The sequence below is a fragment of the Peromyscus eremicus genome, chromosome 14 (genome assembly GCF_949786415.1).
Source record: "Peromyscus eremicus chromosome 14, PerEre_H2_v1, whole genome shotgun sequence".
NCBI lineage: Eukaryota > Metazoa > Chordata > Mammalia > Rodentia > Cricetidae > Peromyscus > Peromyscus eremicus.
In genome coordinates this window covers 16,729,096-16,801,184 of record NC_081430.1, presented here as the reverse complement: position 1 = coordinate 16,801,184, position 72,089 = coordinate 16,729,096, and the positions used below count along the sequence as shown (strand labels likewise).

At 38.4% G+C, this 72,089-nt stretch overlaps 1 long non-coding RNA gene across 1 annotated transcript; it reads right to left on the bottom strand.

Annotated features, from left to right (window-relative positions):
* Window positions 1-24,610: 24,610 nt before the first annotated feature.
* On the bottom strand, window positions 24,611-44,334 carry LOC131924472 (uncharacterized). The gene is made up of 4 exons (XR_009382917.1): window positions 44,244-44,334; window positions 35,846-36,020; window positions 26,552-26,656; window positions 24,611-25,514 (listed from the first exon to the last, which is right to left on the bottom strand). It is a non-coding gene; the product is annotated as an uncharacterized LOC131924472 (long non-coding RNA).
* Window positions 44,335-72,089: the final 27,755 nt, after the last annotated feature.

Genomic DNA, 72,089 nt, shown 5'->3' with positions numbered 1-72,089 from the left:
TTTTTAATTACATCTTCACCAGCTTTCTGTTTTTGATGGTTTCCTTCACTGCCTAAGCTTGGCTGTCCTCAAACTGAATCTGTAGACCAGGCTCACCTCAAACTCAGAGATCCACCTGCCTCTGCCTCCTGAGTTCCAGGATTAAAAGTATAGACCACCACATCCATCTTTAATTCCTTTTCACAAGTTGGAAAGTTAGCTGGGTTGGATCTTACCCTGAGGTCACCACTCACTTTATTCCATCTCTTAATCTTTTTATCTCCTTGAATAGAGGATTTAGCTCCATTCCATTTTCTAGTGCTCCTTTTCTCCTCAAATATTTTTCCTTGCTCAGCTTGTTCTTTTTCATCATAAAGCTGTATAAGAGTGACCAGTAATAACCACACAACAGAGTCAACACTAGGCTGTTTTGAGATTTCAAACTTCTGCCAATGGAATTAATCCAAATCTCTTCACTTTAGCCTCAGCCAAACTTTTCAGACAAGGGAAAAAAGCAGCCATATTCATACCAAAATCACCAATATTAATATTATTCTCCTCTGAAAACTCTTGAGACAGGCCCCCACAGTTTATCAGATTATACTCAGCACCACTGTCTTCCATGCACCTACTGGTATGACCCATTAAGCAGCAGTTAAAGAGTTCACCTGCTGTTCTAATCCTTCTAATCCACAGTCCAAAACTCCATATTCCTTCAAACAAAAACATAATAGGCTTATCACAGCAATACCCCAGTCCCTGGTACAAACTTCTGTCTTAGTTAGCTTTCTATAGCTATGAAGAGACACCATGACCATGGCAACTCTTATAAAGTAAAAGAGTTAATTGGGTGGCTTACAATTTAGAGGTTCAATCCATTATCATGGTGGGACATGGCAGCATGCAGGCAGACATGGTACTGGAGAAGAAGTTTTACATCTTGATATGCATGCAACAGAAAGTAACTGAGACACTGGGCAGTATCTTGAGCACAGGAAGACATCAAAGCCTATTCCCATAGTGATGTACTTCCTCCAACAGGATCACACCTACTTCAACAAGGCCACACCTCCAAATAGTGTCACTCCCTTTGGCGGCCATTTTCTTTCAAATCATGACAGCAGTCTCTTATAGTCATGGCATCTCAAGAATTCTAGGTTCTCTATTGCAATTTACTTTATATTCACAGTTTCAGGTAGGACCTTTTCAAGGCCTCTTTGAAAGGATTCTGACCTTGCCACATCTTGTACAGAGAGAAGTGTATAAGCAGAGGAGGGTTCTTGGTTGCTAGCAGGTAGCTAGGTACACTATTTGGAGAGGAATGTATGTGTATATTAGATCCAAGTAAGAATCTTAGGCTAACAAGTGCACTATAAGAAGGATATGTGCATAGCCCAAGCTAAGTAGAATCCAAAATTGCATAGCTCTTCATTATGTTTGCCTGCCCACCCAGGAACTCTTTTGGAATTAACATTAGTACTGATATTAACCCAATGTTTTAGATATTTATAGGACTGTATTATCTACATGTTATCACCAAGGTAACATTTTCATGTACTAATAAATTAGAGTTATTCTTTCCTTATTTTTACCTGTTTTTCTCCTACATAGAGTAGATTTTACTCTTTAATCTTGTGGATCCAGGGACCATGTGATCACCTCAAGACAAAGCATTTAAGGGGAAATGATATGTGCCACACTGAGTAAACATAAAACTGACAGTTCAAGACCTCCAGGTCTTTTTGCACTGTGGAAAATTATTCAATAATCTTTGAAATGGGAGCTACTCCCTTTCTTTTGTTGCCTAAATGGTGATATGAAGAGCATCTTCACAGATTTGTAATAGATTTGAAGTTCAAGCAAAGAATCATAGTTTGTAGTTAACTCCAGTGTTATTTCCAATATCCTTAAGTCATAAAGGTATCTACAGAGTTGCAATGCCACAATTCCTCTTTCATGTAATTATGGACAACATTTCAGACTGCTTTTGCCTCATTTTTCTGTCAATTCAAATTTCAAACTCCTATCTTTTTTCATAGAAATTCATGTATTCTATTAATGAGAGTTCTTTTTATTTGCATAGATACAACATTCTTATTTTCAAGGAATCCTTAAAATATCTCAGAAGGAAAGTGTAGACAGGGAAATCCTTAATGGAAAAACAGATAGTGTGCCATCTCTGGGACATCTATTCTTACCTCCTCACACTAACAGAAAAATGATCTATTTATAATGATATTTGGAAAAAGACATGCTAATCCAATTCAGGATTTACATAGGAGGAATAGAGATAGACCCAGATTTATAGTTCATTGTTTATAGTGAACAAATTCATCCTTATTTGCTTTTATGTATGTTCACCATAAAAGAAATGTAAATCTTTGAAGAAACAAAAAAGTTAAAATGTTATAAAAGTAGATAAGCCCAAAAATGTTCTTCTTTTTTTTTCTTTAAACCAATAGCCCTGCAGTGGAAGAAAATGTAGAGGAGAAAATCAATCACATAATTCAACTTAGAAAGAATGTAAGACACCATCCAGGTCACTTTCCTGGTTTCACAGGGCAGGAAATTAAATATCCAAAGGTTAACTGACTTGCTTGGAGTCTACACAGTTTTTGACAGGACAATTTGATTTAAATCCACCACAATTTTCCCTATACCATACACTTTCAAATTTTTCATAAAGATAAGATCACTGTCTTCTGATATTTCACCTAGACTAAAAGCTATTCAGGTAAAAGCTCTATTATATGTGTTTGAGAAAGATTCAAGTGTTGGTCCTTGTGGTGATATATAGCATAGATACTACACATTAAGCGTGGACTTCAAAGATAAAATCAACTCTAATTAATTTATAATTTATAATTTTCTGACTTTTTAATATTTGAGAATTTTATATATTGGAATATATACTATATATACACATACAGTATATATATACATACAATATATACACATACAATATATATATACATACTATATATACTATATATATGTACTATATATACATACTCTATCTATCTATCTATCTATCTATCTATCTATCTATCTATCTATCTATCTATATATATATCCCCAGAGACTAGAAACCACAAGCCAAGAGTGATACTCCAGTCAAGCATTAACTAAATACTTCTTCAGTTATAAACTCAAACACTAGGGTCTCTCTCTCTCTCTCTCTCTCTCTTTCTCTCTCTCTCTTCATCTTGCCTTCCCCCTCTCTCCTATACCTCATTGTCTACTATCTATCTATATAATCTATCTATCTATCTATCTATCTATCTATCTATCTATCTATCTATCTATCTATCATCTATCTATATATCATTTATCAAGATTACAGTTATGGGACCCTCAGGATGACCATTTCTTAAGGATAAAGCAAAGGCAGTTTGATTTCTCACTCTTACCATTCACTACATATAATTAGCTCCAGTATTTTCTTAGTGTTTATTCTAAAGGCTGCTGAAATAGTTTTGGTACTCAATTGTTTGTTAAAGTTCAAACCCTCAGCTTCATATTTATGCTTCTTCAAATTTTTGTTCACTTTATATGATGTTAAAATGAATTTCCTAATATAATTATTAATTTTACCTAAAATTCCTTTTCTTCATAATGTATTTTTTTTTGTCAAAAACCCTTTAATAATTTTGCAAAATTATGTATTTTCAATCTTTGACCCGACACAGTAATCCTCTCACTTTTAATGTAATTTCCTATTTATTGAAATGATCAAGTCTGGAACTAATTCACTATGATGAAATCTTGGTTGTCAATTTGATGGGATCTAGAACCAACTAAGAGACACGTTGCAGGCTGGGTCTGTGAAGGAACTTAATGGAAGGACTAACTGAAGGAGAAAGACCCTTTAGTAGAGTAATCATTACCTTTTGGCTGTGGCCAAGATCTAAATTCTCCTATGAGAGAGCACTTCTTCCTTTCACTTCCTGCCTTCACTCCTTGCTGCCGCTGGTTTCGTCATCCTTCACTGACACTGAAACCCAAATTTTTTCAGTCTTCCAGTGTAAACTGAAGTTCTCCAGAAATCCCTTAGGCCTCTGCCAGAACAAGACTGCTAAGGTACCCAGCCTATTGGACTGAGTTGATACCAGAATCCAGCTTCCCCAACACGTGGACATCCATTGTTAGACTACCCAGGTAACATTATATAAACCAATATGATGTATCCCACTTTTGCAATATATGTATATTCTTCAGTTCTGAACAGGAAAAGAAACCCAACTAATACAGATTGCAGTACTAAGAGTAGTTTTAAAGCAAGATAAAAATAAGAATACATTTCTCTGATGAGTTTAATGATATATATATATATATAGCTGGTTCAGCAACTCAGCTAAATTTGTGATCACTAAAGTCTATGCTAGTAGCACAGAGTTGACTGAAAATATGTAGGTGAAATATTTAAAGAATGATGTAAGATAAATGTGTTCAATACTCGGAATTCATTTATCTTGTGACATACAAGAAATTAATGACTCTATAGAAAAATTTTGAGTATTTGTTGAAGAGTAAAGAACATAATAATAGTGTTTTGATGCTTATAGAATCCCCAGATAAAGTATCAAAACAAAATAATAAAGTCATAGATGAAATTTCCCAGTTCTAGGTGTGAATAAACAATCTCAAGTTTCCTAAATGTGTCCTGAGAAAGAATCTTCTCTCTGTCAAAGACTCATGTTACTGGAGAATTACATTTATGTCCACTTCATAAGATTACCCAGGCCTGATTCCCAGCCTCTAAGATGGCTGCACTTAAAATGTTGGAAAGCAATGGGACTCTAAAATTTGGGATGGAATTTGGAGGTCCTGAAAATAGTGAAGGCAAAGGACTCTCAGATTTGGGTGGGTTTATTTTACCTAAAGGAGTGGTTTCTCCATCCTATAGCAGCAGATACATATCCCCTCCATATTCTGTAGTATTTTACTCTCCATCTTCCTGAAGAAATTTACCCTGCATTGTTACTGGAACTAGAATGGCCCTCCCTGAAGGAGATAGCAAGCCAGGCAAGACCCATGCCCCCATGTGCTGATTCATCATAACCTCTAGACTTATAACCAGACTCAAGTCTCAATAGTTCTCTGGAGGTGATGTAGGAAGTGTAACTCATGAGGATATGTACTTCATCCTTAATTAACTTAGTGACTTTTCAAATTCATCAAGCATAAGTCTGTAGCATATGTGTGGGAATAGATTCTAAGGGGGCCTGCTAGTGATGGAAGGAAGTTACATCTAGATCAGGATTAGTTGATCTATAAGTGTCCATTAAGCAAAAATTCTGGGTTTAATGCACAGTTAAAAGTGGTGTCATAAGATCATTTGATTGAATGGAAGAGTTGAGAAAATGTACCTCTTACAAATATTATGAGAAACAAATTTGTTAGAGTTGTATTAGCATGCTTGAAGATTTCTGCCATTGCTGTTCCCTATATTCTACATATGGTAATGGAAACTATAGTTGCTTAATTGATAAATTAAATGCAGCCAGTTTAACTGGATTCTGGCATAGGAGTAAGGGCCAGGTGATTACTGAAAGGATAAACGGCACTGGTTGGTCTGCCATGGCTACCAGAGTTAGAAGGAGCTTTATTAGAAAGAAGAGAGGATAGGAGGGAGAAGCCAGGCCTGGTTGAGGAACACAGAGAGGAAACACAGGAAGAGAAGCGCAGAGAGAGCATGGGAGTTCGTGTTGGCTTTTTAAGGTCATACATAGTCACCCACTGATGACGTAAGGCACCAGGCAAGACCTCGAGCTGCACATGTACAGAATCCTAATAATAACCAAATCAGAAATTGCTGAAAACTAGATGACTGTACTTATCATAATGGAAAGCATAGACAAAGCACAGGTAACAATGGTCTGACTTGTGTAAACTTCGTGCTGGTCGATTAATCATAGTGTTCTTAGGAATTAAAGAAATAGAAAGTCCACTGAATTCTATATAAGCATAAAAATTAAAGGACAAATGAACAGATGGCTTTGTAGAATCAAATGAACAGAGAATCATGGCCCCTCCACAAATTTCCAGGGTTGAGCGACTTGACCCATTCAGAACTCTTAAAAAGAAGGAATTTGGGTTTCCTTGGGGAAGGATCGTGTCATATTACTGAATATTTTTACCACTAAATTTTCCTTCCCTTCTTTGCTAGTACTGTAACTAGTATATTGAGATAAGCAAAATATCAGAGTTTTTCAGGCCCTACTAGACAGTGGCTTTGAAATAATATTGATTTTGTCAGGCCCCCAAAAGCATGTGGCTTTCAAGTTAAAGTAGGGACTACAGAGGACAGATCATCAATGGAGTTTTAGCCAAAGACAGAATCATGGTATGTCCTGCGGGTCTCTGAACTCATCTTGTGATTATTTCCCCAATTCCAGAACACAAAATTAGGAGAGCTATACTTAAAAGTGGTGGAATCCCAACTGTTCCTCTGACATATTGAATGAGGGTTATTATGGATGGGAAGACCAAATGCAAGCCATTAGAACTGCCTTTACTTGGAAAAGTAGTGGACCCAAACTAATGTTGCATCCTTACAGGGATTGAGGAGGTTAAGATCACCATCAAGGTACTGAAAAATACAGAGTGATGATTCTCAACAAATCTTCACTTAACTCTCTTAGTTGATCTTTGAAGATGGATGGATGGATCATGGAAAATGACACTCGATTCTTGAAAACAAAATCAAATAGTGATTTCAATTGCAGTCACCATAGCAGATATAGCTTCCTTTCTTGAGCTGATGAACATATCTTTCAGTATCTGACATGCAGTTATTGAAAGTATTTTTGTTCTTTGTACTTATGTTGTGCCCAGATCATGACCCCCAGAGAGACCACCAAAGATGAGCATGCCGGAATGCAAAAGCAAGGTTTAATTCAGGATATCCAAAAGAGCAATACAAGCCTGGGCAGCGACTTCATCCAACAGATCCAACGCAGTGGAGGCAGGAGGAAGTGCCTGCCTCTCTGCAAGCTCAGTTTTTAAAGGCAAAAACCACAAGGTTACATCATTTAGGGGTGCTAGTATGGGTACAATTATGATTGGCTCACTTCTAGGGACTTTCTAGAAATCATGGCTTAATCTTTATTTCTAAGGGAGTGGTTGCCTGCCACCATCTCTCATTGGCTGCCCTCAGGTGGGGACATTTCTATGGTCAGTTACCCTGGAAACCAGAGTTGGAACATTCTTAGGTCAAACAGTTACCTAGGGAACCAGGGAGAGGACATTCCATAGTCTGGCAGTCATTACCTCCTGACTACCTTGTGACTCTGTACTTTTATACTTCCTGGTGCTGTGGGATAGTCTATATGTCAAGTGTGTTGCTGATTGGTCAATAAATAAATCACTGATTGGCCAGTGGCCAGGCAGGAAGTATTGGCGGGACAAGGAGGAGAATAAAGCTGGGAAGTGGAAGGCTGAGTCAGAGACACTGCCAGCCGCCATGATGACAAACAGCATGTGAAGATGCCGGTAAGCCACAAGCCACGTGGCAAGGTATAGATTTATAGAAATGGATTAATTTAAGCTGTAAGAACAGTTAGCAAGAAGCCTGCCAAGGCCATACAGTTTGTAACCAATATAAGTCTCTGTGTTTATTTGGTCGGGTCTGAGTGGCTGTGGGACTGGCAGGTGAGAGAGATTTGTCCTGACTGTGGGCCAGGCAGGAAAACTCTAGCTACATCCTTGTTTCTGGAATCTGGACTGACTGGTTTCAGTAACTTGTGGCCTATTCTAGTAACTCATGGCCTGTACTTAAAAGGAGAAATCTTAGGCCTTAGTTTTAGGGAGAAAGCATTTTGGTCTTATTTCTAAGATGGCTCATTTTGGTCTCACACTTGACCAAAAGGACCTCCCACCAGAAGCAAGTTGCTTTCAGCTATCAAGGCCGGCAGTTCAGTTTGCATTTTTACCTCAAGGGTATGTTAATTCTCCAGGTCTGAGAGATGAATTAGTTCACAGGCACCTTGATCACTCTCTTCCACAAGATATAATAGTGGTTGGTGATATTGTGCTGGTTGGACCAAACGAGCATGAGACAGCAACCACTCTGGATTTGGTCATAAAATACACGTGCAACAGAGGATGGGAAATAAATGTGATCAAAATTCAAGGATCTTCTAGTTTCAGTAAAGTTCTGGTAATTCAGTGGGGCATATGGAGTTATTTTCTTTGAAGGTCAAGGATAAAGTATTGCACTTGGGTTTTACTACCCCCAAGTAAGAAGCACAATACTTAATGGACCTAATGCAGAGCTTTCCTCACTTGTGAGTGTTCCTCTTGCCGATAATATCACGTGATTCAGGAAGGTGCTAGTTTTGGGTAGCATGTAACTGAATAAGGCCTAGGTCTAGGCTGCTGTGTAGGCTCTAACACTTGGGTCATGATAGAGCAGATCTGATGATATTTCAATTATGACTGGAGGAAAGGGGTATTGTTTGGCACCTTGGCAAGGCCTCCATAGGTGAACCACAGTGGAAGCCATTGAGATTTTGGAGCAAGGCTCTGCCATGATCTGCAGAAAACTGTTCTTCCTTTGACCTGCTATTGTGTTTTTGTCAAAACTGAATGCTTCATAATGGGCCATCAGGTTACCATGTGACCTGAGCTACCTGTCATGAGTTGGATGTTATATGTCCAACCAAGTCATAAAGTTTAACATGCACAACAGCAATCCATTATCAAATGGAAGTGGTATTTATGTGATTAGGCTTAAGTAGGTCCTCATGGCATAAGTAACTTAGATGAAGAAATTGCCCAATCGCTTATGAGTCTTATGCCTATTATGAATGCTTTCTATCCTCATGCATTACCTATGACTTTACGGTGTGTCCTAAGATCAATTGACTGGAGAATAGAAGACCAAGGTCTAGTTTAGAATAGTGGAATTGTCTTTAAGAGGCAAATTTACAGAGCCAGCTAGGTGATAGTAGCTTGGAAAGGCTGCAGCAGGGCTCTCTGGGAGGTTGTAGATGTTCTGAATCAGCCTTTAGTATAAAGCAACTTCCCTCCTAATTAGAATTGACAGTTGGAGTAATCAAGGGATAGAAATTGGAATAGTTCTAGACCACTCACTACTACCTCAAGTGACCTACTAGCAAAAATTTTGCTGCCTGATCCCATGACATTATGCTTTGCATGCTGAAAGTTTTTGGTTCCAAAGGAGAAAGTGCTTCAGCCAGAAAGTCTAACATACCTTTGAATTGGGATCTAAGGCTTCTCTACTGGCTGGTTTGGGCTCTTGGTGTCCTTTATTAAATTGTCTAACAAAGGAATTACAGTGTAAGCTGGGGTGATTGCTCCAGACTTCCAAGGGGGAGATTGGACTGCTTCTTTATAATGGAGGTAAGGAAGAGTATGTTTTGAGTACATGAGATCCTTTAGGGTGTCTCTTGGTGTTAGCATGTCCTGATAAGCGATGTTTGATTAGAGAAAGGCAAGAAATACATCCCTATTGACAAGGAAGCATGTAGGATCAATCACCTTTATGTATATTTTGTATTGCAGACAAACAAAAACCAAAAACCAAAATCAAGATGCTATACAGAGGAATTTTATTTAGTAGTGAAACTCTGAGAGACAAATATCATATTTCCTCTCATATGAGGATCCTAGGTTTTCTTTTTTATGTGAGTGTTTATATGTGTGTGTGAGGATATGGATACATGTTGTGAAACTGGAAAGATCTTAAGGAGTGGGCAGGGGAAGGATGGGTATTGGAACACGTGTAACATGAATACAGAGTGGATTGTGCCTACTAGAGAGAGTACAGGGCCAAGCTGGGAGTGGGCAAGAGGACAGGGAAGAGGAGCAGAGGAAAAACACCACAAACAAAACATGTATGAAGATGCAAATGACAATGATGCTTAATACCCTGTATGTTACTTATAACAAAGAAAAACACCACTAAAGGAGAAAGATTAAAAATGTGGGTTTCTATCGATACCTCCTGGGTTTATGAACAAGCAGGATAAACAACACCACATCTGCCTGGTCTCTTACTGGTGTCTGGTCCATGGGAGTGGTTTCCAGCCAAGTCAGCCAAACCCTCAGCCGCTCTCACGGGAGGGCTCTCCCCGGAGGCCTTGTTTGATTGACCTGTGATGCGTAATCCATCCAGTTTACCAAAAACAGGGCTCCCCTTTGCTCAGCTGCTGATTAGCACCCACCTAGTTTCTCTACTCCGAAGGATTAGGTAGGAAGCACAGCGGATGGGTAGAACAGTGGGGAGGGTGGCTGAGGCTGGGAACTGCAAGCCTGGCATTCTCCACACGGGCTGCCTTATCTGCATGCAGTCAGCCTCTCCTTGTCACCCCAGATAAGGGAAAACTAGCCAGGAAAATATGGAAGCAGAAATTCAATTACTGAAGACATTTATTCTTATCTTTTATTTTTAAAAAGGAAAACAAAGGCAGATAAAATCAGGGCTTCACGTGAAACCAAATTCACAGCTTGTCTATGGGCATTTTTTTTTCTTCCAGAGCCACTAATGTGTTGATGGCCTACATTTCCATTCCCTCCAAGCCCAGGAGGGAAATTCAGAATTTGAATAGACCTTGGAGATCAGTAATCTTACCCTCTTTCCTCCCCTCCCTCTCTCCTAATAAGGAAACTGAGGCCCCCAGAGGTTAACAGACTTGCACAAGGTCAGATGAGCTCAATTGTCTTCTAAACTCCACACGGAACTTTTTCATTTCCAGCTTTAAATTATTTATTCAGTTTTTACCAATTTCACTTCATTGAAATGAACTCTCTCTTCTTGCTATTATGTCCTGGAAGCTATTTATCCAACCTGATTTAATTGCATTTTTACCGAATTGTATTACATTTTTCCAATTGCTATTACATTTTATATTCTCTGTGTTTTTATGCCCTGATGCCAACTGTTAGCAGTGGCCCTGTCCTACTTTATTATTAAATCACCCCAGGTGTTTCTTAGGCTAGGTTTACTTAGATTTTCATCTGGAATTAAAAATAGCAACATAGGTAGATTGTTGTAAATCCTAACTTGGGTTCTGGTAGATGGGGAAGTTGAAAAGTCAGGACTATTATAGTGTATTTGAATGCTTGCCATATAGCACTAATATATATTACCCTCTCTTCACTACCTCCCTCTTGAAAATTCCTTTATAGGAGAAATTCTCACTTAGGAAGTCACTTCAGAGTGCACATTAAGTCAGTCAACTCAAATTTTAAAAAGCATGTACACAAATTATATAGGAAGACTCACATGTCCAAAAAGTTCAGAAATTTTCAAAAATACTCCCTTCCTTTCTTGGCAGATTGTAAATATAAACTGAGGCAATACTTGATAATGCCTAAGAGCAAAATGAAGATTTTTGAGACACACAAAAAATGAAACATTGTCAAAAGTACAGAAAAAATTTATTACAGATAAATTAATAAAATATGTAGCCAAGAAAATGTCTTTAAAAAAATAGCACTGGCGCAAAACAGTGGCTGTCAATGATGGGTGGGTGGGTGGGTCTTCCGATGCCTGTTCAGGCTCTGGCTTGATTTAGATGGACTCTACTGTAATCCTCTGTCAGCTGAATTACATGCACCACGTACTTCAAAGGCCTCGTGCTCAACAGGAGTGCCCAGGACGGAGCACTGTGAGAAATAAATGACTGCATTGCCACGCAGGCTGCCAAGTGGCTCCCATCACTTTTCAGTCACTAGAAAAAACATGGTGTGCAAATGGACATCACACTGTGATAAGGGGAAGTCCAGAAATGCAGTTGCAACATGGTGAGCAAACGTCAAGGAGGGCAATCTGGTGCTTTCCCTGGACAGGTACACTCTGCAGGCCATGGCTTTGCTGATGGACAAAGTTGTGCGTGTGGTATGTGAATATGCATGCCTCAAATACACCTTTCTTACACAGATATGTCAGAGTCAAGGGATCAGCAGAAGTTTAAAGCTTAATGGAAAGAAAATTTGCTTCAGATATCGGCTTTAGTGATTTTTTCCATGCATAGTGGGTAGCACAAGGTTACCCAAGGGAATCATAACACCTGAGTGTGTTCTTGGAGATCAGTAGATCCTCCTCGGCTGCCTTTTCAAAGACATGCTGCCATGCTGAGCTGCCTCAGTGTCCCTTTACACTGCCTATTTCTCAAATTGTCATCTTGTGGGTGAATTTAAAAAAATAAAAGAAATAAAAAGGAAAGGAAAGGACATGACTGCTTCCATGTGTGGCGGAAGAGAAAATTTATTATAGATATGTGTTAGAGGCAGGGATATTAGGGAGAATCTAGAGTGGACAAGGTCAGACTGAGCTGGGCCATGTGGGGGGCAGGAAGGAGAGGAGAGAGAGGGGAACCAGGTATAGCAGCCAGGAGACCAAAGGTACAAAAAGGGGTGGGGAACCAAAATGGTTGGATTATATAGGGAAGAGCCTGTGGGGGGCGGGGGAGGGGGGCACTGGAGAATTCAAGGTAGGGGGCCAGGTATGTGAGCCATACCGGTAGGTTCTGAGGTATGCTGGGAGAACCTGGCCAGGTCCAGTTTTGATATGTTAGATAGGTACCTTGACTGTTTGCTCTAGGTTTGAAACTTGACTGTAGGTGTCTGGAGTTCCTGAGACTCACAACCTATGCCTGGGTGATCCATTCCACAGGACTAGAGTACATTCAGGGCTACAGCTTCAGGCACCACAAAGCTGCCATGACAGGCTTAGAGGCCCAGGCACAGTTTCAGTGACAGGCTTACTGGCAGGCAACACCCAGATCCAGGAAAAGCCTTAAGCTGTTACCACCCAGGGATGGAGAAGTACCTAACATCCTAAACATTCCAAGCATTAGACAAGGTGGCCAGATGTCCCTGAGTCTAGCACATGCCTATTTTTGTTTTACAGATATCCCCAGACAAATTTCAGGCAGTCAGAGTCCTGAACCATGGAAATCCCCTCACCCCAACTTCTGCTATGATAAAAATCCTACCCTGCTTGGGCTCAGTGCTCTCTGCTCTCACTGCTGCATTAGACAGACAGAGAAACCAAGCTCGGAGCTTGAAGAGAATAAAGGCTCTTTGCTTTTACATATGGTATTTGGTCTTCGAAGTGGTCTTTTGGGAGTTCCCACAATCTGGGCATAACACTTAGGTCTCAAACTGAGGACAAATGGCTGACTGAGTTACCTATTTAATACATCACAGTTGACTCTGGCCCTAATCTCCCTTAATCCCTACCTGCTACAGTGTCTTCCCTCCTGGCATACACCACTTTCTACCCTAAACTCTCCAGCCCAGGGGCTTGACTGGGCCCTTTTCTGCAACTTCTGTTCCTTGTATAACCCAGCCATTTTGGCTATACCAGTCTCTTGGTCTTCTGGCTTGCTCCTGGCATCTTGTCTCCTGGTTCCTCTCTCTTCTTCTCCCATCCGCCCCTCTCTTACCTCCTCACATAGCCCAGTTTAGTCTGCCAGCTATGTTCAGTCTGGACACTTCCAGATGCCTTTGCCTGTGCTCTGTTATATCTATAATAAAAACTTCAACCCCTTAAGAGCAGTCATGTCCTCCTTTTATTTCATTTCTTTCATTCACCTGGTGCCAAAATCTGAGATGGGAATAAATGAGTTCTGTAGAATCTCTTTCACCTGCCAGTCCCACAGCCACTCAAACCCGACCAAGTAAACACAGAGACTTATATTGCTTACAAACTGTATGGCCGTGGCAGGCTTCTTGTTATCTACTTCTTCTATCATGAATTAACCCATTTCCATTAATCTATACCTTGCCACATGGCTCGTGGCTTACCAGCATCTTCACATGCTGTTTGTCATTGTGGCGGCTGTCAGTGTCTCTCTGACTCAGCCTTCCACTTCCCAGCTTTATTCTCCTCCTTGCCCCGCCTATACTTCCTGCCTAGCCAACGGCCAATCAGTGTTTTATTGATTAATTAGCAACACATTTGCCATACATCCCACAGCAGAGTTCCTTTCCAAGGGACTCAGCCTCTCCAAATCAGGCTGTTGATCTGACTCCCCTAATGTATGTAGGGATCATTTATTTCTGCTGGTTTCTGTCACCCACCAAATTTGACTACAAATTCTAAAGTCTGCTTCTCCTCCTGCTCTAACCATTTGCCTCTTGTCTACTCTCTCAGTCTCTCTAGCCTGCTACCCACCTTGGGGCATCTACACCAATGTGGGCATCTCTCTCTGCTGGATAAGTGTCACTCTGGAAATGCCTGATTTGTCTACTATTACTACAAAGTCATACTGTGTGCCAGGAAGCTCCTCTTGCCCTACTAGGTCCCCAGTCATCATGAGAACTGATAGCTTTCTGTGATTTGGGATATTTTCTCAGAAAAGTCTTTCATTCTACTTAGGGATGCCCAGGACCGAAATTCTTGTCAACACTCCCCTTTGCTCTCAGTTCCTTCTTAGAGCTTCCTCATCTTCCAGTAGGAGCTGCAGTGCAGCAACTTCCTTAAGCCCTTCCGAGCCTCTGTGACCCTGCTCTCTGTTTCAACTGCCTCCCCATGTTTCCTTTCCTACCCCTCAAAGCTGCCTCCTCTGTCTCTTCTCTAAGCCTGCCTGGGTCAGTGCACTATATCTCCGATCCCTCTTGGGGCTTATAGGATTCCTCCCTCCTGCAGAATTAAGTTTTTCTGAACTGTATCTTCTCCTTGAACTACAAACAGCTTGGCCTCAGCACAGATCAATGGCCAAAGATTGTCACGCTCAATTTTTTTAATTCTCTCATATGGTAACAACTTCTGCCACTGCACAAATAAATGATCCACAAATCTCTAAAATCTAAACTTTCTCTGTTCTACACTTCCAAAAGTCTCTTTTCTCTAAGGTTTCTCTACTTCACACTCTTAAAAGTCTTTTATCTCCATGATTTCTCTGCACTCTCTCTTCAAAGGATCCCTTAAGACCATGCTGTAAACTCTACCTCAGAATTTGTTCATTGGGTATGGTTAAAAAATATAAAATCTGTCACAAAAATTTGGCTTAAAACTTATAACAAAAAGCTATTAGTTAAAAATCTATATATAGGTAATCTTGATTTGCTACAACATACTGTATTTGTTGTGTGGTATTTTGATTGTGTTCTGACAAGTAAAGCTTGCTGGGAGTCGGAGGGCAGAATTAGCCACTAGCTGACCTAAATTAACCACAGAGGTTAATTTTGGAAGACTGGGGACAGGCAGGAGAGTAAGTAGTAAGGTGGAACAGAAAGAGATCTGGCTCTCTGTTTGGAGGAAGGAATGGAGCAGGTAGGAAAAACTGGAGGCTTTTCCGCTTATCTGATCTTTCAGGCTCTTACCCCCATATCTGACTCCTGAATTTTTAAAAATTTTAAAAGAATAATTAGAGTAACGTTTCAATTTGTGATTCAACTCTTGTTTAAAATATACTATATATGTAACTTGGATTCAGTTCTTGTTTAGGAAAATAGAGGAATTTTAAGTAGCAAACATATGGCTGCAGTTATCTTTACTAAGGTTAAAGGGTTATATGCCATGAATTCACCACCATCTTAAGATAACCAGAAAGTATAAACCAACTAAAGCAATACCTATAAATCTTCTTAGTCCTACTAAGCCCTTGGATTATCATTGTATATACCTTTAGACTAAAGTGATAACATCAGATCTCCAAATTAGTCAGATTGCTATAGATCTTTGTATGATGATAAATTTTTAAGGTTAAAATGGTCTACTCAGATTAACAAAAACTGACTCAGAGATGTATGTCTAACTACTTATGTCTTTTCCAACTGTGTTCAACACTGGGCTTTCAGAAAATTGAAATAAGTAATAACATATGTTTGATAAAAAAGATATATATATAATAAATAAGTTTTATAAATTCTTAAGGTCTACTCAGTAACAATAACTATGAAAGATAGATGTCTAGCCTCTTTGTCATTGTTAACTTTGCTAAGCTTTAGTTATTTGGACAAACTAAGTCATACAAGAAACTGTGATATTATGTAATGGTACACTATATAAGTAGGAACTTCCCAGTTTAAAGTTTTATTTTGATGCTACAAGATTTTCAATGAAACACAATTCTTCTTGTTGTCATTATTCTAAAGCACAGGATGAAAGAAATTCAAACTTGAGATTGCGGTTGAATTTGCAGGAACTTGAATTTCCAAATTTCCTAACTTCAGGGTACCGTTGGAAGGAGAGTGAAGAACGATGGTTGTTGGAAGGGATTTGTGAAGACCCTTCCGTGTATGTGTCACTGTAATCGTTACACAATGAAATGCTAAGACTCAGCAAAAGCCAAAAAATGTTTCCCTTTCCTCACCTGCTTTCCTGTAACCCAGACTTTAGTGTATACAAATAGTCCTTAACTTTAATTCAATACATTATTGGCGGCATTGCTTTGGATAATTCTTTTAGGGAAGAAGCTTGTCATTAAGGAAAAGGATCTTTAGAATTCAAGACAACAATTTAGCAACTTTCCAATAAAAGAATGAGTTTCTGGACAGCAACAAAGTCCAATGAACCCACAGTCTACACTGGGAAAATACAGTTTCTTATTAAACATGACAAAATTATTCAAAAAGACAGACAAAGGCATGATAAAAACATCCTTCCTCACTATAACTGAAGAAACTCAACTTGGGGCTGGCTGCAAGTTGCCTCCTTCTGTGCACCAGAGTGCCACAAACAGATCCACTTAATTAACTCTTGGCCAGACTGTGCTGACTGTAGTGAATTTACAGCTACTTGGGAATAAGTATCAGGCCAACTGGGGAAGCCATACTGAAAACAGAAATGCACAGACCCAGCCTGCCCTGAAATGATGTGACTACAAATTTACTTTATACATATCATCATGAGATATGAATAAGGATGTCTACTGGTGCACAATTTACAGTCATAGTTAAGGTTTAAATTTTTAATTGGCAAAACTGTATATCATATATCAACTTAACAGAAAATGGCATCTTCTATTAGATGATTCTCTCTCTCTTTTCTCCCACCCCACTCCTTTATTTCTCATTTATCTGATTCATTAACTATTTGGAGGCCTAGTGGCCTTAGAAATCAGGCAACATTTACTACAGAAAGGAAAATCATGGAAACTCACTTTTGAAGGTCCTCCTCACTGTGATATAGACACATCTAGGACTCCTCCATACAGAATGTTACCATGCAGTCCATTTTATACTTTTGTATTAATTTATTTTTAACATACATATAAATAATATATTCTTTTGAATGATATATGCAAATCATTCATGTTTATGGTGTACCATGTGATGTTTGGTTTACATATGCACAGTATATTGTTCAGTCAGGATAGACATACGTATCTCCTTAAACAATCATCATTCTTTTCTTTTTAAGAAAAATTATTTTATGAGTATTTGTGTTTGGCCTGCATGTATGTCTGTGCATCACACGCATGCAGTGCCTGCAGGGGTCAGACTAGGACATCTGATATCTGGGACTGGAGTTACAGACAATTTTGAGTCAACACGTGAGTCCTGGTGAGTCAAACATTGGGTCTTTGGAAGAAGAACCACTGCTTTTTACCACAGAGCCATCTCTTCAGCCACCAGTCATCATTTGTTTATGTTGAAAACACTCAAAATATTTTTCTGTCTTTCAATGTTTTGTACAATGCAGTATGCTTTCATTATCCAAAGTCACTCCACTATGGGAAAAGTACTGGAATTTCTAATTGCTCTCCAACAATAATGGCCTGTTCGCCATTCCTTCTCCATTTCTCTCATTTCCACATCGCTTCAGTTTCTAATAACCAGCTTTATTTACTCAGCTTCTGTGAGGTCATTATCTTATAGATGTCAAATTTGAGAGAAGAAATGTGGAACTTTGGCTTATTGCACTTAACACAATGACTTCCCTCTCTGTGCAAGCTCTTGAAAGATGTTCTCCTTTTATTGATGAATAATCTTCTACTCTGGTCCATCTACTATTTAGTGTATACTTCAATTGTTTGTATTTCTTGGCTGCTATTGATAGTATTGCAATGAATGTGAGAATGTCAGTGTCCCTTTGATATACCGATGGAATTTCTTTAAGTTATTCAGTTGCAGTAGGATTGCTAGTCCACATGTTAGTTCTATTTAGCTTTTGGAGGAACTTCTATAACAATTTTTTTGTTTTTGTTTTTGTTTTTTTCGAGACAGGGTTTCTCTGTGTAGCTTTGCACCTTTCCTGGACCTCGCTCTGTAGACCAGGCTGGCCTTGAACTCACAAAGATCCGCCTGCCTCTGCCTCCCGAGTGCTGGGATTAAAGGCGTGCGCCCCGCCGCCGCCGCCGCCGCCGCCGCCGCCGCCGCCGCCGCCGCCGCCGCCGCCGCCGCCGCCGCCGCCGCCGCCGCCGCCGCCGCCGCCACCACCACCCAGCTAACAATTTTGCTAATTTACATACATAGCAACTATGTTCAAGGAGGTTTCCCTTTTCTCCCCATTCTTAACAACATGTTGTCTTTTGTTTTCTTTTTCTTTTGTTTTCTTTCTTTCTTTTTTTTTTCCCGGTCTTTTTGAGACAAGGTTTCTCTGTGTAGCTTTGTGCCTTTCCTAAAACTCACTATGTACCCCAGGCTGGCCTCGAACTCATGGAGATCTGCCGGGCTTTGCCTCCTGAGTGCTCAGATTAAAGGCAAGCGCCACCACCGCCCGGCACATGTTCTCTTTTGTCCTGCTGATAAAGCCATTCTTTCTGAGGTGAGGTGATATCTCATTGTGGCTATTTGCATTTCCCCTATGATTAGTTACATTAAGTACTTTTGTGTACTTATTCATAGTTTGTATGTTTTTCTTTGATGAATATTTGCTAACTGCACATGCACATGCCAGGGATGCCGTGAATGTGGTGCTCTGATTGATAAATAAAATGCTGATTGGCCAGTAAGCCAGGCAGGAAGTATAGTGTAGGCAGGATAAGGAGAGAGGAGAATTCTGGGAAGTGGAAGGCTGAGTCAAGAGACACTGTCAGCTGCTGCCATGAGGAGCAGGATGTAAGTACCGGTAAGCCATAAGCTATGTGGCAAGGTATAGATTTATAGAAATGGGTTAATTTAAGATATAAGAACTAGATAGCAAGAAGCCTGAGCCACACGGCCATACATTTTATAAATAGTGTAAGCATCTCTGTGTTTATTTGGATCCAAGCAGCTGTGGGACTGGCGGGTGAGAGAGATTTGTCCTGACTATGGGCCAGGCAGGACCAGGAGATAACCCCAGCAACATGCACACATGCTCACATGATTCTCCCCACAACCTTCACATGAAAATAAAATGTCTACAAAGGTTGGTTGTTCATTTTGAAACTAAATAATTTGATGTTTTGCTCTTTGTGGTGGTTGATCCATTTATATGTGCTGGGTCTCATGTCTTGGCGGATCTGCAGGTTACAAATATCTTCTTCCTCATTGCCATCTGTCTCTTCTCTATCACAGACTCCGTTTGAAAGTTTGTGATGTGCAGAGGCAGGACCTTTACAAAGTCCACACTGTGCAGGGGAGAGATGATTTGGTTGGCCACCAATTCTTCTTGCAGGGGCAGCAGAGACAACATTCTGGCAGCATTACCCAGGGTCAGAGACATGTCAGGTGAGGAAGGAACATTGGCTATGTCCACAGGCAGTGGCTTTGGGACAGCAATGTGGCACAGAGGCTCTGAAGTAGCTCCTGATTGTACATTCTCCTAACTTTGCTCTCAGGACATCTTTTTCAGAAACCTACTCATTTAGTTTTCATAAGTGTCCTCTGCTCACTCTGATTTCAGCTGCTCGTGTGTGCAATCACTCATAGAGCACAGCTTCAAGGGTGCAGTTCATGAAAGGGAAGATGTGGAGTGAGGAGACTAGAAGGCTCTTATAGGGGGCCAAAGATGATGTGCTTTTTATATTTTATAAATGTCAAGGCAGCATACGTAGACACTCTTGATAATGTGTGAGAGCCAATGATGTATTTTAAGTTTTAATGACTGTCCTAAGTGATCCTTACATCAAAAAATACCTCTAACATGTCAGGCCCTTGCCCAAGGACAGATGCTTCCTGAAATGCTGGAGGCTATTGTTTATGTAAGCTAACAAGCCACATGTTTTGACTCCTCTAAACAAGTTTGTTTGACCCAGCTGTACCAGATGTGCTTAATCACATGTATTCTTGCCCCTGATTGGATGTAGTGGGAGGTACACAGGCAGCAAGTATGTCTGGATATATGCTTTACCCTGATTGGACGTGGTGGGAAATATATATCCTTATGGGTTTGCCTTTATAAGCCCCTGCAAAATGTGACCCTCTGACATTTTCTGGGAACCCTGGAATGGACCTGGGCCAGAGTCTGTCATCCTGACCGATATTTAATTATTAAAGCCTGCTTCAAATTTGGCTCAAAATTGTGGTAGTGGTCTTATTCTCACCAAGTGGGATTAACAAATACTCTTTAATTTTCACGTGGAACAGATTTTCTGCATTTTTGTGTATTTTTTAATTGTCATACAGCAATGCCCAGGTAGTGAATCAAACTTTCAAGTAAATAACGTATGATAGTACCTGATGTCCTTGCCAAAGAGGTCTACAGATATTTAGCTCTCAGGGGCTCTTATTCCTCGTGCGTGAATTTAATGTTCCTTGTCAGTGCTGGTGGGAGTTAACTGGAGTCCAGAGAGTGGTCCCCAGCATGAGGGTGCTGAACAGCCTTGCTTAGCACGGCTGTGTTCTGGTACTAGTGGAGAAAGTCTCTCTGCAGATTAACTTTTGATCCTCAAGCACTACCAGCATTTTGAACAGTGCTATGAGGCCAACTGTCTTCTCTGAAAGGTAGGGTCTCCTCTCCACAGTCAGACTCAGGCATACTAACTTCAACCCAGCTACAAAACGTGACCTGAAAACATAGAAAGTCACATCCCCCCCGTTTGGCTTCCCTATATGTACCGCAAAGGCAACCTCAATGCAGACAAGTGTGTAATTATGTGGATAGCTCCAGGATAGAAAAATGCATTCCAAATTCAGAGAAAGAAAGTACACACATAGAGGAAGTCAACAGTTTTGAGCATATATTTCATGCCGGGTATTGGGAGAGTTACCCTCGCGTGAGACTCTGCTGTGAAGCAGTTCACAGGATGGAAACGAGGTGGGTTTTGCAATCAGACACACCTGGGTTTGACCCTGTCCTTTCTGTGTAGCCTGGTTTCAAAACTTAATTGGTAAAAACTAAAACAATTGCTGTGGATATTGCTCTGTATAAATAAAATACTTACTGGCCAGTAGCTAGGCAGGAAGTATAGGTGGGACAAGCAGAGAAAAGAATTCTAGGAACAGGAAGGTTGAGTCAGGAGATGCTGCCAGCCACGGCCATGAGGTACCAACTTGTAAGATACTGGTAAGCCACAAGCCATGTGGCAAGGTATAGATTTATAGAAATGGGTTAATTTAAGGTAGAAGACTAGATAACAAGAAGCCTGCAGTGGCCATACAGTTTATAAGCAATATAAGTCTCTGTGTGTTTACTCGGTTGGGTCTGAACAGCTGCAGGACTGGTGGGTGAGAGAGATTTGTCCTGACCGTGGGCCAGGCAGGACTGGAGAAAACCTTAGCTACAAACAATACCTAGTTCACATTGAGTTACATTGAAACACTGATTATGTATGTGCAATCCCCAGCACAGAGCCTAGACGCAGTGACATCTCACCAAAGGACAACCTTGACTGAAAAGCTAGTTCCAAAAAGGCCTCTGGAGCTTTCAGGAGCTTAACAGGGAAAGGTCTCCAGATGGCAAAATTCTGTCCAGAACAAAGAAGCTTTGTAATACAGACATGGTAGATAATTTTTAGTGTCTTGGAATAAAATTCTGTCTGGAAGAAAGAAACTTTGTAATGCAGACATGGTAGATAACTTTTAGTGTCTTGGAATAAACAATATGTCTGAATTTTCTGCACTGTAACACTTAAAACTCCCCCTTTGTTTTCCCAAATACATTCGATGATTTTTAAATGAAGTACTTAATTTTACAATACATATTATTTTTCCTTCAAAATCATGAATCAAAAATTCTCCTTGCCTGTCCTAGTATGAAATGATACTTGAGATGATGAATTGTCTATCTCTGAAACATATTTCATTTATCAAGCCTATTAATAAAGCACGGCTGTTGGCAGTATGAATTCCATTCTGGGAAGTGTCATAATCTTGCAGACAGGCTTGGGATAGATGAGAAGTCCATCTCAGAGCTGTAAATGATGTACCCACCTTGGGAACAGCAGTTTTGTTAAGCAACCATCTTCATGAGTGAAGATTAATTCAGGTCATGGTACAACTATCTAAATCTGCCGTCTTTAGGATTTGTGAATTAGACTCAGGGGTTGTAAAGTCACACAATTAAATGCAGGCAAGCCTCAATTCCAGAGAAACATGTTAGCTTGGATTCTGAATGGAGGCTCTGTTGATATGACTGTGCGTACTGTGAGTGGTGGGAGAATCCTGTTAGAAGGGTGTTAAGTAGTTTTCACAGCTTTGTAAGGCGTGTTACTGCTGTGGTGTTCTAGCATACAACCGAGTTGAGTAATTGATGTCTTCTTAGGACTTACGAGGGAGCTTTTCCAATCCATAAATTGCCTTATTGAGAATATGTGTCACAAGTTCCAGAGCGACCAGAACCCAGAAAACCTGCTTTTGTTTATCAAGATATTGAATCTTTTATTGAAAAAAAGTCATATATAGTATTTTCACTCAGATAACAACCAAAAATGTGTATAAAAATATAGTTAAAAATACTCTCATCTGCTAGGGGTCTTCCATCTGCCTTCCATTTTCTGCTGTAATTCCCATTCTGTCTGCATATGAAGCAACATACATTTGTATTTTGATTGTCTTTTTATTTTAACACATAATTTAGCATATTTTACCTACTCTACTTAACCTTGTTTTTTTTTTTTTTTCCCTCTTCATTTAATGTATTTTGGAGATTTTTCTCATACTGTTGCATACGTTATATATTTCTTGGGTTAGTTCGGGTTTTCTGAGTAGCAGATGCCAAGACAGTATTCAACAGGGACTACCTGGGAAAAATTATGAGAAGTAGCTGGCGGAGACTGAGGAGCTCTTGAGTGAGAAAGAAAGTGTGTTGGTGAAGGCATCCTTGACTACAATCCACATTGGCAAAGCTGTAGGAACCCTCGACTATCCCTCTGACAGAAGAACCCAGGGTCTCCCAGTCATGAACATACCTCAGGGTTTCTGCCACATTGTCGTTGACAGGGAACAAGTAGCCCCCAGGAATCAACCCAGCTATGACTTTAGTCATTTGTACCCTTCAAAGATTCTTTGAGGCATTTTAATGGGTAAAATCCTTCCATTTTCTCAGATAATTACCTTTGTAATTATCTCCTTGCCCAGAGTGGTGTGATATGGTTGTCCTAGCAGAAAACCAGAGAAGCTGGAAGATCAGGCAATTCACTAGATAAGAAACAGGGAACTTGTAGGACTCCTTAGATGGTTTGGGTTGACCATATGATGTCATGTGGGGCAAAAAAATGAGGTATCATTAACAAAGAATACAAGGGCAGCAGGCTTCAAGACCTTCAGAGCACTTAAGGAAAGCTTGTTTAATGAATTAATGAGTGCCTTTGGGGTGGGGGGTCACCACCATAGCTCTACAAAATCGTTCAGATTCTGACTTGGGATAAGATACCTTCTACCAACCTATGTCAATTGTGCATTTCCTCCAAGGAAAGAAAAGTAGAAGAAGCAAAACTGCAAGTAACAACCAGCTCCCTCCATCCCCGACCGGACCACCCCAACTCCCTTATCCCCGGCCTCTTCTCAAACCCAAGAGTAATAACTAAGCAGGCCCAAAGCGATAGTTTCCCCAAAGCAATTTTCACACTTAGCTTCACTCACTTTCCACAGTGCTAGGGTCCAGAGAGTTCCACTAGTGTTTTCATTCTCACTCCATTTAGGAAATAGAAAATTTTTTTTTTCATAAATAGATATGACAAGCCTTTACTTAAACTACAAAGACTAGATAGGAGCCTTCCAGCTTTCTACTGTTCACTTTTCCTATTTGATGACTGCACCAGCATATGCCCCTCCTACTCTTTGGGCTTCTGCACATAGTGTCTTTTCTCTTAGGAAAGGACTTCACATATGAGGGACACTGTTACAACCAGAAGGCTCTGGTTGCCTTCATTAAGATCTGCACAAGATCAAACAAGTCTTAGTTTAGCATGAAGAGGGTGGGGATTACAAGCTCCCACTACTAGTTGAGGAGGTATTGAGAGTTCGTGGCTTTTTGGGGAAGAAGGGTCAATTTTCTTTAAGGGTATGGTTCCTTGTAGTTGGGCTAAACTCCAGTGTATGGCCCCATACCCATAAATATATGGGCAGTACTAGTCAGACTCAGTGACATGTATGACATATACACCACAAAGGAGGTATAAGATTGGGAGAGAGGTAAGGAGGTGAAAGGGGAACCTGGGAGGAGTTGGGAGAGCTCTGTGAGTGAATGTTATCAAAGTACATTGTATGCCTGTATGAAGCTTTCCAAGAATTAATAAAAACACTACTTTAAATTTTTTTTTAATAAAGAAGATAATTACAGAATTTTAAGAAAGGATGAAACTAGGAGAGCTTCTACCTTCCCTGAGTTTCCCTATCTAAAAATTTGGGGAAGTCTTGCTAAAGTGAGACAGTAGAACATGGTTCTATAATAATAAGAAAATAATATCCAGGTAATTCTCCCAAGGTTGACTCCTCACCTTTGCCACTTAAGTCACTGCATATCCTTGACCAGGTTATTTCTCTATGTCTCAGTTCCCTTATCTTCATGGAAATAATAATAACATTCCTGTATTTGGATACTGTGATGGTCTAGGTTCACTCTATAGTGAAGGCTGACTGCATTCAACGGTGTCTCTCCAGGCCAATCATCTCAAGGATGCCTGTCTTTCTAAGATGGGAGACTGGTGGCATAACAGAAATAAAGGTAGGAGTGGACTGAAAGAGTACAAAAGAGCCAGAGCCATGGAAGAACCAATATGTAAGTTCTACAACTGCTGGACCCTCCCCAAGCAGTTACATGTTATTGCCTAGCGTCTTTACCTAGCTAAGTGCAGAATGCATAACTTTGAGCCAGGTTTGGGGTGGTTTATATCTTATCAGTGCAGTTCAGGCTTTTACCACATCCTAGGTTACAACATATGTTTCAAAGCTCCAGAAAAGGCAATTCCATCACACTCTTAAATAACCTAAAAACATTGCCTAGCGAACATCTTTTGTTTCCCTGTCAACTACCTGGATATTGTTGGCTGGGCTACCTGGCTGAAGATTTTTCCGATGACTTTAAGCCATGGAATTCAAGTTTAAAATCCTCATTTCTAATATGACTGCTGGCATTCCTGAGGGAAACAGTAGTGTTTTCAACTAATCTCTAGTGTGGCAGAGATTTTGAGAGGCATCTGGGGGTTGGTGACATTGATAATGATTTTTGTTGGAATCGATCTATCACCAGTGGCCACCTCATTCTGGGATGTGACTTCATCTTCACACTTTTCTTCAGCCCCTCCAGCCTGTGAGGAAGAAACAGGTTTCCTAGGAGATAGGATGTTTAAAAACTATATGCCACCAAGAATTCTGAGACAGTTGACAGAAGAACCATATGAGTCTCTGTGCTGAATTGGAGAGTGACTGGGGAGGGTGAAAATGGATTTCAAAATGGAGGATTGCTTTTGCAAAATGGAAGTAATATGTACAAAGATGTCTACAAGACACTTTTTTCCATTTTTCAAATAAGAGTGTAAATATTGCTGGGTTGTTCTGAAGTACTATATTTTTTTGTGTATAAAATAGACATATTTAAATGTCTCTTTTATTCAAAGAGCTCAGTGAAGTTAGTTCCATCCTGGGATGGGAACTGTACTATTTATAAATAGCATGCACATTGTTTGCTTCTTTTACTTATAGAAATGGTAAATGGTTTTATACTTCAAGTATTTAACATTTTCTCATCTTTGTACATTGCTTTCCTTAATATGTGTTGAGCACTCTTGTATTTGGTCGATAGCTAGACAACATGCTTGGATATGCTATTTTCATTATGGTTCCATGCTTGGACATGCAGTTCTCATGACCGTTCCCATTGTCCTCTCCTCATGGGTGACTTTCATCCTCACATTCATGTATTAGCAAATGACCGCTGGTCATTTTCAAGTTTTAGAATGAAATGCGTAAAGAACCGTAAATGCCGGGTGGATCCTGACTGCATTTTAAGTATGTCCCGGCATGATAAAAGGAGGGTAGTGCTACCTTCCACAAAGCATTGTTTATGCAGCCCGGGGAATGATTCACTGTGCTTTTGCAAGGGGATTGGCACTTGAGGCTGCATGCTATTAAGTGCGGTGTCCCTTGAACCACAAGGAATAGCGCAGATCTCATTAAAGAGCTCTGAGCGTTAATTCTTGTCATTGAGTCTGCAATTGACCCTACTGAGTGTCCCATTTGGCTCTTTAGCGGAAGGTTATTAACGACGAAGGGTGATCTCCAGTGACTCAGTCCCCTAAATAAGTGACTAGCTTCAATGCACAGCCACAGGAACTTTCTCACCTACCTCTTAATGGATATTTTGGTGGAAACTGTATCCCCACAATTTTCTCTATAGTCTGCCTCTTTCTTCCGGCCAAAGGTTTTTAATCTCTTTTCAAATTCACTGTTTCTGAGAGGGGAAAAAAATAAGCTGAGTCAGAAAGGGGAATTTGTTTCTGCCCAGTGAGTTAGTGCAGTACACCAGCACAGACTTGTCCCTGTTGCTTAAAGGAAGAAAAACATGGACCTAGCATCCATGTCACTCTCATTGATACCTGGAAGCAGGGAAGAAACATTTCACCCATTTACCTCTTTCCTGCATCCACTCTTCACATTAAGCTTTCAAGCTAATTTTTAATCTATCTATGGAACATATGGGTAAGCAGAGTGACCAAATAGTTAACTTATGCAAATGAATGTGTCTAAGACGGACATGTTTACCTGACCTCCTTCTCCTGACCCATACTTCTTGCTAAGGTAAGCCTGCACGCTGCTTACCTCCCAGTTTCCTTAATTCCAGAACAATCCACTAGAAAGTTCATTATTTTCCCCCTTTCATCTACATAAAGAGGGCTTCACAAGTCCAGCAGCACAATTCTGCCATTTCAGGTGAACTGCACAATCCAGGAGGCCACAGAGTAGAACAGTGAATCCTCTGGAACTATGCCATGTGGTAGATTTGAATAAACCTTTAGTATGGGTGTTTGTTTCTATTTTAGTTTCCTAGAGCTTCCCAACACAAATGACCACAAGCTACATGCTTTAAAACAGAATTGTATTATCTTACTGTTTAGGGGGACAGCAGTCTTTAGTCAGGCTGCCTGTTGGGCCATGCTCTCTCTGAAGGATCCAGGGGAAGAGCCTTCCTTACTTGTCTCTTTGTCATCTCTAGTGGTAGCCTTGGCATTCCTAGTGTGAGGATGCAGTGCTTTGATCCATGCCTCCATCATCATGTATCATTCTCTCCAGGTCTTCATATGTCCTCTTTCTAGGAACTATATTTGTATTTGGGACCATCCTAATCTACTGTATCCTTATATTAAATATTTCTATACCCTTATTTTCCAGTAAGGTAGAATTGTGAGATTATAGGTAGGCATAAAACTGAGAAACACTATTCAACCAAGTGTACTTTGTGTGGGGACAGTGCGTTTCTGTCCATTGTCCTATTTGTTTACAGCTAAGGCAATAACACCTTGTTCTTAAACACTGTGGAATAACTCCTAAATTGTCTCTAAGCTTATTTTTCAAATTTCCTTGGTTTCTCTGTGACCTTCAGAAGTTTAGGAATTCCTTTTAGAAAATTGTAGTTGGTTTATTTTAAATTTAGAAATTAACTTGAAAAAATAATTGCACCTTTATGATAGTGTGTGACAATTTCATTTATATCTATATTTTACATATTGTGTATTCATTGCACATGATCCTGGGCTATGTAAGAACAGTTTATTCAAGTATGTAATATACTTGGAGCATTTTCACCCCATACCCTAGAATCCTATCTTTTCTTACCCCTTTCTTCTCCTGTTAGTTTCTTTTGTTTCCCTGGAGAGTTTATTGTGGTGATAATGTGTTCCCCAATATACCATGCACCCTAATAAACTTATCTGGGGTCAGAGAACAGAACAGCCACTAGATATAGAGGCCAGAAAATGGTGGCACTCACACCTTTAATCCTATCACTTGGGAGGCAGAGATCCATCCGGATCTCTGTGAGTTTAAAGCCATGCTGGAAACAACCAGGCAAGGTGACTCATGCCTTTAATCCCAGGAAGTAAGCCTTTAATCCCAGGAAATGATGGCAGAAAGCAGGAAGGTATTTAAGGCACGAGGACCAGGAACTAGAGCTGTTAAGCTTTTAGGCTTCTGAGCAACAGTTCAGCTGAGATCCATTCAGATGAGGGTACAGAGGCTTCCAGTCTGAGGAAATAGGATCAGCTGAGGAACTGGCAAGGTGAGGTGGCTGTGGCTTGTTCTGCTTCTCTGATCTTCCAGCATTCACCCCAATACCCTGCTCCAGGTTTGTTTTCATTAATAAGACCTTTTAAGAATCATGCTACAGTTTATGTAATGATTAATTTCCATTTTTCAACCTTGGGATTTTAGACATATCATAAAAACAAATTTCTGTCCATATCCATGAGAGGTTATCTAGATTTGGTTATTTGAAGCAGAAATATCTACTCTAGATAGAGCTGACAACTTACCCATTTTCTGGGATTCTAGACAAAATAAAAAGAGAAAGCAAGCTGAGCATTAATGTTCATCATTCTTTGTTTCCTGAGTGTGGACACTATGTAAGCAACCACCTCTTACTGTGGTTGCCATATTGTGTTGCCACAATAGACCACATCTTCTGGAACTGCAAGCCAAACAAAACTCTTTCTTCCTTAAATTACTATTGCCAGGAATTTTAACACAGCGTGGTAAGTAACCAATACAGTCTATTTTTACTTTCATGTCATAAGGGATGACAGCTAGATGGCTATATAAAACCTACCTATCTCTATATAAAACCTAGGAATCGTGTGGTGATATACTGTGTAACCTAATAAAATATACCCAAAGGTCAGAGAACACAGCAAGCCACTAGATTAAACATAAAGGCCAGGCAGTAGTGGCACACTCCTTTAATCCCAGCACTTAAGATCTCATGCCTTTGCTTGGAAAACACACATGTCTTTAATCCCAGCACTAGAGAGGTTGATACAGGAAGTGAAATGTTGGGCAGAGAAAGGTATATAGGTGTGAGGAGACAGGAAGCAAAGGCTCTTTTCGTCTGAGGCCTTTTGGGTGAGGACTCAGAGTCTTTCAGAATCGGTTGAGGAGTTGGTGAGGTGAGGTTGGCTGTGGCTTGCTCTGCTTCTCTGATCTTTCAGGTTTTACCCCAATATCTGGCTCAGGGTTTTCTATTAATAAGACCATATAAGATTTGAACAACAGAATCACAAACAAGAGAAAAAATGGTATTGGTTTTTCTGAGACTTACTAATTTGTTGAACATGATTCTCTACAGTTGTGTCTATTTTCATGCAAATGTTCTTCTGTATGCTAGAAAACATTCTGTTGTGTATATATGCCACATTTTTTTTGTCCATTTTTTTTCTTGATGGCCATCTAGGCTGTTCCCATAACTTACCTACTGTGCTGCATTAAACACTGATGTGGAAGTATCTCTGTGATATGTTGACTTGTAGCCCTGTGGTTAAATACCAGAGTGGAATGACTGAGTCATGTGGTTGATTTATTTTCTCTTTTGTTCTTTTCTTTTGCTGTTACATGTATACAATACACACACACATACACACACACATACATACACACACACATACATACACACACACACATACATACATACATATACACATACATATATACATATACACACATACACACACACATACACACACACACACACACACACACACACACACACACACACACACGTATATGTAAGACAAACTGCTAAATGGTCTTATTAATAAAAAAAAAAAACCCGGAGCCATCTATTGGGGTTAAAAATTGAGAGATCAGGGAAGCAGAAAGAAGCCAGGCACATTCTTACCGCTAGAAATCCTCAGCCAAAGAGAGGGCTACTTCCTGTACACTCACGCCTATATCCTTTCTATGCCCTCTCTCTACCCAGCAACATCACTTCCTCTTTCTGCCCAGCTCTGTCACTTCCTATCTGTCTGTGCAGACCTCCAGACCTCCAGGGTTAACTAGTGTTAGATTTTTTTTTTTTTTTTGGCCATTCAGTTCTTTATTAGACCATCAGGTGTTTTAGACAGACACAGTATCACAGCTTCAAAAAAATCCTGCATTGTTATAGGGTTTTACATAATGTTGAATGCTTTCTATATTCTTGGAGGAGGTCTGGCTGGCTGTTACAGATTCTCCCATGAAGTTTGGTTACTGCGTTGTAATTTGGCTTTTTTTTTTTTTTTTTTTTTTATGCTGAATGCCGTTTATTGAAGGAGGGAGGAGGTCTTAAACACAGGCTTACAGCACAGTGGGAGAACCCTGGAGGGCAGAAGTTCACTATCATGATTTAGAATCTTGCATCTAAGCTGTTAACGCTCAATATGCAGGTTACATAGACAAGGAACTTCCCTTAAGCATTCAGGAGGGTGGAACCTGGCAGGGAATTAGCATAGGGAGGATATCAAGGTCAAGGTCAGCAAGCAAAGAAACAGTTACCAAAACGGGGGCCAGGGCCCTACAGGTCCCCCCTTTTACTAAAAAATGAGCTTCTGATTTAGGTTGCGTGGGACATCAGCAGGTCACCTTACCAGTCATGGAGATGCCTGCCCAGCATGGCAGAGACCTATTGGGCCTTCATGAAAAACTCTCCCCTTCTGATGCCAATGGGGATTGAGAGCCCGATATGGCCAGCTTTGGCAAACATTAACGTAAGCCTAGGAACTGTAGCCATGCGGTTGGATTCTCCAGAAAGTAATGTATGGTAACTGCTTTTTCAAGTATGTTTGAGAATGAGTCACTCAGACACCTTAGAGATTAAGGATAACCCTGAAGGTCACTGACCTCCATTTGTTAACAGTAGCATGCCAGCTAAGCCTTTTCATTTTCACAATCCTCTTCAAGCTGGTGTAGTACCTACTTTTCAGGAGTGGCTCTGTGCAACATTTATTGGCCTCCTGAAATTCATTTAGCCCCCTTTGAAGATACCTTAAAATTTGTGAGCCTGAATGTAGCCATTATGAGACCATTAGTTCTGCTCCTTATGAGCTGCCTGTTTTTTTCTTTATGGTTCTTAGTTGTTCTTTTGCAGAGCTGCCAGCTTAAGTCGTGCTGGGATCAAGAAAAATAGGCCTTAGTGGTTTGTGTTCCTGGAGTTGTATCCATGCCAGTGGATGTCTACACGCTCCAGAAGAGAATTTGACATCGCTGCTGCCGTTGTTGCTGTTATAGCAGTGGCAGCCACCACTGCTACTGTTTCTGGGATTACCATTTCATAATTGGTTACTACAGCTAGCACAGTGGAGACCCTGGCAGCAAAAGTAGCTACCACAGTTAGTTAATCTTTCATTCTACTAGGTATGATAAATTTAATTCAATAGTTATATACATTTCGATTGGCTAGTGTTAGAATTTAAAGGCATGCACCACCACGCCTGGCTCTGTTCCCAGTGTGGCCTTGAACTCAGAGATCTGGATGAATCTCTGCCTCCCAGAGATTTTTCTCATTATATAAACTTCACTTGAAAGGCTGTTTCCTTTGCTGAAGACAGGTCTTTAAATTCCATGAAGTTCCATGTGGGAATGGTTGGTGCTATTTCCTAAGCAACTGGAATGAATCCTATTCAGGAAGATCTTGTTTTGCCTGTGTCTTGAAATGTCAGCCCTATATTTTCCTGGGACTTTTTCAAGAGTTTGAGGTCTTACAGTAAGGTTATACATTTTGAGTCAACTTTTTAACATGGTGAGATGTAAGAATCTAGTTTCATTCTTCTGCATGTGGAGATCTATTTTTCAAGCATCATTATTTGAAAAAGTTGTTTTTCTCTTATGTGTATTTTTTTGGCATCTGTCTCAAAATCAGGTCGCTGTAGTTACAGGGCTGTATAAATGGCTCCCCTATTTTATTTCATTGATCTTCATGTCTGTTTTATTCCTGGACCATGCTGCTTTTACTACTATAGCTCTATCTTGTAGCTTGAACCAGCACATTGCTATGTATTGGAGATTTCTCTGATTTTTAAATGGAGGGTCCCATTGTTGTCATTTAGGATAGCTTTCATTATTTCCCATAGGTTTAGTTATGTTGTACTTTTATTCATTTGGTTTTAGGAGTTTTAAATTTGCTTTTGATTTCTTTGATGACCTAATAATCAAATAATATAGTATATTTTTAATTACCATGAATTTAGGTATATTGTGTGTTTTCTCTTGATTATTTCCAGTTTCTTCCATTCTTGGCAGAAATAACACAACAAATTATTTCAGTTTTCCCATATTCATCAAGACTTGCTTTGTGTCCATTACATTATCTATTTTTGAGAAAGTTCCTTAGGCTGCTGAGGAATTATGCAGTGTTTATATGGAATGCTCTGTAGATGTTGGTTAGGTCCACTTGATTTATGATGTCCTTGAAGTCAGATGTTTCTCTGTTCTTGTTAGAATTACTTTCCTATTCACAGTTGTGGGATATTGAAGTTAGCCATTACTGCTGTATGCTGCATCTTTACATGTGTTTTTTTTTTTTTTAAATAAAACTGAACTCATTGACTCATGTAAGTTCATGTATAAGTGCATTATCATAAGTGCATGTAAGTTCAGAATTTTAGTATCCTCTCGATGGATTGTTTCTCTAATTGATCAATATGGCATACATTTATCTGATTGGTTATGACTTGATGATTTATTAGCTATTAGAACAGTAACGCTTGTTTCCTAGGTTGTGCTTAGAATCTTTTCCATCCTCTTACTCAAAGACATATCCATCTTTGGTGTAGAGGTATACTTCTGGAAGGCAACAAATAAAATGGGTCCTGTTTTCTTTTCTTTTCTTTTTTTTTTAATTCAATTTTCTAGTATGTGCCTTGTCACTAAGGAATTAAGACCTCGATAGTCAGAATTATTTCTGAAAGATAAATATTTTAATCTGGTAATTTTGTTGATTTTGTAGTGTTTGGTATTTTCTTGTTATTGTCCTAGCATTGCTTTTCTAAATAATTAATTAATTTTTATTATTTCTAAAACTATTTTTATTTTTATTTTTGAGAACTTCATACATGAGTGCTACATCTAAACCATACTTGCACCCCTTTCAACTCCTTCTGTGCCTCCCTCCTTCAAAGCATGACCTCTTCTTCTTTAGTTGTTTTATACACACACACACACACACACACACACACACACACACACACACACACATACCTGAGTCAATTTATCCTTCTCAGATGTATCTATCTCTAGGGCTGACCAATTGGGATCAGACATCCTATATTAGTCCCTGAGGAAACTGATTCTTCCTCTCTCATCAGCCATTGAGTATGTGTGTCTCTTCATCTAGGCATGGGATCATGTAGAATTTTTCCTGTCCATCTTGGTCTGTCAATAACTGTTGTTATTATGCCTATCTTATTCAGGCAATCATATTGCTAAGGTTTTTTGAGAAATTATTCATTCTCCCTGTTACATCTGGGGACACTATCTAACAGTAGATTTTCTGGGTTTCTGGATCTCATAATCCTTTTGTCTCTCTTTTTGGTGATTTTTTTTTTCTGAGCCTTAGGTGTATGGATTGCACTGTGCATGCATCAGTTAAGATTAGTCACCCCAGAGCTACTTCCTCTGAATTTTGACCAGTTGTGGGTCTTTGTAATTGTCTCAATGTATTGCAAAAGGGAGTTTCATTGATGAGAGAGGCTAAAGCTATACTTAATCTGTGGACATAATGATAAGTATACAATTGTCTAATGAGGCCCACATAATAAGAGGAAATTAGTGACTAGTACTGTAAACCCATAACTGGAGAGGTCAAAGACCTGAGAGGAGAACCCCCTTCTGTATTATTTACTCTCTTATAACACAGATATGATTATCTTTTCTTCAGTTCATACTATCATCTGTAGATATGGTTTAGAGATCATAAATTACTTTAGTACACTTTATTGTGGAAAGTTTTTCTTTCCCCTGTAATTATGACAGATACAGTAATAAATCTGGGTATGACTTGCTATAGTAATCTGAGTTGGCAATTATTGTCTTTCACAGCTTGAACTATATAATTTTTTCCTCTTGGTTTGCAAAGCTTCTTTAGAGAAAACTGATGTAATTCTCATTAGTCTGCTTTATGTGTGACTTGGTTTTTTCTCTTCTAGCTTTTGATGTGCTTCCTTTATTCTGTACATTTAATGTTTTGACTATAATGTGACATTGCTAGTTTCTTTTTATTGAAAAATATTTTTTCTTCTAATATATACTGATGCTTTTACTATCCCTCAGCTCCTCTTAGATCCTCCCCATCTCCCCCAACTTCAACTACACATCCTTTTCTCTTTGTTTAAATAAACAAGAACAACAATAAAGACATATTAGAAAAAGACAAAAATGGAAACAAAAATGGACAGTGAAAAGACCATTATGATAGAAAAATCATCCAAATAAAGCAACCAGAGACGAAAAGTCTGTGAAAGTATCGTTGAGTTCATTTTGTGTTGGCAAACTGCTCCTGGGCATGTAACCTATCCTGAAGTGTGTGTAATATACTCAGTGAGATTCCATTGGAAAAACTAATTTTTTCTTTGCCAGCCAATAATCAGTTGCAGATAACTTTTTGGTCAGGGGTGAAAGCTCATGTCCACTTCTAGCTGTCAACACTGGGATTCCTGGCTTGAACCTGTGTGCTGCCACAGTCGCTGAGTTTATATGTATATCAGTTCTTTTGAATCTGTAAGACACTGCTTTCTTGGAGTCATCTATCCCCTCTGGCTCTAAAAATCTTTCTACTTCCTTTTCCATATAGAATCATGGGCCATAGGTGAGGGGTTTGATAAAGACATCCCAGTTAATACTGAGTACTCGAAAGCCTCTCACTCTCTGCACTCTGCCCAATTGTGGATCTCTGTGTCAGCTCCCATCTACTATAAGAAGAAGCCTCTCTGATGATGGCTGCCAAGGCTATTGGTTGCTCTCCACAAATTGATAGTAAGGCCTTATTGCTGAGGAGAATATTTACATATTTTATCAAACACCGGGAAGTTGAGTTGATGCCTAACTAGAGACTTTATGCTTACTGATTAGTCTTCCTATTACTAGAAGGTTCTCTTCATGCTACCAGAGCAGAAAGTAATCATCAATCCAGCTATAAAACCTGTAACATACAACAAAGACCTGCTTGCAAATATTGCAGGAGGAACCAACCAAATTGATTATATTTAAGGCCCATTCCATGAGATGGCACCCATGCCTGACAAGAACCTGAGACTGGATAAACCAAGGGCTTAAGAGAAAACCAAATACTTTTATTCTACTAAAGGAATATAGCAGTAATATTATTCCTAATGACCTTCTGATATACCCATGGGCTGGTTCTATTTTTGTCTTTTCTCCTATGTGTTCAAATGGCTTCTTATACCTGGATGGGCATTTCTCTCTACAGCTTTAGAAAATTTTCTGCTATGGCTTTGTTGAAAATGCTTTCTCTGCCTTTAGCATGAAACTCCTCTTCTTCTATTTCCACAATTTGTAGATTTTACCTTTTCATAGTGTGACATAAATTTGGTAAAGTCTATCGATCATTTCTTATTAATTAGACTCTGTCATTCATTGAAATTTTCAATTTATCTACTACCTTATAATCATGGTAATCTGTCCTGCTCTCGAGTCCTTCCTTATTTTATGTAGTTATTTGTTGGTGTTTGCTTGTAATTAATTTTCCTCTTTGATTTCCTTGAACATGCTTATAATCCTTCTTTTGAATTTCTTGACTAGGATTTCATCTAATTCATTCTTGTTGTTGGCCATTCCTATGGAATTAGTAATTTCATAAGAGCTGTGTTGCCTGGTCTAGTCTCAGATTTGATATCACCTGCATCTTGCTATTTCCCTCCCAAGCCAAATGGCATGGTACTTCTGTACTTTTCTGGTTTCTGTGGTTACTGCTTACTTCTTGCTATATACTCACACCTGAAGATTTGTAGCTAAGAACCCCATATAAGAGAAAACATGAACTATTTGCCTTTCTGGATCTGAGTTACCTCAATATAACCTTTTCTAGGTCCATCCATATACAAATTTCCCGATTTCACTTTTCTTTATAGCTGAATAGTATTTCATAGTGTATATGTGCCACATTGTCATTATCACTCACCTCTTGGAGGACATTTGGGTTGCTTCCATTTCCTAGTTATTGTGAACAGGGGGACAATAAACAAGTGTCTGTGTGATGGAATTTTGGGTCCTTTGGTCATATGCCAAAGAGTGGCATAGCTGGATCATATGGCTGATTTATTTTTCATTTTTTGAGAATTCTCCATAGTGATTTCCAGGGTAGCTGCACTAGTTTGCATTCTTACCAATACTAAATGAGGCTAACCCTCTCCCCACAATCTTGCCAGCATTTACTGATGTTTGTTTATTGATCTTGGTCATTTCTGACTGGGATGAGGTGAAATCTCAAAGTTGTTTTAGTTTGCATTTCCCTATTACTAGGGATGATGAACACTTTTTGTGATGTTTCTTAGTTATTTTTATTTATTTTTTTTAAGAACTCTCTGCTTGGATCCCTACCTCATTTTTTCTTTTTTGAGGCAGGGTTTTTCTGTGTAGTTTTGTGCCTGCCCTGGCTCTCACTCTGTAGACCAGGCTGGCCATGAACTCACAGAGATCTGCCTGGCTCTGCCTCCCAAGTGTTGGGATTAAAGGTATGCAGCACCGCCACCTGGCCCCATTTTTTAATTGGATGCTTTGTTTCCTTGACTCTATGTTTTTTGAATTCTTTGTATATTTTAGATGTATACATGACAGATGTATAGCTAGTAAAGATTCTCTCTCATTTTTCTTCAGTGGATTAACTGTCTCCTTAACTGTATAGGTATCTTCTAGTTTTAACAAAGTTCCACTTATTAATTATTGCCCTTAATTTCTGGATAAATGAAGTTGTAATCAGAAAATATTTTCCTACATCTGTATCTTGTGGGTTTCTGTCAATATTTTCTTCTAACAATTTTAGTGTTCCAGATTTCCAAGTGAGGTCTTTGATCCACTTTGTGTGTATGCAGGGTGATAAATATGGGTCTAATTTCATTCTTCTGCATGTGGATATTCAGTTTTCCTATAACTATTTTTGAAGACGCTGTCTTTTCTCTAGTGTATTTTTTTGTGTGTCTTTGTCAAAAGTCAGATGACTTGTTTCATGTATTAATGTTTGGGTTTTTATTTTATTCCATTGGTCTGTTTTATGGCACACTATTATTTTTAATTACTCTAGCTCCATAATATATCATGATATTCTGGAGTAGCATTGCCCCCAGCATTCTGCTTTTTGCTCAGGATTGCATTGGCTATCTGGAATAGTCTATGGTTCCATATAAATGTTAGAATTTTTTCTATTTCTGTGAAGAATGCTGTGGGAAATTTGTTTAGGATTGCATTAAATTTGTAAATTATTTCTTGTAACACATTCATTTTCACAATATTAATTCTACCAATTCAGAAACCTGGGATGTCTTTCCACTTTCTAGTGTCTTTCTGTATATCTTACTTCAGAAGTTTGAAGTTTTTTATTGTAGAGGTCTTTTTCCTCTTTAGTTAGGTTTATTTCAAGATATTTTATTGTCTTTGATCTTTTGTAAATGGGAATGTGTACTGGATCTCTCTCCAATGTGTTTATTATTGATGTGAAAGTTAACTTTGTACCCTGCCATGATGTTGAAATTTTTGATTGCTTCTAGAGTTTTCTGGTAGAATTTTTGGACCTCTTTTTGCATAATATTATATTGTCTGCAAATAGGGATAGTTTGACTTCTTTTCTTATTTCTATCCATTTAATTTTCTTCTCTTGCTTTATCATTTCAGATAGTGCTTGCCACACTATACTGAAAAGAAGTGGGAATTGTGGACATCCCTGTCTCATTCCTGATTTTAATAAGGTTACTTTACCCTTTCTATAATTTAGGATAGTGTTGGCTGTTTATCCTATATAATCTTGATTATGATATGTTTTTCCCAGTCCTACTCTTTCTAGAACTTTTATCATGAAGGCACATCAGATTTTTTCAAAGACTTTTACTGTACCTACTGAGATGATCATCTAATTTTTGTATTTAAGCACACTTACATGATTTTCTTTAATAATTAGTGAATTACATATGTTGAGCTATCCCTGTTTCTAGTATAAAACCAACATAATTATGATGAATAATCTTCTTGATATGTGCCTGTATTGGTTTTCTAATATTTTATTGATTATGTTTGCATCTATATTCAACAGAGATATTGGTTATATTAATAATAATAATTATTATTATTATTACAATTATTATTGTTATTTTTACCTGTTTTGGTTGGGTGTTACAGTAATAATGGCATTATAGAATGAATTTGTGAGTAGTGCATCTATTTCTAATTTTTGGATTAATTTAAGAAGTATTGGTTGTAGTTATTTTAAAGTCTGCTAAGGACTTTAAAAGTATTTCTGTTGTGAATCTATACTACTATAAGGACATTTTAGTCAGAAACCATTTATATGCTACTTCAGTCTCCTCCTTTGTCATCAGGGTTTTTGATCTCTTCTTAGTTTAATTTTGGCACTTTTGCTGAATCAAAAAATACTCATCCAGTTCTTTTAGATTTTTCCAACTTCTCAGACTACAGGTTAAAAAAGCATTCCCTCATGCTGTTCTAAACTTTTTTGGTATCTGTTGTTTCCCTCTTCATTTCTAACTCTGTTAGTGTGGGTAGTTTATCTCTTTCTTTCTTTTGGTTTAATTGAGTCTAAGGTCTTTCGGTCTTGGTTGTATTCTTAAAAAAAAAAACCAGCTCTTTGTATTTATTGAGTTTGGATTTGAATTCATTGAATCTTTGTATGTCCTTTCTATTTCATTAATTTTTGCTTTTTAAACATTATTTCTTGCCTTCTTTGGGTTTGGTTGTAGTTTTCTTTTTTTTCTCCAGAATTCTGGCATTGCATCATTAAGTCAGTTATGTATTTATGTACATATTATTTTTTATTTTTTTTTATTTATTTATTTATTTATTTATTTATTTATTTATTTATTTGAGACAGGTTTCTCTGTGTAGCTTTGGTGCCTTTACTGGAACACACTCTGTAGTCCAGGCTGGCCTCAAAGTCACAGAGATCCACCTGCCTCTGCCTCCAGAGTCCTGAGATTAAAGGAGTGTGCCACCACCGCCCCGCTATTATTTTTTGATTTTTAAATTTTAATGAAATTGGGTACACCAGAGATGGTGCATATTGGTTTAGTGTTGTAATATTTTCTTGATTAATTGATTTTTGATTAAAATGAATTACCTTTCTTTACCTCTTTTGATTAGCTTTAATTTGAAGTATAATTTGTCAGATATTAGGATGGCCACACTTTCTTGCTTCCTCATGCCAAATTTTGGGCATAGTTTTCCCATCCTTTCACTTAAAGGTAGTCCTTAACTTTAAGGCAGATAGCTTTCTTGTAGAAAAGAAAAAAAAGGATTTACTTTTTAATCCAATCAACTAGCCTATGTCTTTTGATGGGAAATTTGAAGTCATTAATATTTAATGATATCACTGAAAAGTGTGTGTAGATTGCCGACATTTTGTTGGCTTTTTGCTGTTTATGTTCTTAGTGATGCTTTGCATTTTATTTATTAAAGCTCCATTTGTTCGCTTCCTTCCTTTCTTTCTTTCTTTCTTCCTTTCTTTCTTTCTTTCTTTCTTTCTTTCTTTCTTTCTTTCTTTCTTTCTTTCTTTCTTTCTTTTTTCTAGAGTTTCTTGGCTATACATATTCCTCTCTTCATTTTACTTCCAGTATTCTGTTTTGCTGTTTTTTTGTTGTTGTTGTTTTATATGTTATTTTTAAGGATGTTTGTGTCATGGGAAGTTTTTCTTTCTATTTCAGCTAAGACATATAGTTTTGTTGGTAGAAAACTATGCTAGTTGGCAGTTGTGGTCTTTTAGAACTTGGAGTATATTGCTTCAGGCTCTTTTGGCTTTCAGAGTTTCCACTGAGAAATTTGCTGTTATTCTGATGAATTTTTCATTATATGTGGCTTGTGTTTTTCTTTTGAAGCTTTCAATAATTTTTCTTTGTTCAACAGTATATTCAGTGTCTTAACTATGATATGCTTTGGGGAGTTTCTTTTCTGCTCTTGTCTATTTGGTGTTGATTGTGCTTCTTGTAACTTTATGGGTGTATCTGTTTTTAGTTTACAGAAGCATTCTTCTATAATGTTGTTAACTGGTCTATGTCATTGTCCTGGAACTATTATTCCTCATCTATGCCTAAAATTTGAAGACTTGTTTTTTTTTTGATGACTTATTACTTTTTTTGTGCTTAAAAAAAAAAACCTATACTCTGTGCTTATTTAGCCTAGAGCCTCTATGTCCAACTTCTGATAGTCTATCTACTGGTTGACAAATTCAGACTTTAAGGCTTTCCCCTGAATTTTCTAGTTGGGAAATTGAATTTTTCAATTCCATTTTCATTTCAGCTGTAGCCTTATCAATGTTTCTCTTGAGTTTTGTTTTCAAACCACAAGTTATTTTCATAATTTTATTAAGCTGTGTATTTCTCCACTTTTTGGACATTACTCCAGTATTTACTGTTATTTTCCTGGAGTTCAGTGAAGTATATTCTTTAAACTTCTTAATAAATAATAAATAAATTTCATCAATAAAATTTGGGATTGTTCCTTCAAATTCAGTGTTATGGGGTTCAAATGAGTAGTTTTGTCGGATAAGTTACTAGCAGATTTGGTATTATTTGAACAGGGCTTGTGAACTTCTTTCTTTCATTGTGTGTCAATTAAGTGAAGCTGTCCTGCTTTAGATTGGGCTAATTCAGGGGTTGTGTGATTGGAGTTAGCTGAGGCAAAGCTGGTGGCTGAATTGTTTAATCAGATCAAGTAAAGATGGCTCCTAAACTAAAGGTCTAGACCTTAGCCTATGGGTGTAGAGATGGTAGTGCGTGGGAGTATAGGTAGCCAATGAAAGGAGCATCTCACAAGACAATGATAGCTCACAAATAATGGGTGTTCCAAGACCCTGGATCTGCAACTAGACTTTTGGGTATGGAGATAACCACAGCCAAGGCAGGTAAAGAGAGTGGGAAAAGAAAGAAGCTACTTACCTGAAAAAGATCTGGAGCTAGATCTATGGGTGTGAGGATGGTGGTGGGCAGTAGTGAAAGGGGTGAGAAAGAGTAGAAGTAACTTAACCTGAAAGGATGATTCTGGAACAGACAGATCTACTTTTTTTTTTTTTTTTTTTGAGACAGGGTTTCTCTGTGTAGTTTTGGTGCCTATCCTAGATCTTGCTTTGTAGACCAGGCTGGCCTTGAACTCACAGAGATCTGCCTGGCTCTGCCTCCCGAGTGCTGGGATTAAAGGCATGTGCCACCAACGCCTTGCTCAGATCCACTTCTTATAGCTGTTATCCACCTGCCCTCCAGCTATTTCCTGGAGACTCTGACAGAACATGCCTGCATGTTGTCTGACATCTTTCTTTCTATGTCTGCCCTCTTGACTCTAAATATAAATTCTGAATTTCTCCCACACATGTTTGGGTTTCCTCTACACTCTTTCTTTCTAAAAGTTTATCTTCTGCATACTTTATAGTTACCATTTCTGGATGAATGGAATGAGTTAGTATGTGGCATTTGTTTGCCTTCCTGTTTGATTGTTGCTGCTCTTCTTGTATAATTATCTTTTCAAAAAAAGATTTATTTACTTTTATTTTACATATATGTATGAGTACTCGAGTGTAGGTATATGTACCATGTGTGTTTGTTATGCCTGTAGAAGACAGAAGAGGGTATTAAAACCCTAAACTGGAGTTACAGACAGTTGTGAAGTGCTGTGTGGATGCTGTGAAGTAAATTTAGGTCCACTGCAAGAATAGTAAGTATTCTTCCTGGCTGGACTGTCTCTCTAGCTCCTTGTGTAGTTATCTTGTATTTAGTGTCATTGTTAAATTTGCTTATTAGATTTTATGTCATTTATTTATTTTTGTATTTGCTGGGACGTCTTGGAGCAGTTTGGCATAGCAGTAGTAACAACACAAACTATTTTCATATTTATCACACATTTTCCAATATCATCTGACTGCCCAGACATTTTGTGTTGTCACAGTAATGAATATAATCATGACAATTCTATTATTCATCTCTCTAAGTTTCTGTCTATCATATTACTTATTTTTTAAAATATTTTTATTTTATAATTAATTTAATTTTACATATCAGCCATGGATTGCTCTGTCCTCCCTCCTCTCAGCCCCGAGTCTTCCCCTCCAAGTCACCCCCCCCATTCCCACCTCCTCCAAGGCAAGGTCTCCCCTGGGGAGTCAGCCTAGCCTGGTAGATTCAGTTGAAGCAGGTCCTGTCCCCTCCTCCAAGTCCCCTACACCAAGGCTGAGCAAAGTGTCTCAGCATAGGCCCTAGGTTCCAAAAAGCCAGCTCATGCACCAAGGACAGGTCCTGGTCCCACTGCCTGGGGGGTCTCCTAAACAGTTCAAGCTAATCAACTGTCTCACTTATCCAGAAAGCCTGGTCCAGTTCCATGGGGGCTCCTCAGCTATTGGTTCACAGTTCACGTGTTTCCACTAGTTTGGCTATTTGTTCCTGTGCTTTTTCCAATCATGGTCTCAGTATCTCTTGCTCATATAATCCATATTACTTCTTAATTATCCCCAATTTTTGAGTTCAGATTTAGAATTACTTCTGTACAATCAAGAAACATATTACAAAACCAATACCTACAATTTAATGAATTAGGGAATATGAATGATTTCTTCCTGGACTAGAGGTGTTCCTGCAGTAGTATTAAATGTTTATTTGTGTGGGGCTGGCTGGGAGTTTTTTGCCAAGGCATGTGTATGGAGGTGAGAGAACAATTTGCAGATCTCAGTTCTCTTTCTTCCATTTGGATCTCAGTGATTAATCTGAGGTGGTCAGGCTTGGAGTCAAGCACCATCACCTACTGAGCCATCTCGCTGTTCCTAAATTAGGAACTAAGTTGCTTTGAGTTCTTTGAGGAAGCTTTTGATTTTCAGACTTGTTGTCTCAGACTTTCTGCTTCCTTAGAAGTAAGCTTCTGGGACTTATTCCTGTCCTATCTCTATTGTTCTGGGTTTAGTTTGCTGTTAATCTTTGCTAATTCCTTAATCATAATCAGCAACTAAGGATATATACCCACTTGAACTCAGCAGTGCCTCTTGAAACCTGAATGCTAAATATACATTTCCCCGCTGACCAAACTGGTTAATTATCAAGCTTTTTTTCTTAAATATCGAACTAACTTGTAAGATAAAAGCAATGAATCACAATGAAAATAAATATCTACTAAAGAATAGTTGTCAGAAGTGAAGTGACAGATCTAAATCTTGGGAAGCCTAAGAATAAAGAGACAAAATATTCCAATATTTCTAAATAATTCTAGGAAGGTGAAGAGTCACTATATTAGTTACTTTTCTTGCTGCTGTGACCAAATACTTGAAGAAAGAAGGAAGGGCTTGTTCCGGAAGTCATGGAAGTAAGACCACAGGAATTTGTTCACATTAGATCCACATTCAGGAAACAGAGGATGGACAGACAGGAAGTGAGGCAGAGTGTAACACTCAAGTCCCACCCCTGGATCTACTTCATCCTGTGATACTCCATCTCCTAAAGTTTCCACAAATTTCCACAATAGCAGCACAGGCTGGAGATCAAGTATTCAAACATAAGTGTCTATGGGAGACCTCTGACGTTCAAACCACAACAGTGATTGAACATGTAAAACTTACATACTGGGGCATAGCCCATGAGGAACCAAACCTAGTTAACACAAAATCTGGTTCTCAGCATTCCCAAGACATGAAGAATTTTTATTAAAGAGGTAGAATTTTAAGGTAAAAGAAATAATGATTAGCCTAGATACACAAATGTGAGACAGAATATTCTTCTTAGCAAGGGTACAAAACACTAAGTTTACATCAGGGAGCTGTCAGCATTCTGGCAGACTATGAAAGATCTGTTTGCATGGATTATACTCACCAAGTAAGTTAGAAGCATGTTCCCAGAGAAGTATTTCAACTGCATCTTGAAAATTATACTTGGGAAGGGATGGATAAAAAATATTTTTGATCTGAAAGATTAGCTTAGATTTTATTCAAGGAAAAGCTTAGGGAAATCTAAGGCTAGGAAAACCTGGATTGGGATCATGAGAAAAACAAATTGCGATTCTATGTTAATATTGCACCCCTCTTTCAGCACCTATTTATAAGTATTCAAGATGAAATAGCTGTATTCCTCCTCCTAACAATGATGCTTTCATTTACTTAGAAGAGTTCCCATAGTGACCTCTGTACCCCTTTACAAGACTGCCCCTGGCTGTTGCTGAGAGAGATCTGCCAGTGGTCACAGACACCTCTCAATGCAGAAATTGCCTCTTTTCCAGCAGTCCTGACATTGATTCCACAGGATCATTTGTGTGTACTTCAGGGGTATTCTTTCCCTCTGTCTCAAAGCTGCCCCTTCTCATGGAGCTAAAAGAAGTTGTGCTTTGTGTGCAGAGAGAAACAGACCTTTTTCTTGGCTCCCAGAATGCCTTGAACCAAAACAACACTATCTGTTCCACATATGAAAAAAGTTAGCCAAAACTGTACAGTGGAAAAAAGAAAGCATCTTCAACAAATGGTGCTGGCATAACTGGATGTCAACATGTAGAAGACTGCAAATAGATCCATATCTGTCACCATGCACAAAACTTAAGTCCAAGTGAATCAAAGACCTCAACATAGATCCAGTTTCTCTGAACCTGATAGAAGAGAAAGTAGGAAGTAGTCTTGAATGCATTGGCATCGGAGATCACTTCCTAAATATAACACCAGTAGCACAGACACTGAGAGAAACAATTAATAAATGGGGCCTCCTGAAACTGAGAAGCTTTTGTAGGGCAAAGGATGCAGTCAATAAGACAAAACGACAGCCTACAGAATAGGAAAAGATCTTTATCAACCCCACATCTGACAGAGGGCTGATATCCTCTGATATATAAAGAACTCAAGAAATTATACATCAAAAATACCCAACAGTCCAATATAGATCTAAACAGAGAATTCTCAACAGAAGAAGCTCAAATGGCTGACAGACATTTAAGGAATTGCTCAACATCCTTAATCATCAGGGAAATGCAAATCAAAATGACTCTGAGATACCATCTTACACCTGTCAGAATGGCTAAGATCAAAAACACTGAAGACAGCTTATGTTGGAGAGGATGTGGAGCAAGGAGAACACTCCTACATTGTTGGTGGGAATGCAAACTTGTACAGCCACTTTGGAAAATCAATATGGCGTTTTCTTAAAAAATTGGGAATCAACCTCCCTCAAGACCCAGCTATACCACTCTTGGGCATATACCCAAGGAATGCTCAGTCATACCATAAGGGCAAATGCTCAACTATGTTCATAGCAGCATTATTTGTAATAGCCAGAACCTAGAAACAATCCAGATGCCCTTCAAATGAAGAATGGGTAAAGAAAATATGGTACATACACACAATAGAGTACTACTTCGCAGAGAAAAACAATGACATCATGAGGTTTGCAGGCAAATGGATGGAACTAGAAAAAATCATCCTGAGTGAGGTAACACTGACTCAGAAAGACAAACATGGTATGTACTCACTCATAAATGGATACTACATGTAAAGCAAAGGATAACTAGACTGCAACTCACAACTCCAGGGAGGCTACCTAGTAAAGAGGACCCTGAGAAAGACACAGGGATCAACCAAGGACAGAGAAATGGATGAGATCTACATGAGCAAACTGGGGGTGGGGGTGGGGGTAATGGAGGGCAAGGGTCTGGGGAAAGAGAGCTTGGGGGAGCAGGAGGTCCCAGCTGGATCAGGAGCAGAGCGGGAGAACGGGGAGGGAGATACCATGTTTAATGAAAACCCTGGGAGAATAGGAAGAAGCAGAGTGCTAAAGAGGTCCCCAGAAATCCACAAAGATACCTCCACTGTAGATTACTGGCAATGTTCAAGAGAGTGTCTGAGCAGACCTGCTCTGGTGATCGGATGGCCGAACACCCTAACTGTCAGATAGACCTCTCATCCTGTGTCTGATGGAAGCGGATGCAGAGATCCATGGTTGAGCCCCAGGTTGAGCTCTGAGAGCCCAGTTGGCGAGAAAGAGGAGGGATTGTATGAGCGAGAGATATTGAGACCATGATTGGAAAAAAGCACAGGAACAAATAGCCAAAACAGTGGAAAAGAATGAACTGTGAGCCAATGGCTGAGGAGCCCCCATGGAACTGGACCAGGCCCTCTGGATAAGTGAGACAGTTGATTAGCTTGAACTGTTTAGGAGGCCCCCAGGCAGTGGAGCCTGTCCTTGGTTCATGAGCTGGCTTTTTGGAACCTGGGGCCTATGCTGAGACACTTTGCTCAGCCTTGGTATAGGGAGGAGGGGACTAGATCTGCCTTTGCTGAGTATACCAAGCTGGGTTGACTCCCCAAGGGAGATGTTGCCTTGGAGGAGGTGGGAATGGCGGGTGGATTGGGAGAGAGGGCTAGGGGTTGGGAGGAGGGAGGATGGGAGAATCCATGGCTGATATGTGAAATTAAGTTAATTATAAAATTGAAAAGAAAAAGAAAAAAGTTGCCCACAAAGCTGCATTCCAGCATTTTCTCTTTGTAGCTCTTGCAAGTAACTCCCTAATGTCTTCTTCAAACAAAAACATGTGCGTCTAGCAATTTGACTAAAATACCGACAGACAGACAGATGACAGACAAATTCGAGCAACACAAAACAAAGCATGCTTGCTTTATAGGGTCCGAAAACCCTCTCAGAGACAGGACTTTCTCTATCCATCTGCAGACCACAAGAGTGATGGTTCTTGTCCACACTTTCTACTCCCATGTTCTTGTCACCTCTGAGGACACAACCAATTATATAGTGATGCTTTTCCTTACTAGTACAACAACCATAAGGATTCAGTTCAGCTTACTTCTGTTAACAGAAAAATATTGAGTACTTAATGGCTCATCTACAGAGACTAAATAACAGTCTTTTGAATTAAAAACTGCATATTTCTATTTGACAAACCCTTGAAATGTCTTTTATTTCCAGTTTATACCCATTAGCTTCCCGCAAAAGAATTGCATTTAATGGAAATAGAATTTAGAGCACTAGAGAGATGACTCAGTGGTTAAGAACATTGGCTGCTCTACAGAGGTCCTGGGTTCAATTCCCAGCAACCACATGGCATCTCACAACTGTCTACAACTGTAGTCCCATTAGATCTGATGCCCTTTTATGATGTGCAGACATACATTGCAGAAAAAAACAACCATTTACATAAAAATAAATAAATAAATCTTAAAAGTAAAATAGAATTTTGTTGATGTGACATTGGGATTGAGTCATGTGCATACTACCGAAACATTTTACCCCTGTACCATACCTTCAGGCTATATCATTCCCTCAATGTCATTTTTCTGTAACATTATAGGATCTAAGTGCAGAAGTGCTGTTTAACCAAGGCATTGCAACCCTGAAAGAGTTAACATGGTTCCCATCACTCTGAGATCCATAGCTTGATTCATTTCTCTGATTCTATTAATCCAAAAAAAGTACAGAAATGCTTATAAAAGTATTTGTAACAATTTAAAAGAATGCAACAAAAATAAATGATCTGAATTCACTTTTCTTTGTCAGGGAACCTACATTAAGAAACACGTCTGGGCATTGAAACATCCTTTGAACGAGTGATACGTATTATTTGGCTAAATTGCACATATCAGGGAAAAAGATTGCTAAGGAGGAAGATGCTCACTGCTCATTCTTCCTGTAACAATAGACTCAAATGAATAATTGCGTGATAGTAGGAGATAGGGCCTTCAGTTTATCAAAGAAATGCTCTTAATTGGACTTGCTATGCCAGTGTATGCCTCTTCTGAATTGCCCGTGTATTGTTGATAAATGTTACAGGACTATTTTCCATATTACATGTTCTTTCTGTTCTGACCACAGCTCTGTTGTGTCTTGCGTTTTGCCAACTTTGTTTGGTGGGTTGTTTCACCAGAGTTTATCTGCTCCCAGTACTAATTCAAGATGTCACTGAGGTATGAATATGTTGGGATGTTCTGAAGCCCAGAGGTTGATCCTTTATTAGCTCTTCAGTATTTGATAATTATAATGAAGATCACAAAACTGCAAGACCTAATTAAGTTTGGAACTTTCCAAAATTGACTTTCTGTAGAGAATTTCATGGTGAATGAATGTGACAATCCAGAAAATTAAAGAAATAGCCTCTTGCATGACTATATTTCATTTTCATCTTCCTACACAGATGCAGAGAGTCCTGGGGCAAAACACAGGGTTGAGCAACTTCTCAAATTAAGAACAATTTTGCACATGGCTAAGATTTTAATGTCTATTTCATCTAAAAGAAAAAATAAAAAGCCCCACAAACCTTTGTTCATAGTAATCATTCTCACAGGTATAGGCAACTTAATACTTTGTTTTTACGTGTGGTCTTTGTTTCCAAGTTATAGCTCAAGTCTTCTGAATTGGATGTGCTGTCTCACACACTTGCATGATTCTGCACATTGAACTATGATTACTGTGAGCTGTTTGAGCTACCGTTTCTTCCTCTGAAATATGGGGACAATAGTACTCCATAGCTTGTCGTGGACTAGAAATGTTCTACTGAGACTGGCTTTTCTATTGTGTGTCTATGACAATCCCCTCATCTACTGAGCTGGATTGTCTATGCTATAATTCTGTCTTAGGCACCACTCTCACTTTCTGCAACATGTGTTGAGTCTGTGCTGGACTATAGGAATGAGATCATGTGAGCATCTCTGCAAGAATATTTGCTCTTAGGATTAGACACTGCACCAACCGGTTTAGTTGCATTGGTACTCATGAGCATGAGCATTGACTCACAGTCTCCACATACTACATAAATTTTGGCCATAATATTGAGCACTTTGTTCAGTTCATCAGTCTGTTCCACAGGAGTAGAAACCACGTTCAGTGGTATAATTTCTGACCCTTTCATTTAGTGTGTGTTGTACCTTTTGCACTTCATCAGGTATGATCTGAGACATTGTCCAGTTTGTGTTCTGACTTCCTAGTCCCATCTTTTCATTGATAATACTCTACTCTAGAAGCCTGGAATTTTTTTCCAATGTGCTTTGCTTTTGCAATCACTGGCTCCACCTTTCATCACTGACTCAACTCAGTAGGAACGGAGTTCTTTGTGAAAATGTCCCTGGGCAAGATATGGTATTACCATGAATGTCTGCTTTATCTTGAATAGTTTATCAGGTTGTCTTAATGGACAACAAACTTGAAGAAAATCTTAGAATATAGTGCAGAATGTGTAGATGTTCTTTGTTTAGGGTGGTACAGCACAGCAGGGCCTTGTACTCACCAAAGCAAAGAACTTTGGGTGTTAGACACACAGGTGGAGAGAGGCAAGTGTTTAGGAGAAAGTGAGGTGGCATTAATTTGGTAACTGTTATGTCTTCCCTGGATGTTTGTGTTGTTGCTGCTCTGAAAGAATTGAGATGGAGAGAAATCCAGGGTTTCACTGTGGTCTTTACCTTTCACATTGTTTGCTCTATTTTGAGAGTCCTCAAATGCTGAAACAGGTACCACCATGCATGCCATTTGGATTATGCCATTATGATACAGAACATAATTCACTTCACCACTCCATACATTCAAAAATACATCAAACTTCCTTATCACACTAACCTTTGCCATCAAGTCCTTTTGTAGATATTTGTTAAGTTATTCTCCAGATATTTATTGACCTTCTGCTCTGTGCCAGGCACTGTTATATGGCTTGAGATTAAATCAATGAAAGAATAACCACTAAAAGTCCTTGTCCTCAAGGCTCACCTCCTTTGATCACCTACCTATCCATATATCCCTTGTAGCAACACAAATAAACTACAGAGCTCACAGCTCTTTCTATGCTTTGTCCCTCAGCACTGATGCTGAGTGGTTGTAATTTCTCTACACAGCACATGAGGAAGTTCAGGATGCAAATTGCTAAGAGTTACAACATAAGTAAGCACTGAGTATAAAAGGCATAAGCCTACATATGTGGTACATCACATATAGTTGATATACTGTGATGACAAGAATCGAATAGCACCACCAACCGTCAACAGATCTCTTCAGAACAGATGTAGTAAACGCTATCATATCTCCACACTATTCACTGCACGTCAAATATATTTTAATAGATGTGGAGAGGACAGATATAAAATCCTGAAGGTGTCCAGTGGAAGAGAGAGAGAAAAAAACAAGCCCATGCTGTATTTTCAGAAGTATCAAGACATGGAATGTTTAACAGTTATTTTTCTTACCTAGTCACTTAAAAATTTTGAAAATGAGAAGAAAGAAATGTAATGACTTCTATATTTTCAAGATTGCTTGATAATCTGCCAAATTTGAAATGCTGTTGACCAAAGAACTGAGAAATAACTGGCCAGCCTGGGATCAGCATTCATGTAGTAGGGCTCTAGGGGAACAATGTTAATAAGCCAGGCATGTCGAAGCACCCACTGGGAATAGAAAGTGAAGTCTGAATTTTGTAATTCTTATAGTTTTCATTACTCGAGAAACTCTATTAAAAAAATCAAATATATATTAGGAATAGTTAGAATTGCTGTGAAGTTAACTTTTACTAGGTAATTGAAAATAAGTTTTATAAGAATACATAAATGGTTTGAAATAATTTTTATAACATTTATTGAATTTTCTCCTTGACATTTTCATACATGTATAAAATGCATTCTGAAAAACCATAATCACCACCTTCTCTAATCTCTCTCCCACCCTTATAAAGTTCCTCCTCCCTCTAATTTTTGCTTTGGTTTGTTTTTTAAGCATGGGTCCCTACCACTCCCCTGTTGAACTATTTCCCCCACTTATCGTCATATGGCAATTATCACCAAACTATTTTCTTCTCTAAGTCTGGCTTTTTATGAGATCATATAGTAATTTGAACATCTCCATGTTCAAATATGTTCTTACAACAGATAGAATTTCCTCCTTTTAAAAGGTCAAATAATATTTCATAGTTGCTGCATACTAAATTTTGTTCATCCATTGATGGATGCTCAGATGGCTTCCACACCCTAGTTATGACAATAATAATTTCAAAATTGCTGAAAGAGATTTTAAATGTTCTTACTAAGAAAAACAATAATTTGATATAGCCATTCCACAATGGGTACATATGCAAATGTATTATGCTGTATAAATATAAGTATTTATAAATAAAAAATAAAAATAAAGTAGATAAATTAAACAATTATTTAATCTTCACCATTCCCATGTCATCAAACCCATTTTTCCTACGCTTTAAAACTGATAGACAAATGGTCGAGTTCTCAGCACCTGTTTACCACTTGCTTTCTCATGCTTTTCTCATTGCGTCCTTCATCTACCCATGCCTCTACCAGTCATTTATCAATTTATAAAATTTCTTGAGTGCCCATCATAAGCTGAACACCGTGAGAAACACAATGCAAATCTGAGTGTTCTCAGGAAATAACATACAAGAGCATAAAAGAGCACAATAGAAATGATGTTGCTAAGAAACAGTGTTGTGCATGGACTTTGCGGGTCACAGAAATCACAATTTAAACATTTTCTGTAAAATTATTAGCTGAGTATCCTTGAGCTCGGGGTTAAGTTTTTGTTTTTGTGAGAGAATAGATTTTACAATCTAACTCAAGGCTTTCTTAACCTTAGAAGATGTTCCACACATGATGGCCATCAATAGAGCTGTGCATGGATACAAGGACAAGGAAAACCCAGGAGAGAAAGGCCCAGTTCTCAATTGCAGAGGCCCTAGTAAGATGATATTTAAATTGGAGAGTTAGAGGATATGTCCTTGGTCATCTAAAGAAATCGGATATTTATGGTCATGGTCTTGAAAATATGAAAGAATTTGAAGTGATTTATAAGAGACTGAAAATTGAGTAAGGGTGCCAGGCAGGAGGAGGAGGAGAAGGAGCTGAAGACAGGAAACTGGGGTCATGTTATGAGTTGGCCTATTTGACTCAAGATGCATGTGCTACACAGAAGATGATGGAGGGGTACTGAGAGAATCTGAATCAGGTCAACATAATTAACACTTGATTCAAGAAAGAGACCTCTGGGCAGTGTGCAAAGTTGGTTGAAACTGTCAAATAGAAAAGCCAGTTACGTGTAGTTGTCTGGAAAAACTTGATGTTATTATATCCAATAACCCATAGATCTTGAAACATGTTTATTCCTGTACTACAAACTTACGTTAATGCACTCATACTTAACCATAAAAGATTGTAAAAGGAGAATTTTTAAAGAATATCACAAATTTGAAATAACTAATACATTTTGGATTTACTATCTTATGTTGTAATTAACTTTCATCTCAAAGCGTAATGTGTTTTTTGAAAACTATGGGTGTAAGTCCTGATTTCAGAATTGTGTAAGTTTAAGACTTTTTGAGTGCCAGTCAGATGTTATGTCCATTATATAGCAGGATGCTGCTGACAAAATGTGTTTTCGAAAAGGGATGGCTGATGCTCTGCTTACTTGACTACCATATGTATTTACATCTTTAGATTATTCTCAGTTTATATGTTCTGCTTACTTGACTACCATATGTATTTACATCTTTAGGATTATTCTCAGTTTATACATTTTTTTTGTTCTTGTTTTTATAGGGATAGGGAAAGATCTCCCAGTCATCAGGTAAAGGCTGATCATATTTTATTTACACAAGACAGTATAATACAGCAATCTACTCATTAAGCTGTGATGTTTGGGATAAATCGGAAGTAGATAAAAACATAGTGTTTCAACTCCATAGCAAAATTCATTCTTTCTGATGCAGCATACCTGAATAGTGTTTGAATATCCGGTGTGCTGATTACAACACAGAATGAGCTAAATGAACAGACCGCATAGAAATACGGCTCATTCTAAGTTTAAAGTGAAAATAAACATAATTACCGGCAGAAGTGTGAGCATGCTCCCTAGTACATCACGATGTGAGAAGATTCCACCATGAGCTGCTGCCACTGTGAACTCTCTCATGCCTTCCCTGCCATGCAGGATTGAAACCCCTGGAAACATTAAACCAAGTGTAATATTTCATGTCTTAAGTCATTTCTGTCAGGTACCGAGATCATAGTGAGGCAAAGGTAAATAGCATTTTTCACACACACACACACACACACACACACACACACACACACACACACCTGTGGTAGAATCAGGTGAAAGTGATGCTAAGACTCAATTTATCATTTTGTTTTTCTTAAATAAAATTTTTACTTGTTTGGTTCTTATTATTTTTACCTACAACCTATACATGAATTAATGAAAATTTACTTATATCTCTGAGTTGTTTTTACTTTCTTATTCATGCACTTTCCTCATGTGTTGCTGTGGCATGCATCATGAAACATAAGTAATGATGAGCTAATGTGATAATATAGCAACATTATAAATACAATTTTCACAGGGCTACTTCAAATAACAATATAAAGAAAAAAGTAGAATACTATGTTTTAAAGATGGTTTGTGAGTTTTTCCTGAAGATCTAGAAAAGCATTTTATCTATTGAAAATATTTGCCAATTTGTATATGATAGGATATCAGAATACAGACCTGTTTTGAAAATTTTAAATATGAATATTTTTGTTAAGGTGTCTCGTATTAATATCTATGATGATTCATGGTACTTAGTGTTAGCAGAAGACACCATGTCCTTCACTGGTGCCCCCTATATAGTTTGGTTTAGGTGTAAGGGCATTGGGGTACTGGTTGGGGAAAAATGTAGTATTTGGTTTATTGTCTATTGCTGTGATAAACACCATGACCAAAAACAACTTGAGGAAGAAAGGGTTTATTTGGCATACATTTCTGCATACACTTCATCACTGGGGGAGTTAGGGCAGGGACCTAGTGGCAAGTACTGAAGCAGAGATCTTGGTGGATGTTTATTTACTGGCTTGCTCCTCATGGCTTGCTCAGTCTGCTCTTATAGCAATAAGGACCACCAGCTCAGAGTGGTACTGTCCACAGTGAGTTGGGCCCTCCCACATCAATCATCAGTGAAGACAATGTCTCACACCCTTACCCATAGACCAATCCAGTGGAGGCATTTTCTCAATTAATATTGCTTTCTCCCAAATGACTCCAGCTGATGTCAAGTTAACTACAAACTAATCTACACATGTTTTTGGTTTTGCTTTTTTGGGATAAAATGATCAATATATGAGAGGGACCTAGAGGAAAAAAGGGTAGATAAGGATGAGGAAAAAAAGTAAACAGGTTAAATTTGTGACTCAGTAGAGAAAATACTGAATATTAGATTTAGACAAATGATAGATAGATAGATGCAATGTTTTACCATTGAGGGACATATTAAACCACAATAACTGTACTCTTAGAGTTCAAAAATATATGTGCCAAATATGTTTTAAAAGATACATATGTACACAATATGTAAAATAAAAACAAACAAAAAAAATCAAAGACTGCAAGAAGGCACCACGTTCTCAGTTAATGATTCCTTCCTGTTGTTGAGGTGCTCCTGTGTTTATCTCAGCTCTGTCATCATTCCTGACCTGCACAGTTCCTGCCTGCCATGGCCAAGGGAGGGGCTGCTGAGAAACTCAGCGCCAGGCTCCAGTCTGTTGCCCCCATCTGCCATTTGCTGTAGTGCAATTTCTTCTCCAGCCAGGGACTTCAGCCTCTGATTTGGGTGTTCAGCAGCATGCACTGGCTCTTCTTGGTTCTATGACGGGCACTGGGAATAATCCCTGGTTCTATGACAGATATTGGGAGTCCTCCATTGTTCTATGATGGGTGCTGGGTGTCCTTCATGGGATTTTTAGGGTGGGATCCAGCTCTATAAGCACTTCTTGGCATACATGGGTGCACCAGTTGACTTCTTACTGGGAAAAAGAATTCCCACTCAGTCTTATTTTTTATTTTTGTAGATCTTTGTCTTTTTTCTCTATTGATCACTTTTTTATTTTAACTTTCTCCCACCCAAACTCTAGGTGCCCTAGACTGTTTCTGATCTTCCTGTTGTAGAATATTAGTTGAAAATGTGTTACACTCATTTATTCTTTTGAATATTTACTTAATGATGCAAAGATGTGTTGCATTCTTTTATGTTGCATTTGTTTAACTCTGTGAAGCTGTGATACTTTGCCTGCCTGAAACACTTGATTGGTCTAATAAAGAGCTAAATGGCCAATAGCTTGGCAGGAGAAACAGGTGGGGCTGGCAGGCAGAGAGAAAAAATGGAGAAAGGAGCAAGAAAAGAAGGAGAGAGGACATTAGGGGCCAGCCACCCAGCTACACAGCAAGCCACAGTGTGAGAAGTAAAGAAAAGTATATAGAATAGAGAAAGATAAAAGCCCAGAGGCTAAAGGTAGAGAGGATATTTAGGAAAAGCTGGCTAGAAATAAGCCAAGCTAAGGCTGGGCATTTATAAGTAATAATAAGCCTGCATGTGATTTATTTGGAAACTGGGTGGCAGACCCCCGAAAAAAGCCAGAATATAACAACCAACAACATCCTCCATCTTCCAAGAATTAACACTAGACCCGATTTTTCTTTTTTAAAATACATCTATTTTCTTCATGATGATAACATTCATGTTGAATACAAAATATTCTAAAATTTAAAAATCAAAAACTAGAAAGAAACCAGAAAAGGCTGTTTGTTGTGTTATCCAACCTTTGACTTCATAGCTAAATTAAAATTATGAAAATATTCAATAAATGAGCCATGGCTCAGGACTTGGGAATGAGCTGGTGATGTGAACAGACAGAAGAAAGAGGATTAGGAAGCAAGGAAAATACTATATGAGACTACAGTGGTAAATCAGTATCATGCATTTGCTAAAATCTATAGAACACAAAGAATGAATACTATTGTAAACTATGGGGGGGTTTGGTCAGTGAGGATGAATAAACACTGCTCAGTGGTGGTAGCAAATGTCCAACACAGTACATTGGGAAAGGTGTCAACAGAGCACACCCAACTCTATTTTCTGCATATTCCTGCTTCTGTAAATCTAGAATTTCTCTCTAAAACTGTGTTCTCTCACAACAAACACTTCTTTTCACATACGAATGCCATTGGCTTCCATAAGGAAGCATTAGAGAACTGTTTTGTTTTTGTTTGTTTGTTTTCTGATTTGCAGTTTAATTACTGAGTAACTATGGTGCCTCTTAAATATTACTTTTATATCTCTTGTCCTGGAATAACTGTTAATAGCAACCTCTATTACGCTGAATTCTATAATTCCATTTAGATAATAGGTGACATGATGGGTCCTTTGGGAATTCAATAGGTTTCACTTTCAAATATCAGATATACTTTTTTTTTTAAAGTAAAATAGCTCAGAGGATGGCTTATGTATATGTTCCCAGGTTTTTACAGTTTTGCCTTAAGAGGAGGGTAGGTTTTCAACGTGATAATTACTTTGTGTCATGGGCTCAGAAATGACAGGTATAATTAATAACCTAGAGGCATGTGGTGTGAATAGAGGTGTGTGTTGGGAAGCATTTAGATCTTGTTCACTAGGGAGAAGGACTGAAACATTTCTTCTTGACATAAAACATGAATGGAAACTTGCCATTCCACTCTAGCTGCTCTGCCTTTTACTCGCTTCCCTGGATCCCATGGAGAAGGAATTGTATTCAGGCCATGGTACCATGTTTTCTATGTGGGTGTAGAGGAGCTGCTCACTCTTAATCTGTAGAACGTGACGTGAGCCAGATGCTCTTTGCTTGATTCTAAAATCAAATGATTATCTATTGTAAATGTGTAGACATGCCGTCTGTAGCTCCAAGCACTGAGATATAAAGCTGGAAAATATCTGAGGTAGGGAAGTGGGGGTTCTCAGACCTTTACTGTAAAAACTTGCACTATGAGAAACTGGCTGGCTTCAAACAAACTTTCCCACTGAGAACTGCTAGAAAAATCAGACAAATGCAACAAATAACTGTTTCAAGTCATTAGAGAGGCAGCCAGTCCTTGAGAAGACATGATTACACGGAAAATGGAACTAACTACCTATGTCTTGCTTATCCCTTCCAGAAGTCAGGTTTTCTTTGGTGCCCAGAGAGAGCCCAAAATGCTAGGAGAGCCATGTTAAGAGACAAGGAAGCCAACAGAGCTCTGGCTATCATGGAACTGCAGAAACAAAATCTGTATTTCGGGGATATCAAAGCAGTCAGGAATTGATATACCAATTCTTGGAGTGAAGAGAATCAAAAGGAAGTTAGTCTCACCCTCAATACTTTTCCATGTGGGCACATGCTGAATTCTTAAGTTGTTTAAGGTTAACATTAGAGGCTAAATAAAGGTACATTAAAAATGACATACCTTTATGGATAGTCTCATGGATTCAAATATAAACAAGTAAACAGACAGACAGACAGATATTTAAACAAGCAAAACAGGTTTAGGGTATGTCAAATATGAAGGGTTTAGAAAATACTCAAGGTTTGAAGCCAGGATCTCTGGGGAGCGGAACTGTAGGACTATGGAGGAAAATGGAACAGGGATAGAATTAAGAGTATCAAGATTAAAAGTACAGGCTCAAATTTGCTTAGTGAGCTTACACTGGAGCAGTGGTTCTTAACCTGTGGGTTGCAATCCCTTTGGGGGTTGGACAACCCTTTCACCTAAGACCATTGGAAAACACAGATATTTACATTATGATTCATAACAGTAGCAAAATTACAGTTTCAAAGTAGCAAAGAAAACAATTTCATGGACGGGGTCACGTGAGGAACTGTGTTAAATAGTTGCAGGACCAGGAAGGCTGAGAATCATGTGCTAGAGCATTCTGTTACCCTGTTGAGTAGAAAGAGCAACAATGTTCTAAGGAGTGTCTACATTTTAATATAAAACTCATAATATTCTATAAGAAGATGCATGCAATGTGTATACCAAAACATGTCCAGAGTTTGAAAAACAATTGAAAGTAGTAATAGGTAACAAAAAAAAATCATCATTCAGAGAGTTTGGATTTTGCTAATCATGGAAATATTTAAACAGTAGTAAGAAAAGATACAAAAAGCTGAAAAGATGATTTATTTATCCCTCCAAATTATAGTTATATTCATTTGACCTTCTTAGATAATAAATATAAAATCTATTTATAACTGATTATAACATATAAAAGTATGAAGAGAATTTATAACCCTTTCATCTAGGAAGTGCAGAGATGGGCTGTGTTAGTCAGCTTCCATTGTGACAAGATACCAGTGAAAATGACTTTAAAAGAGAAAAGACTTACCTGGAGTCACAGTTTTCATACATCTCAGTTCATTCTGCATGGCTCCATCACCTTGGAGTCTGTGCACAGTCAAAATATAATAGTCTGTAGAAGAAGAAAGCTGATCACTTTATCACAACCAGGAAGCAAAAGGGAGGAAACTGAAAGAGTGCCTGTATCCTACGTGAGAGCACATCTTTGTGGCCTAATTTCCTTCTACCGAATCCCACCTCTTGACTACTCTGTCTTTCCCTATCAGCTGTGGACTAAGCCTTTATGATATAAGCTGTTGGGGTACACTTAAGATCCAAACTACAATATTGTCCAACCTACTGAATACACTTATTTTTAGGGCTCAACTTTGTCATTGGAGACTTAGTTCTGCTTTGTAGACTGTTTCCTGTAAGCCTTCACAATGTGTTTCATGTGCACAATATTCTTCCAAAGCTGATGTCCAGTCAGTTTCTCCTGACTATGAGAGACATTCTAAATCCTCAACCTCCAGGAAATATGTTCTCAAGACTAATGAGCGAAAATTGGGTTAATTGTGCAAGGAAACTAATTCTCTTGAGCTATAAGTCAGACAAATAACACAAGAATGTCTTGGCTGTTGAAAAACAAACCCATTCAACTCCAAGAACAGAACATTACAATTCTTATAACAGAACTAATCAAGAAGCAAAATCAATAGTTACTGAAAAGGATTTGAATAAACTTTATGTAAAGTATATACAAGAAACAGAACACAAGTGTAAAGAGAACTATGGCAACAGTAGCTGGCAAAGTAACCTTCCTAGAAGACGATATATTATAAGAAATAGAACAAAGCTCCAGTATAAAATGCCAGGAATCTTAAATTCTAATCTGCATATTAAATAGATAGAAAATATCAAATATTTTCAAAAAGTATAAATTAAATGTGGACATTCATCTTAGTTAGTTTTTATTGCTGTGATAGAACATCATGACCATAAGCAACCTGGGGAGAAAGGAAAGGGATTAATTTCTCTTCCACTTCCACATCACAGTCTATCTTCAAAGGAAGTCAGGTCAGGAACTCAAGCTGGGCAGGAAGCTGGAGGCAGGAACTGCTACAGAGGTCATGGATGGATACAGCTTACTGGCTTGCTCCTCATGGTTTACTCAACCTGATTTCTTATAGCACCCTGAAACACTGGCCTATGGATGACACCCCCCACAGTTAGTTGGGCTCTGCAATAATCTCAATCATTAATCAAAAAAATAAACCTCAAGTGTAACATGAAATCTAATTTGATCTTTTTTTTTTTTTTTTTTTTTTTTTTGGTTTTTCGAGACAGGGTTTCTCTGTGTAGCTTTGCGCCTTTCCTGGGACTCACTTGGTAGCCCAGGCTGACCTCGAACTCACAGAGATCCGCCTGGCTCTGCCTCCCAAGTGCTGGGATTAAAGGCGTGCGCCACCACCGCCCGGCCTAATTTGATCTTTTAATAAAAGTCTCAGAGCCAGATATTGGGGTAAATGCTAAAAGATCAGAGAGACAAAGGAATGGAACAAGCCACTGCCATGTTTTACCTCTAGGATTCTTCAACCTGAAAAGGGCTTCAGTTCCTCTCTCCTCACATCTTTTATACTTTTCTCTGCACAGCTATTACTTCCTTTAATTCCTGTGCTGGAATTAAATACATGTGAGCTTCCTAAGCAAAGGCATGAGATCTCAAGTGCCAGGATTAAAGAAACTGCCTGGCTCTGTTTCTCTCCTAGACTGAGTCAATCTCATTCCAAGTTGGCTTTGAACTCACAGAGATCCAGACAGATCTCTGCCTCCCGCGTGCTAAGATTAAAGTTGTGTGCCAGCACTGTCTGACCTCTATGTTTAATCTAGTGGCTTGTTCTGTCCTCTGATCTTCAGGCAAATTTATTAGGGTACACAATATATCACCATATTTCCCCCTTCTTGTCTAAAATAATAAAAGAAGGTTATAACTAACATAAGAAAAACTACATACAATAAGTACAATAAGTATATATAATACATACAGTCAAGAATTACATTAACAATGTCCAGTCCATAAACATTTGACAAATTCAAAGAAAGTACTCTATTATTTATCCTATTTTGGTGAGTTCAAAATGTTGTACCTAATTCACTTTCTATCATAACTTGTATTACCAACCGAAAAATACTGTTTGATGTCTTTCAAACTTATATACTTTATACCTCTTTAATGAGTTTCTTTTCTGAATTTGTTAACAAGAAAAACTATAACTATAGCTAGTCTTCAATTCCCTCAGAGACCCAAGAAGGAAATAATATTTACTGAATAAGCAGGAAGTGCAAATAAGTGACTTCCAAAAAAATGTGAGAAATGACAAACAGCTGGCTGCCTGGACAGTCACCCAAGGTTCCTCTGCAATGTTGGGGCATCCATCTTTGGCCTACAAGCTTATTATATCTGACAGACTTTTCTGTGAAGCAGGATTTTCTGAAGGGCTGTTCTACTTTGTCTTGGCAAGGTTTGGCAGTCCTTTCTTTTGTGTTCTGTTTGTCCATTTTGGACAGCATACTGTCAGCAGTTGAGTCAAGGGTGCTTCTTGCCCAGTGGCTAACTTTTGCCACAAAGAAAGTAAACTCCATAAGGAGTTTCTTCGATGCCCATCATCTTCTCTGAAGTAGATTGGTGCTGCCAGGAACAGACATGTCTCATTGTTATATAAAAAAAGAAAGAATCTATGTTATTAAAATGTCTTAAATGATATATTCTGCAGATCTCTGAAGTGTTTGAAGATGACCTGTTTATCTAAAATATATTTCTGTTTGACCTTGAAAATATACCTAATATGACTATAAGTTTGATTGTCATAACTAACTACTAACTTTCATTTCTTCATATCCTAATTAAGTGGTAATAGTAACTTTCAAGGACTAGTAATTTCCATTACATTGTTAAATGAGATATATAAGTACAATACCTTGAACAAGATTAGAAACATATATACAGTATGTTCTAACAAAAATAATCTCAACTTTGTATCAATATACAGAATTTGTATATAATACACAAAAATCCAATCCAATATAAAATATTTAGAACTAGTAGTTGCTTTTTAAAAGTAAATTCAATAATCTACTTTTTATCTTATCATATTCACAGTCTCTCATTTTTCTTTTCAGAGTAGATAAAAAATCTATCCTTCTATCCTATTATTTCTGTCTCTCTCTTTTTTTCAGTGTAGATTTAATAATTTACCCTTTTATCTCATCATTTTTATATAATACATTTCTATATCATATCCTATTTTTTTCTTTTAGAAAGAGATTGACTATGACCCAATAACAATTTTTAACCAACCCCTAAATAAAGAAACATCCATAATTCATTTTGGGGGAAGGTGGGTGTAGTTTTCTAGGCTATGTCTTGCTGACTGGGGACACAAAGAAAATTTAGGATTATGGTCAAATCCTGATTGGAGTAGTCTGTGAGGCTGTATCCTCTCAGCTAGCCATTTCCGTATGTCCTCAGCAGTTTGTAGTCCAAAGCTGATCTTTGGGTGGTGTTTGTCAGCTTAATGGCATTATTATTGTCCTGATGGAATCATTGTTGTGGGATCCCATCATCCCACTTGGAGACTTCAAAGTTGCTGTTGGGCGTATTCATGGTTCACTGCAGAAAATCTTTTTCATGGAACATTTTTTTTCTGGATGATTTATTTGTCTTTTTTCTTCAGATGTCTCATTTTTCCAGTGTTCTTCAGATCCCTTAGCCTTCATTCTCCTGAAAGACAAAAACAAAATCCTTCTTCAATCCTGACTTAGGAAGGTTCCTAATCTAATGATTATCAATTTTGACTTATGGTTTCTTCTTAATTTTTTGTTCTCTTTTCTATAGCTGTTCCATCATCCAGAGCAGTATGTTTTTCTACAATAGGCATTAGGTTCTTTAATTGCTCTAGGAAGGAATTTCTTCCACTATGACAGGAAATGACTGAATGGAATTTGACATGGGGGCCTACAAGAGGCCCCTCGTGGTGCTTCCTGATGGCTAAGGCAAGGGATTACTTTGTTTGTCCCTTGTTGATCTACATTTGTTAGTCCAATGTCTGCCTTTGCCACACCTTCTGCATAATCCAGAAGGGAGGGGCATTCTGTTGCCATTGTTCCTTGAAGAAACATTGTTTCTAGGAATGCCTTGTTTACAGTCCCTTTTTAGGTGACCTTGTTTACTGAAATTGAAATATTTGACATTACCATTTTTCTTTAAACCTCTGGAAATCACCTCTACTATCCAAGCATCATCATGATTGAGATTCAATATTTATTGTATCTTGGATCTATTCCCTCAAGGGTTCTGATCTTGTCTTTAATGGCCTAATTACCCTTTTGCATTGTGCATTAGCATTTTCAAAAGCCAGAGAGTCAATTATTATCTGTATAGCTTCTGAATTTAGTATCATTCTACTTACTGCTGAAGTCAATCTTTGTAAGAATTCAGTGAAGATTTCTTTTGGGCCCTGTATAACTTTAGTAAATGACTCAATTTTCTTTCCTTCTTCTTCAATTATGTCTCAATCATTCAAGGCTGCTATGTAGCATACAGCTAGGGTGTGGTCATCATATAAAGATTGTCTTTGTGTATCATCATAATTGCCTTCTCCAAGAAGTTGATCTTGGGAAATTACCACACCTCTAGCACTACTTTGTTGTTCAATGGTCTTAACCTCATCCTACCACCAGGTCCTCCATTGTAATTGGGGACCAGCCTCTAAGACTGCTGTAACCAAATCTCTCCAGTCTTGAAGGATAATTCTATTACAATTTGGCCATGAGTTTAACATGTTTCATGAAAGATGAGTGGATACCATATGATACTATTGCTTCTTTGAATCTCCTCAAATCTAACATTTGCCCGGGAGTTTAATCAGCTCATACATAGTCTTGGGGATATCTATCATTTGGAAGTTCCTGTAAGGTTACTGGATAAATTAAGGTTGACTATTTGAAAGACTTAGGCTGTTTCTCTGTAACCGATAATGCAATGCTGAGATTGATTCTCCCTTAAATTCCTCTATCTGGGTCTGAATATCTCTATGATCTGTTTTAACAAGTTTTTCTAAAACTTTTAACTTGGCGCTCATATTAACCAACTTTTTAGATAATAAAACAGAAATGATCAAACAAATAATATTTATAATTGATATTACATAAATCCCATATACATTAATTATCTTCTCATTTAATTGTTCCAATTCCAGACCATCAAGTGTATTATCAAGTAGAGACCAAACTACTTCCATTGTAAAAACATTTCTCATTTTTTAATGTGGGAATTTTTTTGAACTAATTCCTCCCTTTAAGAAATTTTAATTGACTCACCAAATCTACTGACAATGATGATTTAGATAATAGTGTGGAGCAGCCCAAGGAGGGGGCCCAAGGAAAGCCAAAACCCACTAGGAGAGGAAAGAAGCAAAAAAAGACAGCCATCTGCACAGGGTAATATGCAAAAGTGGCTAACTCCTGCAGTTTTTGGAGCCCAAAACCTATGGAGTTTGCTGTAGAAAGGCTGCAACAAAAACTTAGCTGGCAGGGTGAGTACTTTGTCCATGTGTAGCTCTGGCCTGAGCCACAGGCAAGCAGCTTTTTCACGAATTCATGCACCAAAAGTTGGGTGCCAGATATGGGGGCCAGTTGTTGCTCAATTAAAAATATATCAATATATCACTATACGCAGGTTTGACCACAGGTCAATATGGTGGTAACATTTCTCAATTGAAGTTGCCTCTTCTAAAATGACTTTAGCTTATGTCAAGCTGACATAAAACCCTCACAATGTCTGTAAACCCATTTTAAAATACTAGTTAAAAGAAATACTATTATTGGATTAATTTTTGATTCATCAATAGGACTTATATACTAAACAGACTTTAAATCAGTAATATTAAAATAAATTTAAGATGTCTACAAAACACAGAGCATGATAAAATTAAAAAAAACAAAAAAACCCAAGACTTAAGAAGACTATAATTGTGAAGACCAAAAGTTAGAGATTAAATCTAACTGAATTTCTGAAAAGCATAGAAAAATGTAATTAAACAGGATGCATTTAGAGGTAGGATGGAAAACTTCTATGAAATGAAAGAAAATATAACTTTGTCATAAAGTCTTATTCTATATCATGAAAAATGGTTGACAACAAAGACAAAAATGCAATCTGAAAGCTGACTGAAATTACATGGCTAACAAACAAATAAATAAATAAATATGCGAACAAATAAAGTTGTTTCCTTTGTATTCAGAAAAAGAATCTCTCACAGACGGAAAATCAGTGTGGTGCATGGACTCAATGTTATATTAAAACTCTCAAGCATGTGTGAACTCATGTAAATATGAATGTATGTATGCACAACAAAGAGTGGAGGAGCACACAAGTGATCCTGAAGAACAAATGAACATTTACCTTGCTAGAACTGGACTAATTGTGGACTTACAATGCTGACACAGAATGGACAAGCCTCTGGGGTTAGCACATTAGAAAACCCCTTCAAACATAAACCAATACAATCAAGCTTGATTTAGGTACAGTGAATCAAATGGACTTTTGAATTTGTCACACTCAGATAATTGGTTAGATGTGAGCAAGTAAACCAATTAGTACCTGGTCTATCCTTACACAAAAATAAATAACAACTGAATTGAAATCTTAAATATTAGATGATGAAAAGTGTTGGAAAGGGTTTAATGGCCTCAGAATTCTTAATATTGCTGGTGGGAATACAATCAGGCACAACAGGAAAATAGTTGATTATCTCACAAGTAGTTCCAGCTATCCTGAGAATACAACATACATATGCACTGGAACAGAGTGCAATCCTTTCTTTTGTAGGATAATGTGCAAAACCAAAATAGATAAAGAATGGAAACACTATCATCCAGAAATGGAATGAATAAGTTTTTCTTTTTACAGAGTCTTGCTATGTAGCCCAGACAGACCTCAAACTTGTAATCACTCTTCCTCACCTTCCTGTATACTGAGATTATAGGTGTGCACTATCATTATTGCGGTATAGGGAAATCAGAGAATGCTAGAATCCTGTGTAAAGGAATATGTACCTTCTAGTACAGGAACTATATTAATCTAAGAAGCATTATTGAGAGAGGAACAAAACAAGTAATATGCAGGACATATAGGACATGAAAGAAGAAGTACAAAGCTGGACTGGAGGTCTCAGAAATTATTACACTACAAAAACAGTGGTGGACTAAATGGATAAATGTGCATTAGATCTTGATAAAATCAGAGTCAAGCTATCAACTAGAAAGAATCAACTACAGTATTCAGGAAGCAGAGCAGAAGCGGCAGAGTCCATGCAGTCAGAGGATGCCAGGTTCATGGATCACTGTGGTGGTTCAGCAGGCAGAGCCTGGCAAACTGAGTTTGAGATAAGAATTCACATAAAGGTGGAAGAGAGGGAGTCAACTCTGTAAAGTTGTTCTCTGACCTTCATACATGTACCATGCCATTTCCTTCAACATATACGCACATGTACACACAATACACCCACACATGCACACAAGTGATAAACAATTTAAAAGTATGCTTATTTTCTATAGCTGCTGTAACAATTGCCACCAGTCAACTTCCAGGAATCCAAATTTGCTATCTCACAATTCTGTGAGTCAGAAGTCCATGGAGGTCTACTGGTCCCCAGGTCCATATGTGCCAAATCTCGAAGGGATGGAATGGAAGTTTCAAGTCATTTGTCTTCATCTTGGAGGCCGAGGAAAAGTAAACTACCAGGCCAGTTTAAGTGTTGGCAGAAGTCAATTCGGCAGGGCGAAGGTCATAGTTGCCTGATTGACGGTATCAGGGGCTATTCTGGCCTCCTGGAGTTTCCTCCAATTCCTGTCAACCTTCCACTTCCACCTTCAAACTAACTTTTGTGTCAAATCATTTTCAAATTGCTGGTCTCATGTTTACTCACCCACATTTCCTCTGTCACATCCATCTGACTCACACCATGGAAAACAGAGATCCTCCACTTTTAAGCAACCCCTTTGCTAAGGTTGAGTCCTCTAGGGTGATCCAGAAAAGAAACTCCTCCTCATGGCCCATACATTCAAGACCATCTACAAAGACCCCTTGTCATAAAATATAATTTATTTTCAAATTCTGAAGACTAAGCCATAGCTTTTGGCTTTCGTGGGGAGAAGGATATGCTTGCTATCATAAGAAAAACAATAGAAAAAAGAAAACATTACAGGTATAGGAAAATAACTTATAAAGTACATTCCTGTACAATTAGAATGAAAGCCTACCGGAATGGATGATTCCCCAAGAAAGCACAATGTATTACATCTTAGATGAAGAGAGGAAGGAAAAATATTCTATTTATGCAAAGGAGTTAAGAACAGAAGACTCCCAATAGGTATACGTGTCCCAGGGGCTTCATAGCCCACCCTAAACCTTTAAGAAATAAGCAATTTCAATATTAAAAATACAATCCAATAAAATGGAGGATGGTTACACTAGCTGCTGAGAAAAATATCCAGCCCTGTTCTGATCATCTGTGTTCTCTGTATTTCAAGGGTTTGGGGACAAGCCTTTGTTAGGAGGGGCCTGGTTAGTTCAGCTAGTTGAAGGCAATACTGTGGCTGGCGGTGGTGGCATTGTCCAGTGCTGGCATGAGAGCACTCCTGAATAGGCTCTAGCATGGGGCCAGACATGCTGGTGGCCATGGTAACTGCTATCTTTCTGGGGCTGCAGATACTCCTTGCTCACCCAGACCTTACCAGCCTGACTGCTTGCTTCTTGTGATCCTTCCAAAGGTTTTGAGATCCAATTTCCTGCTTTCAGATCTCTCTCTACTTGCAACACCTTGAATAGTTTATATTCTTTTTATTGAAGTCTGACAGACAGAGGCACTTTTGTGAAGCCCACTCAAATTGATTACTTACTCTGACAAAGGGAGTATAAAAAGAAAACTAAAAACCAGTTTTTATCAATAGTCTTAATGCAAACTTCTAGGTAAAATGTAAAATACTAAAATAAAAACAAAATTAAGTGAATAATTTTAAAGAAATAAATCCTGTGTAACAAAGGTTTATCATAAGAACAGTTATTACTTTAATATGTTGGAAGGATACAGGAAAGAAACAGGAGTGAACTTTCTAAAGAGAGAGATATGTGTGCACATATTACACCAAGAACCAGTTGAAAGCTATTAGAAACAATGGGAATATTTAATAAGGTGATTGGCTACAAAATTAATTTAAAAATTGTTAGTCTTTAGTTTAAAAATGATAACTGAAATGAAAGAAAATATGCTAGTCAAAAGGAAGGAGAAAATGACACTTAAAAACTTGGGACACTTATAAAACTGAGCACAGCCTACAGAGAGCAAGAATGAAAAAAAATAATTGAAGAGAGGCCGAGGCAATATGACTTTTTGTTGGATGACCCAGCCTTGCAAAGATATTTTTTTTGTAAATTAATCTACAAATCATACTTTTCTGCCAAAATACCAATATGTTTTATTTTTCAATTTTAGAATCTAAAGTACATAAACTTGAAGGGATCCTAAGAGAAAAAAAAAAAGTAATGTGGGTGGACTAGCTGTATCCAACTATAAAAATGTACCCTGAATGCTGGAGTAGTTAAACAGTGTGGTGCTGTAGGGGTGGAGTGCCCAGCACTGTCACAGAGGAGGTCTTCTAAAATAGATGCTGGGTATCAGCAGAGAGTTGGTATAGGATGTAGGTGACATTCCAGGTCTTTAGAAATCTCCACTTTGTAATAAATACTAATCGGGTAAGTGTGATGTAAGTTTAAATAAAGGCAGATCTCCCTCTCTCATTATATCCTAATGAATTCCAATTCAATAAAACATGTGTTACACAAATGAAAATTATAAATAGTGGACATGTACATGAATTAATTGATTTTTGTTCTTTGTGTGGAAAAAATGTTCCCAAGAGTAAATATAAAACTCACAGAGCATGAACAAAGATGATGATCTGTAATATGTATGGAAAATTTTCTGTTACATAGATGGCAGATGGTGTGTGGTTAGATAAAGTCAAAACAAAACCATGTGACACTGAGGGAATTTTATGACAATGCATGTTGAACAAAATGAATCTCTAACTATACAGAAAAGCATATGGAAATCAATGGGATAAAGGTTAACAATGCAACAGAATAATGGGCAAAATATATAAACAATAATAAAAGGGCAAATATAGACTATATGTCTTTGTTAGAGTGTCTATTGCTATGAAGAGAAACCATGACCATGGCAACTCTTATAAAGGAAAACATTTAATGGAGTATCTTACAGTTTCAGAAGTTTAGCCCATTAGCATCATGGTGGGGCATGGTGACGTGCAGGCAGACAGAGTGCTGGAGCTGGGAGACTTACATCTTGATTGGCAGGCACAGGAAGTGAACTGAGGCGCTGGGCATAGCTTGAGCATATAGAATACTTGAAACACTGCCTCCACAGTGACACACTGCCTCCAACGAGGCCACATCTCCTAATAGTGCCACTCCCTATGAACTTATGGGAGGCAGCTACATTCAAATTACCATATTTCCCTCCCTGGCCCCCAAAACCTTTTAACAATATCATAATACAAAATGCATTTAGTTCAACTTCAAAAGTTCCCATAGTTTATTACAGTCTTAATAATATTTAAAAGTCCAAAGTTCAAAGACTCTTCTTAGATTCATGCAGTCTCTTAACTATAACACCCATAAAATCAAAATCAGAAAACAGATCACATACTTTCAACATATAATGGTACACGGTATACACTAGCATTTCAAATTATAGGAAAAGGAGCATAGCGAGGAAATACTGGATCAAAGACAGACCAAAAACCAGCTGGGCAAACTCCAGACTCTTCATTTCCATGTCTGATGTCAGAATGCTTTGCAGATCTCCAACTTCCTTTAGTTTTTTGACTACAATACACTTCTTTCTCTAGGGCTGGTTCTACTCCCTGTTAGCAGCTCTACTCAGCAGGTTTACCAGAGCTCTGGCATCTCTAACATCTTAGGGTCTCCAAAGGCAATCCAGTCTTTACCTTCAGAACTTCACACAAAGACCTCTCTAGACCTCCATTCAGGGACACCTCTGACACATGCCTGGCCTCAACACCTTTCCTTAGTCTAGGAGGAATATTCCATAATCCCATTCTTCTATCCTTTACTCTAAAGCCAGAACCTTGTGGCCAAAGCTGCCAAGTTCTGCTGCTTGCTGGGGATGGAACATAGACCCCCTTGTTCAATTACATATACATGAGTTTTCTGTTTTCCATGGTTTCCTTCACTGCCTAAGCTTGGTTTTCCTGAAATAGGATCTGTACACCAGGCATGTCTCAAACTCAGAAATCTGCTCAGTTCTGTGTTCCTAGTACTGGGATTAAAGGTGTGCACTGCCACACCAGTCTCTAAGCTTTTCTTCAAATCATTTTCACAAGTTGGGAATTTAGCTGGGTAGAATCTTGTCCTGAGGTCCCCACTCCCTTTACTCCATCTCTTAATCTGTTTATCTCCTTGAAAACAGGCTTTAGCTCCATTCCACTTCTTGGCTCTCCATTTCTCTTCAATCTGTACATTTTGTATTTTTTCTTCCTCAGCTTGCTCCTTGTCATTATAAATCTTTATAAGAAAGGTCAGTAATAACCACACAACAAAGTCAATACTAGGGTGTTTTGAGATTTCCTCTGCCAACAGAATTAATCTGAATATTTTCATTTTAGTCTCAGACAGACTCTTGGACAAGGGCATAAAACAGTCACATTATTCAGAAAAATATCACAGGAACTATATTTAGGTCATATAGTAATAGTCTTCTTTCTCCTCTGAAACCTCTTGAGTCAGTCTCTCACTGTTCAGATCACCCTCAGCTCCACTGCCTTCCATGCTCCTACTAATGTGGTCCATTAAGCAGCACTTAAAGCATTCTACTGCTTTTCTAATGCACAGTCCCAAGGCCTTATACTCCTTCAAACAAAAACATGGTCTAGCCTATCATAGCAATACCCCAGTCACTGGTACCAACTTCTACCTTTAGGTTCCTCTTGTTTTGAAGAGACACCATGACCATGGCAGCTTTTATAAAGGAAAACATTTAATGGGGTGACTTACAGTTTCAGAAGTTTAGTCCATTATCATCATGGTGGGACATGACAGTGTGCAGGCAGACATGGTGCTGAAGCTGAAAGTACTATATCTTGATTGGCAAGCAACAGGAAGTGAACTGAGGCACTGGGCATGGCTTGAGCATATATAGGACATGAAAATCTGCCTGCATCATGACACTGCCTCCAACAAGGCCACACCTACTCCAACAAAGCCACACCTCCTAGTAGTACAACTCTCTATGAGCTTATGGGGCCAATTGCATTCAAACTACTACACTATATGAATATTCTTAAAGTTCTTAAACATTAACAAAGTACAATTTAGAATAATTAATCTTACTTCTTCAACAGTCTCATCTGGAAAAATTCAATCAGTCTACATTCTTACTGCAAAGTGGAATATAGTGTCTGATACCCTGTGTGTGATTATATGATAAAATGTTTTAGATAATTATATGACTTATTTCATTTTCCATTCACATACCCCCAAAGAAATTCAGTAGCTAGACTTTTCTCTATGCAGACTGTACTTACACATTAACAGATATTAATTTAATACACACCTTATGACACACTCTGTGTAAATACTAGGGATACAGCAGAACCAAATTCAAAGGCTTCAATCTAGGACAACTACAGTCTATCACGTACTGTTGCTCAAAACGATGAAGCAGCAATAATTGAGGCTGAGAGAATACCTGTGCGTTGATAATCCATATCACACGGTAGTGTGGATACTAATGAAAAGAAGAGGGACAGGATTAACTACTATGAGGAACATTCATAGACATAAAAATACTCATGGCAGTGTTCTTTTTATGGACTCAGAAACAAAACAGAGGTAGTCGTTTGCTTACAAAGTGTCTGGACATATATCATTTGAGAATCCACCTGTGGAAAGTAGTGTAAAGAGAGAGAGAGATAGTACCTACTGGCTGGCTTATTGTTTCTGTATTTAAGTTTTTAATAATACAAAAATTTATCCCAGCATCTTAGAAATATGTCTCTCAAAAGGTCTTCTGCATTTATATCCACAGGAAGACCTATTGGTGAACTTCATTGTCCCATCTTTCCCTGTGGGGAATTGATTCCTGCCCAATTAAGCCACAAAGCTAGCAGAGAAGGTGCTAGCAATGTGACAAGAACACATGGATTCACACTGAGACTTGCGCTCGATTGTGTGGCGGCCCACCTCGGGTAGCATTCATTTTCTTCTTGAAGTTCAATGTTTTATAGCCCTTTTTGCAACCTTCCCCTTACCTGTGGAGTCCTTACTGCAGAAGCTATCATCACTGTTGTTTAATGTTTGAAGGTGCTGAAGGGAGAGCTATTACTTACTTTGTTATTCAGAAATGGTCCTAAAGTGGCTATTTTAATAATCTACACCTTTTTATTCAGTTCCTGGGCCAAATAGGAAGAGTCTATGTCCTTGCCATTTCA